Genomic DNA, 72,089 nt, shown 5'->3' with positions numbered 1-72,089 from the left:
GGACAGCTACATGTAAAAAAATGAAATTAGAACACTCCCTAACACCATACACAAAAATAAACTCAAAATGGATTAGAGACCTAAATGTAAGACCGGACACTATAAAACTCTTAGAGGAAAATATAGGAAGAACACTCTTTGACATAAATCACAGCAAGATCTTCTTTGATCCACCTCCTAGAGTAATGGAAATAAAAACAAAAATAAGCAAATGGGACGTAATGAAACTTCAAAACTTTTGCACAGCAAAGGAAACCATAAACAAGATGAAAAGACAATGCTCAGAACGGGAGAAAATATTTGCAAACGAATCAACGGACAAAGGATTAATCTCCAAAATATATAAACAGCTCATGCAGCTCAATATTAAAAAAACAAACAACCCAATCCAAAAATGGGCAGAAGACCTAAATAGACATTTCTCCAAAGAAGACATACAGATGGCCAAGAAGCACATGAAAAGCTGCTAAACATCACTATTTATTAGAGAAATGCAAATCAAAACTACAAAGAGGTATCACCTCACAGCAGTTAGAATGGGCATCATCAGAAAATCTACAAACAACAAATGCTGGAGAGGGTATGGAGAGAAGGGAACCCTCTTGCACTGTTGGTGGGAATGTAAATTGATACAGCCACTATGGAGAACAGTATGGAGGTTCCTTAAAAAACTAAAAATAGAATTACCATATGATCCAGCAATCGCACTCCTGGGCATATACTCAGAGAAAACCATAATTCAAAAAGACACATGCACCCCAGTGTTCATTGCAGCTCTGTTTAGAATAGCCAGTCATGGAAGCAACCTAAATGCCCATTGACAGATGAATGGATAAAGAAGATGTGGTACATATATACAATGGAATATTACTCAGCCATAAAAAGGAACGAAATTGGGTCATTTGTTGAGACATGGATGGATCTAGAGACTGTCATACAGAGTGAAGTAAGTCAGAAAGAGAAAAACAAATATCGTATGTTAATGCATATATGTGGAACCTAGAAAAATGGTACAGATGAACCGGTTTGCAGGGCAGAAATTGAGACACAGATGTAGAGAACAAACATATGGACACCAAGCAGGGAAAACGGTGGGGGGGGGGGCATGGTGGTGTGATGAATTGGGCAATTGGGATTGACGTGTATACACTGATGTGCATAAAATTGATGACTAATAAGGACCTGCTGTATAAAAAAAAAAAATTAAATTGAAAAAATATTTTTTAAAAAGAAAAAAAAAATCTGTTCAGAGCAAAGGCTTTTTGAGTTCTGTATGACAACAGAATGATATTAACATGACAGAACTTTCAAAAGCCATTTTGACATGTAATTTTACCTTTCCTGATAGTCCAAGTTATTGATTTTGTAATCAGCAACTGTCTAGACAAAATAAATAAGTACATAAACTTCATTGTTACTTTTTTGGTAGCTGAGGAAAAGAGAAATATATGTGGAAAAATCAAATGCTGTTTAATGACAGAAAAGGTCATTGTTTCCTGCTGTAACTACAACAGTAAGATTTATATATTTCTGTGTATGTACATATATATAAACAGAAATTTGATTTTAGATAGTACAGAATTCTTTTAATATAATTTTCACATACTGTACATATACTTTACATGGAATTTGAAACAACAAATATTAAGCATTAACAAAGAACAATGAATAACTCCTAATGACATAATTGATTTTTTATTTTTATTTTTTGTCTTGTGTTTTGGTCGTATTTACTGCTCTAGAGCTTTAACATGGACATAGTCAAAGGAGCCTGTTTTTAGTCTCATCAGAACCTAGACCAGGTCTGCACTGTGTAACACCGCCACCTAGTGGCCAAATACCTTATTACACAGCAAGCCCAAATTAAATTCATATTAAAGATACGATCTTTCAAAAAAATCATAAACAGCAATTGAAGCAACCAGATATATACAACCCATAAGCAAAGACACAGGGACTAGGATATTTACATGTTTTTCACACATCAAATACATTTTAATATTTTGTGATGTGTGAATGTTTACATTCCTGAACATTGCATTTCCGGAAGTTAAATTCTGACAGGTTTTTAAAAGAACATTAACTAAGACACACAGAAAAATGTCAGATACCTCTTAACCTCCCAACCAACTCTGCTTTCCCAGGACTCATGGAACGCTATGTGTGTGGTGTGTTTTAATCACTGTTTTTCTGTTTATAAAGCTATACATGCTCATTTCAGAAAATTTAGAAATTACAGAATTTTATTCTTCTGGTTCCAAATCCATTGGGAGCATTTCTGGTATTGGCATTGGTGGGAAGGGATGATTTCAGGATGCCCTGGACACTGGCTTTCCTCCTGCACGTGTGGGTCTCAGGCCCCGGCTGGGCAGAGGGGACTGGACATGCTCCCCCGCCTCGGGCTCACCGCAGCCTCCACACTATCCTCTGCCTTCCCTCCTGCACCTGAGTCTGGACTGGGCTCCTAATAAATGAGGAGTGAGGGTGACTTCCAAAGCACAGAGGAGAGGCTGATCCAAATTTAGCCATTGGCCCCAGACTCAGACACCTGGGTCTCTGCAGTACTCAGAGAGAAAAGGCACAGACCACTAGCTGGCAAGAAGCTGAAATGGGATTCATTCACTCATTCAACAAATGTTTGCTGAGTTCCAACCAAACTGTGTCTAAGATACAGATGGATAAGATAGTTTGGGGCCTAGAGCTGTAATCACTAACGTGGTTCGATGATAATTAACCACAAGCCATCAGAGATAAAGTGAACACTAACATATGACAAAGCAAAAAGAAGAAGAAATATAAACACTGATTTATCTGTAGAAGTAACGTTACTCAGTGATTTGTGACATTTCCATTTGAGTGTCTAATTGCCATGAAACATAGGAATTACTATGCACGCCTACACTTTTACCCATTCCAAATTTAATTTTGCTGAAAACACTGCACAATGAATATTTCGTTCATGCCTACTCAGGCTTTACTGTGTCGTATTCAAGGGGTGTCGTTGTCTTCCCCAAATTAAAAGAGAGCTAGAGTTGCCACCAGTGTTATTCCTATGAACACAGGAAATAAAAAGAAATGAGTAGCAGTCAAGAAAATAATATCTAATAGTAGATCTTAAGAGTTAAAATATTGTTTATGTCAAAGATGATGTTACTAGGCCTACAATGGTCATAGCCCCATGTGCCTTGGTAAACAGGCTGCCAACACTCTTTATACTGCTTAGGATTTCAAAAGCCATGTTTACAATCATTGCCTAGGCAACCTAAGATCTCCCTGAGACCAGCTCTTGAAGGTGATGCAGCGAGGTCCCCAGCAAGTTCACACTGGCAGTAGAAATGATTTCCAGGTTTGGGGATTTCTGGGTCCAGCCACAGGCAGACTATGCAAACACATTCCCATACTGAATAGCACCTAGATAACCACCTTTTATTTTTTATTTATTGTTTTTATTTTTTATTTTTTTTAGGAAAGGAAGACATAAACTGTACTTAGATGATAAGATCCTATACATGGAGAATCACAAAGAATTCACAAAAAAATGTTAAAGTTAATAAACCAATCAATAAAGTTTCAAGGTACAAGATCAACACACAAAAATCAGTTGTGTTTCTATACACCAACAATGAGCAATCTAAAAAAGAAATTAAGAAAACAATTCCATTTACAATAGCACACAAAAGAGCATAAGCTGTGGAGTCAGTGTTGCTACTTACTATGTGTCTTAGTTCACTGGGGCCACTATAACAAAATGCCATAGACTGAGTAGCTTATAAACAACAGAAATTTATTTCTCATGGTTCTAGAAGCTGGAAATTCCAAGATCAATGCACCAGCAGATATGGCATCTGGTGAGAACCCACTTCCTGGCTCATAGATGGTCATCTTTTTGCTGTATCCTCACATGGCAGAAGAGGTGAAGTTTTTCTGGGGCCTCTTTTATAAGGGCACTAATCCCATTCGTAAGGGCTCCACCTTCATGACCTATTCACTTCCCAAAGGCCCCACCTCCTCATACAAACACATAGGGTAGATAACCACCTTTTAAATACACAGCTGAGCTAGAAAAAGAGCAAAGGGAGCCACCCAGGCCAGGTGGCAAAGGGAGGTTAGAATGTGACCACTCACTCTAATGACCACACAACACTTTGCTGAGCACAAAATTCTTTCCAGTGGGGAGATAGAAAAGCAAACGAATAAGTAAAGCACATAGATGTTGATGGTGAGTTCTACGAAGAAAACAAGGCAAGGAGGGCTGGATATGAAGTGAGGATTGGGAGTCAAAATAGAATGCTTAGCAAAAGTGGCTGAAAACTGACATTTGAGCCAAAACACAAAGGGAGTAAGGAAAGGGCACAGTGGTGGCCTGCAGAGTGTGCCAGGAAGGTCTCAGCGGGGATAAACGCTCAGGGGGGCTCCCAGGAGCAGGAAGGAGCCTGGGACTCGGACAGCTGGCGAGGGCGAGAGGCAGGGCACTGAGCTGGGGAGGCCAGGGGGCCAGGCCATGCTCCTCCTCGAAGATGCCCACAAGGACACAGGCTGCTCCCCAGTGAGGGGAGAGGCCCTGGAGGGCTCTGAGCAGAGCGTGTGACTTGGTTTATCAGGCTCACTGTGGCTGCCGTGAGAAGGGATGCAATCACCTTCTGATCACCCCATTGATAAGGGAGGGATTCCTGCCCTGGACACATGACACCCAATACTGGACAGATGGGATGGTCAACAGGTTATTAGTCACATTGAAACCAATCAGGACCCTGCAGGGCCCTCCCGGGTACAAAAGCCTTTCCCTGTCCTCGTTTCTTATTTGTAGGAAGAAGGCTTCAGCCTCCTAGACCTTCTCTGAGTTCCAAAGGGCAGATCCAAACAGTTACTAATCAGGGAAGGGAGGGAATGCAGAAACAAAGGAGGAGCAGTCAAGAAACAATAGTGCAGTGATGGGACAAAGTCCTGGTTCCTCCTGAAGGAATATACATGACAATACCTTTGAGTTCTTCTGCAGGAACTAAGGCTCCCACCCAGGTGGAGGACGGTAACTTCAGGCTGAGCACAAAATTCTTGGAATATCGCCCTATTACCTCACCACCAAACAAAGTCACACATCCTGCATCACTCACCCCAAATTTTTCCTATAAAGACTCTTCCCCAAAACCATCAGGGAGTTAGGGACTTTTGAACATGTGCTGACTGTTCTCCTTGCTTGGCCCAGCAATAAACCTTTCTCTTCAAACTCCAATGTTTCCATTTTTTTGGTCTCACTTTGCACCAGGCACATGAACTTGCATTTGACAACAACATGTACTCACAGCCCAGGAGAGGAGGACCCATGGTCACACAGGGGATGTGTTGGGACCAGAGGGGACCAGCAGGGACCCTGAGAGGTGAACTTTCTAGTAACAAAGGAGAAGTGCCCACAGGAGAGTGGAAGGGCTGGTTGGAATAATGCTGTTGGTGGGCAGGGAATGAAAACTCACCTCTTGGGCATAAGCAAGTACCGTGCCTGTTCCCTGAGATGAAGATGGTTGTTTGACTACGGGACCTCATCTGTAGGAACACAATGGGGAGGGAAAGTGATGGTTAGGCTGTTTGAGTCCCCCACCCCAATTCCAGATGTCAAGGCAGCACCTAATATTGAACCTTGATAACGGATCATCAAAAACATGAACTTTAGAGATGGTCCCCTTTGTAGGCAATTGAATGACCTATGAAAACATGTGGCATTGATGTTGGGCGTGTGTGTGCCCAGGGGTTGTGAATGTAGACTAATTAATGCCTGAGGCAACAGTGACGCCCACCTGGGAGTCCATTCACCACCTTGTATAATAACTTAAACAGGAGTCTTTGAGGAGCCATTATACCTCGCAGTTAAACCAGCTGCTGGGGCCTCTGGGGGAGTGGAAGCTCTATAGAATACCTTTGTCAAGAGCCAGCAATGATGCATCTTGAGAAGCAAAAAGAGGACCTTGGTCCTATCAGAGTTCCCAAGGGGATGAGAACTGTCCTGGTGAGGCCATGAACTGTGGCCTTAGTCCATGTAGAGACATCTGTGACCTTGATTTATATCTGGGGCATCTGTGAGGCAACAGATTCCCTGAGTTCTTTACCCAACAGGGACCAGTATCGCATGATGTCCCAAGAGTTTGTAAAAATGTGCAGATGGGACCAGTGGTTGGCCAGGGCATCCAGAGCTAAGATGACGCCTGAGGTTTGGCAAACTGTGCTGACCCTTGGGCCCCATGCTTTACTGGGGACATCCTGGCTGAGGGATGGGAAGCAGTAGCCTTCCACCGGGGCACAGATCCTGCCCTGATTACTTTTCTCCCCTTCCCACCCGATCTACATGCATATCTTTCTTACAGCCTTGTTTGTACAGGATTCTTTCTGCAAGTTTCCAGTTAGTTTTCAGTGAGAAGTATTCGACAAGTAGATACAGTTTTAATGTGTTCATGTGAGGGAGGTGAGTTCCACATCCTCATACTCTGCTATCTTGATCGATCTCGACCTATTTGGATTTTGCTCTGCTTTTTGAAAGTGTAGGTTTGTGTCTTCAGGAAAATTTGGGACATTTTTGGCCATTGTTTCTTTAAATACTCTTCCAGTCTCACTCATTCTCTCACCTCCCCTTCTGAGACTCTGGTAATACGTATGTTAGGTTTTTTTTATAGTCTCAGAAGTCCCTGAGACTCTTCATTTTTTACCCCACTCTATTTTCTCTTTGTCGTCCAGATTGGATAAATTCTGTTGCTTTGTCCTAAAATTCACCAATTCTATCCTCTGTCTCCTTCACACTACTGCTGAGACCACCCAGAGACTTGTTGTTTTGTTTTTATTGCATTTTTATGTTCTGTAATTTCCATTTGATTCTTTATTGCAACTTCTGTCTCTTTACGGATATTTTATATTTATAAATTTGTTTCAAGCGAATCCGTAATTGCTTACTGAAGCGTTTTTGTGATGTCTGCTTTGAAATCTTTGTCAGATAATTCCAACATCTGATCCCTCTCCATGTGCATGTATATTGATTGACTTTTTTCATTCAAGTTGCGAATTTCATGGTTCTTAGTGTGACTAGTGACTTTCAGTTGTATCTTGGACACTTTGGGTGTTATATTATGACACTGGATCCTATGTAATATCCTATTTTAGCAGGCAGACCCTTTACTGAGGTGTAGCATGAGAGCCAGGCAGGTGTGTGATCAGCTTCCTGCAAGGACTTACTGACATCACCCTTGCAAAACTGGTGTGCTGACTCCCATTGTCTCGTTGCTGAAGGGTGGGCTAGAGTCCAGCTCCCTTCTGGCTCTACTGAAAACTTCCCAGTCAAGGAGGGGCACTGTCTCACACCACCTTGTTGCCTCCAATTTGGGGTATAAGCTCAGCTCCATACCAGGTCCTACTGAAACCAGGGTGGGTTATGCAGTCTGTTGACCAGTCTTCTTTTCACTACATGTCCCAACTTGTGGGTGCCTGGTGGGAGCAGATGCTCAGCTCCCCATTGAGCCCCACTGACACCAGATGGGGAAGGAGGACAGTGGAGTGCTGACTAGCCCTGCCATGGTCAGTCTCATTGCAGCCGCTGGGTCTGGGGCTTCAGTTCTCCACTGCACTTTGTCCACATCGGGGATGGGGGAAGGTGAAATTCTGACCAGCCTCAACTCACACCTTTCATTAAGTCCTCTGTCTTCTCAGGGTGGGTGGAAGCCCTCAGCTCTCTGGCTTTATGAAGGCTGGGGAATTAGAGCACTTCCTGCTTCTGCCAAGCCGGAGATGGAAGATCAGATTCCTATTTGGCCCCTGACACCATGGGTGGGGGAATCTAAGCACTGCCATCAGCTTCTGCAGAGCAGGAGTAAGGAGACTGAAAGGGCAGCTCATTGCCAAGCCCCACCAAAGCCACATGGCAGTGGGAGAGGGTGTTTTTCCTGTTGATTTTTAACGTGAATAGATCACGTATTGTCAAAAAGGTTTTCTGTTCTAGTAGGCACAATTTTCCTAGTCCTTTGGCTAGGAGAAACAGGCTTTTCTTGGAATTTTTTTTTTCCTATGCCTGTTAGTGGTTCTGGGTAAGAAGCTTCTGCAGCAGCCTCTCTGGGATACCGGGAAACAATAAGGGAACCAGGGTACACACTGCCATGTCATTCCTCAAGGACCGAGATCCCTTTCTTCTTCCCACCTTTCAGAACATTCCCATATGTGTTTGTTGTATTATGGTCATGATTTTTTCAGTTTAAGAGGGAGGATCTGGGGGGCTTCCCTGGTGGTGCAGTGGTTGGGAATCTGCCTGCTAATGCAGGGGACACGGGTTCGGGCCCTGGTCTGGGAGGATCCCACATGCCGCGGAGCAACTGGGCCCGTGAGCCACAACTGCTGAGCCTGTGCGTCTGGAGCCTGTGCTCTGCAGCAAGAGAGGCCGCGATGGTGAGAGGCCCGCGCACCGCGATGAAGAGTGGCCCCCGCTTGCCGCGGCTGGAGAAAGCCCTAGCACAGAAACGAAGACCCAACATAGCAATCAATCAATCAATAAAAATAAATAAATCTTTAAAAAAAAAAAAAAAAAAAAAAGAGGGAGGATCTGGGGGGAATGGGTAGTTCATTCATTATTTTTTTATTAATTTTTAAAATTTTGAGACATTTTTTAAAGTTACAATCAATAATGTAATAAGCATATGCCCATATTCTCAAATGAATCAATTATAAACATTTTTCATATTTGTCCCATATTTTTGCTCTCTACTTTTTCATTTCTTTTTACTCCTTTTAATAGAGATATGGCTTAAATAGCACTAAAGGGCATGTATTTGAATATACAGCTGGATGAAGTTTTCCATACGTAGACTCCTGAAATGGAGCAGGACCCTATGGTCCTTCCCCCACCTCGCCATGTCCTCAGCCTGCTTTTGTCTGTGGAAAAGCTTTAGCCAAGGAATAAGTTTAATCAGAGAAGTGGGAAAATGCAGAAACAAAGGAAAACTGTCAAAGGAGACAAAATAATAATAGTTTAGTCATGAAGCATAGTCAAGGACATTTAGTTCCTCCTTAAGGTCTCAGGTAATATTCTGAGCCACGTCCTGTGAGCTGTCTTATGGACACTGAAACCCCCACCAGGTAGAAGAAGTTAACTACATGATGACCAGGCTGTAGCCATGACATAAGCTGCCACAATTCTGAGAACTGGCCTCAAAGAAATGGAAACAAATCAACCCTGGAACTGAAGATTAACTGTACCTAAAACAATCAAGATGACGTTGGTCAGACCACCAATGACCAATTTCAAGATGACTGTCAGAGATGACTGTGCTGTTTCTACATGTAGCCCCGTCCCTCCATCTATAAAAGCTCTTGCCCACTGATTGTCAGTGATGTGGATTCAGCCTTTGGACAGGTGTCCACCCCCGGTTGCTGGCATCCAAAATAAAGCAAACTTTCCTTTCCACCAACCTTGCCTGTTTATTGGCTTTTGAGCAGTGAGAAGCTGGACCCCACTTTCGGTTACACTCCTATGTAATTTGCCAACCAGAGTGGGATGTGGAACACTTCCTTCCCCAGGAGTTTCTTTCATTCCCCTTTGACATTAATAACTACCCCTCCCCTCCGCAGAGGGAAGCACTCCTCTGACCTCCATCACCATATACTAGGTGTGCCTGCTTTTGACGTCATATTAATGGAATCGTGTCACATAGTTGTTCATTTTGTGTGGTTTTTGTGTTTCTGGCTCCTCTGTTTCAGCATAATGTTTTTGAGATTCGTCCACAGCGTTCTGTGGGTCCGTAGTTCCTTTGATTGCTTAGTAGTACCTAATATTTGAATATTTCATGCTCCAATTATTCATGCTCCTGTTAATGAAAATAATCTTCTGGAGGAGACAATTAGAAGGCTTCTATCTAAAAAGATCTCCAAAGATGTTTTGGAGTCTTTATTTCCTATTTGGTCAGTTACTAAGCTTAGCTGTATACCACATCACTTTTGTTTCAAGAATTCTTATTTATAACATGAGTGATATAAAATACTACTCATATATTCTTATTTATTAAGCCATAATTATGCATATATACTAAGATTGTCCTGTTTATTATTCCTTTCCCTCTTGTTTCCTCCTGAAATCTGTTTTGATTTATATGTTGTTTATTTTTGTGAGAACACAGATTGCTGCCCCCGTCCCATTTCTGATTTGTATTTCTAACATGTGCCCAGGTGAGGCTGACGCAGCTGGTCAGAGGACCATTCTTTGAGAACCACTGCCCTAGATACAGACTGTTACCCAGGTTATGCTAAGACCACATGTCGAAGGCCTACTTCACCAAGGAGAGAGCAGTGAAACCAGCTGGGAGAGGTATGCAGGGGACTCAGAGAGCAGGAGCTCCAGAGAAGATGGATTTCCTAGTGCCCTCCCTCTCTCATCACACCCCTCACCATCTCACTTCTTTCTTTTTTTATTTTAATTTTTATTGGAGTATAGTTGATTTACAATGTTGTGTTAGTTTTAGGTGTACAGCAAAGTAAATCAGTTATACATATACGTATATCCACTCTTTTTTCTTAGATTCTTTTCCCATTTAGGCTGTTACAGAGTATTCAGTAGAGTTCCCTGTGCTCTACAACAGGTTCTTATTAGTTATCTCTTTTATATATAGTAGAGTGTATATGTCAATCCCAATCTCCTCGTTTATCCCTCCCCCCCTTACCCCCTGGTAACCATAAGTTTGTTTTCTACAGCTGTGACTCTACTTCTGTTTTGTAGATAAGTTCACTTGTACCCTTTTTTTTAGATTGCACATATAAGCTATATCATATGATATTTGTCTTTCTCACTTCCTTCTTTGATGTGAAGAGTCAAATAAGCTTCTCCCCTTCCTTGCCTGTCCAGAGAAACCTCTGCAAATCCTCCAACCCAGAAATATAGGCATTGCAATGCAGTCAGAAAATCCTAACACCAGCATTATCAAATGCACATAGGAAGTCTCAAGAGTATACAGGTAGTGAGAAAAAAAGAAAAAAGAAAAACCACTTAAACTGGTGGAAGATATCATGTAAATACTTCTTAACTTAATGTCCTTGCCTCAAAGGAATGAGATTCAAATATAAGGAATTTTATTATTATTTCACTTATTATTATTTTTACTTTAAGACATGATTATGAATTTACTATTAAAATAAAACCCCAATTGGCTGTCCCTGTCACAGAAATCTCTCAAAATAAAATACTTTCCAACAGATAAGACATTAAACAGATTTGAATTATTAATGTTAATATTTTTAGTAAAGATGAAACCAGGAATTTTTCATAGAAAAAAATTCAGAAGCAACCAGACTAGTTATTGCATACATAAAAATACCTCGCCATAAAATACATGTCTGGAAACTAGTGCATTTTTCAGTCCTTGGGCATGAGAACAGGCCAGTCTCAGGTGGGGCTGTCTCCAGCACCACTTCTTCTCTAATGGTGGAAAAGGGAAAGAACAGAATATAGTCATTGGAGAAATGTCTATTTAGGTCTTCCACCTATTTTTGGATTGGTTTGTTTGGTTTTTTTGATATTGAGCTTCATGAGCTGCTTATATAATTTTGGAGATTAATCCTTTGTCAGTTGCTTCATTTGCAAATATTTTCTCCCATTCTGAGCATTGTCTTTTTGTCTTGTTTATGGCTTCCTTTGTTGTGCAAAAGCTTTTAAGTTTCATTAGGTCCCATTTGTTTGTTTTGATTTCCATTACTCTAGGAGGTGGGTCAAAAAGGATCTTGCTGTGATTTATGTCATAGAGTGTTCTGCCTATGTTTTCCTCTAAGAGTTTTATAGTGTCTGGCCTTTCATTTAGGTCTTTAATCCATTTTGAGTTTATTTTTGTGTATGGTGTTAGTGAGTGTTCTAATTTCATTCTTTTACATATAGCTGTCCAGTTTTCCCAGCACCACTTATTGAAGAGGCTGTCTCTTCTCCATTGTATATTCTTGCCTCCTTTGTCAAAGATAAGGTGACTATATGTATGCGAGTTTATCTCTGGTCTTCCCATCCTGTTCCATTGATCTATATTTCTGTTTTTGTGTCAGTACCACACTGTCTTGATTACTGTAGCTTTGTAGTATAGTCTGAAGTCAGGGAGCCTGATTCCTCCAGCTCTGTTTTTCTTTCTCAAAAAGACATACAGATTGTGAACAAACACATGAAAAGATGCTCAGCATCACTAATTATTAGAGAAATGCAAATCAAGACCACAATGAGGTATCACTTCACACCAGTCGGAATGGCCATCATCAAAAAAAATCTACAAACAATAAGTGCTGGAGAAGGTGTGGAGAAAAGGGAACCCTCTGCACTGTTGGTGGGAATGTAAATTGATACAGCCACTATGGAGAACAGTATGGAGGTTCCTTAAAAAACTAAAAATAGAACTACCATATGACCCAGCAATCCCACTTCTGGGCATATACCCTGAGAAAACCATAATTCAAAAAGAGTCATGTACCACAATGTTCACTGCAGCACTCTTTATAGTAGCCAGGACATGGAAACAACCTAAGTGTCCATCAACAGATGAATGGATAAAGAAGATGTGGCACATAGTTACAATGGAATATTACTCAGCCATAGAAAGGAACAAAATTGAGTTATTTGTAATGAGGTGGACAGACTTAGATCTGTCATACAGAGTAAAGTAAGTCAGAAAGAGAAAAACAAATACAGTATGCTAACACACATATATGGAATCTAAAAAAACAGTTTTGAAGAACCTAGGGGCAGGACAGGAATAAAGACGCAGATTTAGAGAACAGACTTGGGGTGGGGGGGAAGCTGGGACGAAGTGAGAGAGTAGCATTGACATATATACACTACCAAATATAAAATGGATGGCTAGTGGGAAGCTGTTGCATAGCACAGGGAGATCTGCTCGATGCTTTGTGGTGACCTAGAGGGGTGGGATAGGGAGGGTGGGAGGGAGACACAAGAGAGAGGGGATATGGGTATATATGTATACATATAGCTGATTCACTTTGTTGTGCAGCAGAAACTAACACAACATTGTAAAGCAATTAAACTCCAATAAAGATGAAAAAAAAAATTTTTTAAAAGGAAGCAGTCAATTTAGGTGAATGCTTCATGAATTCTCATGTTTGAAATCAGAAGATCTTCAGCCTCATTTTCAAAAGTAATACTTTATTAAATATTATTACTTTAGGTATTAATCAACAGAGATGCTACTGCAATCAACTTTAAAAGACAAAGACAAAATTGTACTGGTGACTTTTTCAAGGGCAAATGATAGGTATATCCAATTACAAATTTGGTGAATGGAGAGAATATTCAGTTATTCTGTGCTTCCCAGATACTTTTAAAAATTAAGTATCTTAAAGTTTTTGGTACAAATCACATGGCATTTAACAGCCACAGACATCAAAGAAGCTCTGTCCTATTATATATTTTTCATATAATTACGGCTCCTTTAAAGGAAACAGCACTGCTCTAGAAAAGTTTTTATTTGTAATCCAAAGAAGATCAGCTTATTTTTCCACTTATTCAGTTACAGAAATTACCACCAAGTAATAGGCAATAAGAGAATGAATGTTCTTTTAAAGTCAAAGGAAGGCATCTCCAGAGTCAGAGAGTAATCAATCCACATGCAGCTCAGTACTATTTATTCCTTCGCAAAATGCCTCAGTGACATACATTATGGTGTGTATACACGTGTGTTCTATATTTGCATTATGTGGAGGCTTATGTACCGAATTTCAGTTATTCCACATTCACAGAGAAATGTTTCCACGTATTATACTTCCATTCATACTCACTACATCAATGTTTTCTTTAAAGCTGCACAGAAAAATAAACATAACACTGCTGCAAACAGATGTCTCCACCTGAGTTTCACAGATTTATTTCTTTTTCTTCCGAATTACATCAAATATCACGTGGTCCTCAAGTGGTCCCTCTGGACCACACGTGAGAGGGTGGTCATCAGAGCCCCTTCAGTAGCATCCCTTTCCCTCTGGGAACCCGGAAGGAATAACGATGCCTGCTGCTGTGGTGTCGGACCATTTGCTTCTGTTGATTATCTGATGTTTCTGGAAATACCAGCTCATCTCCATCTATACGTATTTTAAAACAAAAAAAGCAATGTCATTCTTTAAACTGCCTCCCACCCAGTTTCTCATGTTAATTTCACAACTGTTCATTAACTGCACAAATATCACACTGCTCTGATTTTTTAAAGTTAAAAATGGATGAATATGGCAAATTTCTCAAGAATAGAAGCAGAGTATTAATGAACAGAATTTAATGTTCAGTGTAAGCAACACTTAAAAATGAATTTATTGTGACTCTTATCTATGAAATGACATCATTTCACTGGAAGGAGAGGTCAATCATGTTGGTGTCTTTCCACTTCGATTTACCCTCACATTTCTATGCTATGTTTTTCTCCTATCAGATTTTTGTGGCTAAAGGGTATCAAAACGGTCTGTTATGCTTCAGGGGCAAGCATAAAGGGCCAGTCATTCTGTAAATGAAAACAATTACAATAATTGTAACTGAGCAAAGCATTTCTGAGGTCCACTGCTGGAGGAAGAGGTGTTGAGGTGGGGTAAGGAGACCCCACTTCTTCTCTCCTGGAGGTAAAAGTCATTCTCTACTTGCTGCCTCTTCTGATCTTGGGGAAAGATGCACCCCTCTTTAGACTTAAGACTTACTCTGTTTAAGTTCTTAATATCTAGAAGTCAACAAAATGTCACCCAGAAACACTCAAAAGTGTCTTAGACTACAAAAAGAAAATAAGAGAGCTTCTTATAGGTTAAATTGTGTCCCCGCAAAAGATGTTGTCATACTAACCCCCCCAGAGCATGTGAATGTGACCTTATTTGGAATTAAGATCTTCGCAGATCATCAAGTTAAGATGAAGTCATTGGGTTGGGCCCTAATCTGATTGTGTCCTTATAAAAAGAGGAAATTTGGACACAGACATGCACAGGGGATATGCCACATGGAGATGAAAGCCGAGATCAGGGGTGATGTATCTAAAAGCCAAGGAACACACAGATTGCCAGCAAGTCACCAGAAGTTAGGAGAGAGGCCGGGAAAAGGATTTCTCTCACAGCCCTCAAAAGGAACCAACCCTGCTGACATCCTGATCTCGGACTTCTGGCCTCTAGGACTGTGAGACAATACATTTCTGTGGTTTAAGCTGTCCAACCCTGTGGCACTTTTTAGCAGCCCCAGCAAAATAATTCTCTGCTACATTAAGTATTCCAGCCTATAAATAAAATAGAAAGAAAGACAAATGAATCCCTGTGGCTTTTCTCACACTCTAAATCTGCTAGAGTCTAAAATGTAGGTGGGAGAAGTTGGAGCAGGGCGGTGGGGTGGGCCGCGTCTGCTTCCCCCGTGTGCACTGCAGCTTGGAGCACATCTGGACGCAGAGCCTGCTGGGAAGTGAATGAATTTTCACAGTGAGCATTCAAATGGTAGATTAGTGTTTCCAGGTGCTTATGTCCAACCATCAGTCCTGCTTAAAAATAGCTGGAGTGTGCCACAAGTAAATGCTTTTATCTCTACTGCTATGCGAGGATGAAGGAGAACCACTTTGCCGGGAGTGCATCCCAGGACTGTGTGTAAGGGGCACAGGTGTCCAAATCAGACCCTCTCCACTCACTAGCTCTGTGACCTTGGGCAGTCAGTTAGAGACATGGTCTCTTAGAATTACTTCTACTAAGAAGAAGTCATTTCTTACTTGTCTTCTTATTTTTGAAATATATTAATCTAATTGTCTCCAAAAGCAAAATATTTAGGGATCCTTCACTATTCAAGGGTTGAACCTAAAATAATAAAAAAGCAAGATTACCATTTCAATGAATACTTTTTTAAAATTAAGTTATGACTATTTGCTTACATATAAAGAATTAAGAATAAGTATATTCTACTTAAACTCCCCCCTCAGAATAATGTAGTCTCAAAAAAAAAAAAAGACCCCCAAAACATCAATTAAAGAAAATAAATGGTGTTACAAACTCATATTGATAAAATTTCAGAAACATGAATATCATAGATTAAAGAAATCTGAACATTACTAACTTAAATAGCAATCTATTTAATTTTTATATTAACTTTTAAAACATTATTAGTAACTAAAAAATTATCCTGAGAAGATTCATCTGCCTTGTGAATTCATTTTATCAAACAATAAATGTGACTGGTTCACGTTTAGAATGCTGGAAAAGTGTATTTTAATATTTTATATAGTGGGACCGTCCTTACAAAAGCTTTTCCCATTGCTTATATTGTTTAAAGTGAGGCAAAATCTCACATATAATTGTAAATACTTCCTTCATCCTTTCCTGTATAAACTCCTTTTTGGTGGCTCCTGGTACGTATACTCCACATATGCCAGAATTTAATCATTCTTAAATCTTCAGTGGTCTTTTAACAAAATAGAGGTTTTTACTTCTAAATTTTACGTAAATTTTAAATTATTTGTAGTAAAGATACAAAATTTTTATTTTATTATGAATCTGTGAGAATCTAATTGAGAATCCTAAAAACAGCTTTGGCTACATACTTTTCCTTTTTTTTTTTTTTTTTTTTGCCAGTAAAATTTTCCTTCACAGTATGCAAAATTATACTAAGTGAAAATTAGTAATAAACACAAGTAACTAAACTGAATGTGGGAAGTAACATCTATAATGTATGATATAAATATTCATATTATATTATCTATATAAATAAATAGTACATTTATTTATATCATGATAATCCTACCTTATATAGTGCAACTAAATATCACAAAATAGCTCTTGTACTAGTAAAAAAATTAACCCATGTGGGTTTTGGTGGTTATTTTCACTCTTAGCTAAGCCTTCAAATCACCAAGTACACATTAGTAAGTCCAGCAAAGGCACAATTGAGTTTCCATTTTCAGTCAGTAATTCATCAGTCACATGATCTCAATGTCAAATCACCTTCTTGAGGGGGATGGTTTGGATCCATTCCATGGAGTTCACATCAATGATATCCACTGCATTTTCACTGTACACTGAGAGATATGGGGCATTGTAACCTGGGAAAAGGAGAGGAGGTGACAGCAAGCATGGGGTTCATGATTCATTTTTTAATTGGAATTTTTATTAGGATAATTATAGATTCACATGCAGTTGTAAGAAAAACACAGAAAGATCTCTTGCATGCTCTGCTCAGTTTTCCCCAATGTAACATTTTGCAAAGCTAGCATACTGACATTGATAGAGCTGACCTATCCATCTCAGGCAGATTTCCCCACTTTTACTAGCACTCATGTGTGTGTCTGTTTGTATGTGTGAAGGTATATACAATTATATCACCTGTGTAGGTTCAGGTGTTCACAGCCACAGTCAAGATACAAAATAACTCCAAGGATCCCTCATCATGCCTTTTTATAATCTCACTCACCTCCTTTCCATCCTCCCCTCCTTCCTTAATCTCTGGGAATCAGTATAATCTGTACTCCATTTCAAAAATTTTGTCATTTCAAAAATGCTATATGAAAGGAATCAATTTCCTCTAAGATCAGGAACAAAACAAGGTTGTCCACTCTCACCACTATTATTCAACATAGTTTTGGAAGTTTTAGCCACAGCAATCAGAGAAGAAAAAGAAATAAAAGGAATCCAAATTTGAAAAGAAGACTTAAAGCTGTCCCTGTTTGCAGATGACATGATACTATACATAAAGAATCCTAAAGATGCCACCAGAAAACTACTAGAGCTAATCAATGAATTTGGTAAAGCAGCAGGATACAAAATTAATGCACAGAAATCTCTTGCATACCTATACACTAATGATGACAAATCTGAAAGAGAAATTAAGGAAACACTCCCATTTACCATTGCAACAAAAAGAATAAAATACCTTGGAATAAACCTACCTAAGGAGACAAAACACCTGTATGCAGAAAACTATAAGACACTGATGAAAGAAATTAAAGATGATACAAACAGATGGAGAGAATTACCATGTACTTGGATTGGAAGAATCAACAGTGTGAAAATAACGATACTACCCAAAGCAATCTACAGATTCAATGCAATCTCTACCAAACTACCAATGGCATTTTTCACAGAACTAGAACAAAAAATTTCACAATTTGTATGGAAACACAAAAGACCCCGAATAGCCAAAGCAATCTTGAGATAGAAAAACAGAGCTGGAGGAATCAGGCTCCCTGACTTCAGACTATACTACAAGGCTACAGTAATCAGGACAGTATGGTACTGGCACAAAAACAGAAATTTAGATCAATGGAACAGGATAGAAAGCCCAGAGATAAACCCACGCACGTATGGTCACCTTATTTTTGATAAAGGAGACAAGAATATACAATGGAGAAAAGATGGCCTCTTCAATAAGTGGTGCTGGGAAAACTGCACAGCTACATGTAAAAGAATGAAATTAGAATACTCCCTAACACCATACACAAAAGTAAACTCAAAATGGATTAAAGACCTAAATGTAAGGCCAGACACTATAAAACTCTTAGAGGAAAACATAGGCGGAACACTCTTTGACATAAATCACAGCAAGATCCTTTTTGACCCATCTACTAGAGAAATGGAAATAAAGACAAAAAAAAACAAATGGGACCTAATGAAACTTAAAAGCTTTTGCACAGCAAAGGAAAACATAAACAAGACGAAAAGACAACACTCAGAATGAGAGAAAATATTTGCAAATGAAGCAACTTACAAAAGATTAATCTCCACAATTTACAAGCAGCTCATGCAGCTCAATATCAAAAAAAACCAAACAACCAAATCCAAAAATGGGCAGAAGACCTAAATAGGCATTTCTCCAAAGAAGATATACAAATTGCGAACAAACACATGAAAGGATACTCAACATCACTAATCATCATTAGAGAAATGCAAATCAAAACTTTAGTGAGGTATCACCTCACACCGGTCAGAATGGCCATCATCAAAAAAATCTACAAACAATAAATGCTAGAGAGGGTGTGGAGAAAAGGGTGCCCTGTTGCACTGTTCGTGGAAATGTAAATTGATACAGCCACTATGGAGAACAGTATGGAGGTTCCTTAAAAAACTAAAAACAGAACTACCATATGACCCAGCAATCCCACTACTGGGCATATACCCTGAGAAAACCATAATTCAACAAGAGTCATGTACCACAATGTTCATTGCAGCTCTATTTACAATAGCCAGGACATGGAAGCAACCTAAGTGTCCATCAACAGATGAATGGATAAAGAAGATGTGGCACATATATACAATGGAATATTACTCAGCCATAAAAAGAAACGGCATTGAGTTTTTTGTATTGAGGTGGATAGACCTAGATCTGTCATACAGAGTGAAGTAAGTCAGAAAGAGAAAAAGAAATACCGTATGCTAACACATATATATGGAATCTAAAAAAAAAAAAAAAAAATGGTTCTGAAGAACCTAGGGGCAGGACAGGAATAAAGACACAGAGGTAGAGACTGGACTTGAGGACACGGGGAGGGGGAAGCATAAGCTGAGACGAAGTGAGAGAGTGGCATAGAAATATACACACTACCAAATGTAAAATAGATAGCTAGTGGGAAGCATCCACATAGCACAGGGAGATCAGCTCAGTGCTTTTTGACCTCCTAAAGGGGTGGGATAGGGAGGGTGGAAGGGAGAAGCAAGAGAGAGGAGATATGGGGATATATGTATATGTATAGCTGATTCACTTTGTTATAAAGCAGAACTAACACACCATTGTAAAGCAATTATACTCCAATAAAGATGTTAAATAAATAAATAAATAAATGGAATCATATGGTATTCATGATTAATTATATCTGCTACGCCCAAATACATTATAAAAACACCTTCAGAGTGGAATCCAAAGAGAATCCCATAATAATATTATAATTATCAAAATCTTTTTTTTGATACACAGGGTTAACATAAATTAAAATGGCACATAAATGATGCACATGGGTCCAATTATATAGTACAACACGTATGTAAAATCTGACAAAAATCTTTCTAACACCTACATCTAACAGCAGCTTTTTTAAGAAATTCCATAACATTTCAAAATCTGTGGCTCCTAAACCAGGTCAACTTCCAAAAAGAATATGGTGTAAGATTAGAAAAGTATATCTGGGGAGTGAAATTAATGAACAAAGCAGAAAGAACTTCCAGCCAGTAACATTTTTGGAACTTTCCACTTTATTAATAATAACCTCTTATGGCTCCTAAATACTCACCTCAACATGAATATGTCTCCCCATTAAAGCAACAGCAATATAATTAACAACACTTCCTACACTCATGTTGTGCCACTCTTTCTTTTTTCCTGTGGCCAACTCTTGAAAGTGTCATTTACGTTTCACATCCTCCACTTCCCAGCCCTACTGACACCCAGTCCATGGCAATCTGACTTGTGTCTTAACCCATCCATTAAAACTGCTCTCACTACAAGTCATTAACTGTCAATTATTCCTAAAACCAACAGACATGTTTCAGTCTCTGTCTTACTTGAAAGCTCAGCGATACTTGCCTCCTACAATTCTCCCTCTCAGTTTCCTTTGTGGGCTTCTTGCCCTCCGACCACCTCTCTAATATTTATGTTTCTTGGTCCTCTGGCCTATGTCCTATTCTCTCTCACTTTGTTTACTCTCGCACTGGAAGTACAAACTCAGCATGTCCAAGGAACCAGGCTGATAATGCCAGAAACTAGTCATTGATTTTAGCTTTACCACAAATGGGATGGCCAGACATTGTGTGCTCTGATGTGTTCAGTGTGACATACAAAACTAGTAAGAAATTACTCTTATTAGAAGCCGTTAATGATCATTTTCAGTTGTAGGAAATTCAGGACATAGAGGAAGAAGTTAGAAAGCACCACGAGGAAACAGACAGATCTAGATTGTAGAACATCCTACAGGAGAGCAAATCAGTGGTGTGGAAAACCACTCAGGATTAGAAGATATTTAAGAGTTAACCACAACATGCCATGTGTGGACCATTTTTGGATTCTGATTCCAAGAAATACACTGTCAAAAGAGATGTCTTTATGATAATCAGCAATATTTTAATATGGACTATTGGATAGTAAAAAAGAATCATTGGTAATTTCTTCAGAGGTGGTAATAGTTTTATGAGAAAATGACCATATTTTTAGAGATGTATGTTAAGGTGTGTAGAGGTGGAATGAAAATAATGTTTGGGATTTTATTTCAAATACTTCAACGACTCAACAAAAAAGAAAAAAATTAAGTTATCATATTCCTTCCTCCTCTGCCCATCTGAATCTGTCCCACCTTGTGTTTTATTATCTCAGTAATATCAGTGGCATCACTCATTTGCTCAACTAGGAAATCCTGATTCTCTGGTCCCTGAGCTTCCACTTCTAATCAAAGCTTTGTAAAGCAAAGTTTTGTCAATTATATCTCCTCAATATCCCTCAACTTGTCTCCTCTCTATCCCAACTGTCTCTACCGTACATAATTTTAATCCACAATTTCTACAATGACCTCCTAGTTGGTCTCTTGGGCTCCAGTCTGATCTCTCGTTTATCGTTTACCTCACCACTAGAGCCTAGGGATTTTTCTGAAGTGCATCTCTAACCATGTCAGTGCGTCTGTGATCTGGCTCATGAGAACTCCTCCAGTCCCATTTCTCAAACTCTTATCTTGAACTCCATGTCTGAAACAGTGACCTTATTATAATTCCTCACAAAATGCAGTATCAATGGCCTTTTCCAGTTATGACAGAGTTGTCTGCTATTGGAATTACCCTCCCACCATCAATAATTATAAAATGGACATAAAAATATAAAAATGGACAAGTCATATGAAATAACTGTTTTTAGGCATTAGTTAGTAGACAGCACAGGACTGCCATTCCTAAAAGAAGATAAATATATAAGGTGGGTCCCACATTCCGCTGTTTCTCTGCCTAACGGAAATCTCCAAAACTGCTATGTAGGAAAATGGAACCCAAGCAGAGAGTTGAAGTTTTGCCAGGCAGAAGAAACAGATTCTAATGTGTCTGGAATTTGCAAGGCAGAGTACACAGAGGAAAGAGCCACAAAGAAAGGTGTCCCAGAAATCTGCACAGCTGTTCCCTCGAAGTTCCTGGCCAAATCCAAAACTGCACATAGACAGAGCAAGATTCCACAAGACTCACGCAGAGCATTGAGAGTGAACAGAAATTTCATAGGTAGTACAGTGCTGGAAAGACATGAGATTTCTGAACCAGACAGAGTAGAGAGACGTTGGTGAAAACCCTAGGCATTCAGTTGAGACCCAGAAAGGCCATTCTTTGGGCATGAGGACTAGAAGAAAAGCCAAAATAGGCCCGCCCTAACAAAGTCTAATTCCAAGCCTCAGCAAAACTAAAGTGATCCATCAGTAGGTTAATTGTCTGTCAGAACAAAGCACACAACACTCTCTAGAGAAATACATAATATAACCCAGAGTCCCTGTATCATAGCATTCATAATGTCCAGCAAAGATAAAAAAATAATAAGACTTGTAAAAAAGCAGGAAAATAACAGCTTTAATCAAAAAAAAAAAAAAATTCAGTAGAAGCAGACCCATAGAGGCCATATGTTGGAATAATTATAAATAATTGTATAAATAGTTTAAGACTGTGAAAAAATATAAACAAATTGGCAGAGAGGAGAAATCCAGCAAAGAAATGGAAATTTCAAAAAAATACTTGAAATTATAGAACAGAGGAATATAATACCTGAAATGCTTAAAAATCCCTGGACAAACCAGGGGTAAAAGATCGGTGAAACTGAAGATACAATCAATATAAATTATCTAAACTGAAGTAGAGAAGGAAAAAAAGATTTTTAAAAAACAGAGCCTCAACGATTTGTGGAACAAAGTCAAGAGGTCTAATATACATGTAATTGGATCTCCAGAAAAGAGAAAATAGGTTAAAAAAAATTTTAGAAAATATAATGCCTAAAAATTTTCCAAAATTAATGAAAGATATCAATCTTCAGATCCAAAAAGTCCTGAAAATCCCCAGCAGAATATATACAAAGAAAATCACATGTAAGCACATCACAGTCAAATTGCTGAAAACCAAAGATAATGAGAAAATCTTAATGTCTGCCAAATAGAAAAGACAGAGGGAACAACAATAAAAATGGTTGATTTCTCACTGGAAACAATGGATACCAGAAGAAAATAGAATGACATTTTTTAAGTGCTGAAAGAAAAAAACGCTTCTCGCTTTTTTAGCTGGCCTTTCCAGACTCACCAGTTTAGATTGTGTCCCTCGTACGTGCTCCTGTAGAATACTGTACTCCCCTATCACAGCACTTGCTTAATTATTGATCTCATATCATGATTATAATCTCAATAAAGATACAGACTATTTCACCATGTTTAATATTGTGCCCTTAACTTTTAGCATAGTAAGTTCATATTAAGTGCTCAATTACTATTCTCTAAGTGAATAAAAAATGCTATATTAAATTTATAAAATGATGGCCTGCATCAATGAAATATCAAATAGGCTAAAATTATTTAGGAACATTCTATGTAGACTTTACATAAGCTAAATCTAAAAGGCAAAAAGTAATCTACTTAGTAACTATTTCTTATGGTTAATTAATGCTTATGTGGTTTTCAGTGACCATGAAGATATCTACTTAGGAGCTTACAAAAAGCAACAACCTGGATTAAGAATATATTCAAGGTAAATTATCCTATGAATATAGTATAAATTAAAGGCTAAGTTATTTCACATGTATGACTTAGATATAACTTCTTTAGAGCTATTCTACTTAAAAAGACATAGACAACTTAGGAAAATTCTTCAGTGATGTAGTTTTCAAAAATAAAACCGTCATTAACAATATTTAGTCATATGATATAGAATTGTAATAACAAGGTTGGAAATGTACAGAGAGACAAGGAAATAAATTGTAAGATAGCCTTACAGCAATAACTTGGAGTTGCTGGCCACAACAGTTCAGCTGGCCTAGATCTGAGGCCCCTGCTGTCAGTGTAAATTCCAATGCTCTTAAAACATAACAGATACTCAATACTAGAGATCTCAATTGCACAGAGAGCATCCACTGGTTGATGTGCAATAAATGACAGTGTAGGGTCATGGGAGTGCAGCATCCTGTATGGAATTCCTTCTCTCCTCAAGGGGTATCTCAGGAATCCTGATTGGAACCCTACACAGAGCTGTTCGCTGAAGATGCCCATCCACTGGACATTGGTTGGGATTTGGAGCTCTTTAAATTTTCTGTGAGAAATTTTCTTGCTCTGAAACAGCTTGTAACAGAAGATTTGGCTTTTCCTAGCCACACAGAGGCATGTATGGGCCCCTTGGCACACTGTTCCAGAAGTCACGGTCTGGCACCCTTTGGTTTCTGCCAGCTTGTGAATATCAGTCTTTCGTCCATCCAAAGCTGACATGGGAAACAGCTGCACATGGTGACTTCGTCCTGAGATCACTGCAACCATCTGGCCATGGGGGATAAGCTCAATCTGGTGAATCTTCTTCATGTAGCCAATGCGAATAATTTCTACACAAATAAGCATATTTGTAAGTCATTTTAAAATTCATAATAACTTCTGTTTACTTATTTCAACTGTTCTCCAAATTTTACTCATAAGCAATTAAGAAATTTTTCCCAATAAAAATGATCTGATAAATCTTCTTAGTGTCATTAACTTGAGTAATTTCTCTACAAATAAAACAGCAAGTCACCTTCAAATAGCAATGTTTTCTTATTTTTTTATTTTCTTTACTGAGGTATATTTGACATATAACATTATACTAGCTTCAGGTGTACAACATAATGATTCAATATTTGTGTGTATTGAGAAATTGTCACCACAATAAATCTAGTTAACATCCAACACTGTAGATAATTACAATTTTTTCTTGTAATAAAAATTTTTAAGATGTATTCTCTTAGCAACTTTCAAATACACAATATAGTATTATTAACTATGATCATGTTTCTGTACATGACATACCAAGGACTTATTTATTTTATGGTTGGAAGTTTATACCTTTAAAACCCCTTCACCCATTTTGCCCATTACCCCCACCTCTGGCAACCACAGATTGTTTTCTGTATCTATGAACGTGTTTGTTTAGATTCCACATATAAGTGAGATCATATGGTATTTGTCTTTCTCTGTCTGACTTCTTTCACTTAGAGTAACAACCTCAAAGTCCATTCATGTTGTTGTAAATGGGAAGATTTCTTTCTTTTTTATGGCTGAATTATATATATATATATATATATATATATATATATATATATATATATATATATATATATCTCACATCCTTACCCATTCATCCATTGGTAGACACTTAGGTTGTTTCAATATCTTGACTATTACAAATAATGCTGCAAGGAACATGGAGGTGCGATATCTTTTCAAGATAGTGTTTTTGTTTTATTCGAATAAATATCCATAAGTGGAATTGCTGGATCATATGGTAGCTCTATTTTTAATTTCTGAGGAACTTCAATACTGTTTTCCATGTGGCCGCAACAATATACATTCCCATCAACAGTGAACAAGCATTCTCTTTTCTCCACATCCTCACCAACACATTATTTCTTGGCTTTTTAATAATAGCTATTCTAACAGGTATGAGGTGATATCTTATTGTGGCTTTGATTTGCATTCCCCTAGTGATCTTGAGCACCTTTCATGTATCTGTTGGCTATCTGTATGTCTTCTTTGGGAAAATATCTATTCAGATCCTCTGTCCATCTTTTAATCAGATTGCTTAGGTTTTTTGCTATTGAGTTTTATGAGTTTTTATATATTTTGGATATTAACCCCTTATCAGCTATGATTTGCAAATATTTTTTCCCATTCGATAGGTTGCCTTTTCCTTTTGTTGATGGTTTCCTTTGCTGTGCAGAAGAATGTTTTCCTATTTTAAAATTCTTTCCGATTTTTACTCCAATGGATTTAAATCAGGTTCTAATAAAATCACAGACATTAACTCAAAGGGTAGGTTTGAGAAGGACCAAAAAGGGATAGGAAGAGGATAAGAGATCAAAAATTATATAGGTTAAAAAAAAAAAAAGATAATTATTCCATAGATAACATAATTACCTTAAACATAAAATTAGCATAATAAAGCACTAAACTCAGTCCTGAGATTCCAGACAGCAAGGCGAACACCCTCAATGTCTGACAAGTGGAAATATACTGCTTTTTCTTTTTTTTTTTTGGCCTTGCCATGCAGCTTGCAGGATCTAGATCTGAACAGGGATCAAATCCAGGGCCCTGGCAATGAAAGTGCCGAGTCCTAACCACTGGACCACCAGGGAATTCCCAATATACTGCTTCTTTAGGGAAAAAAAACTGTCCTTTTTTTTCTGGCACTAAATTGATTCCTTTATTACACAAATATTTGTTGATTGACTACTATGTGCCAGGCACTGTTTAAGTGCATAGGATACAGTGCTGAACAAAAACAGACAAGTCCCTGCTCTTATGCTGGCACCTGGTGGACCTTTCATGGGTCTCCTCACCAGGACTGAGTCACCCACACAGCATGGGAAGCCTTCAATGGAGAATAGCTAATGCCCTTCAAATGCAGGTTCTCCTTTAACTAACTTATCATTAGAGTGCAAGACATTCAAGAGAACATCTATATTACAATGACTCCTCTTCATTTCATCTACTCCCCCATTTCTCCCTCAAACAACCATGAGAGCCAAACAAAAACAAACAAAACAGAAACAGAGAACTCTGCGGTCTTATCTGGGAAGTATTCACTTTATGTTGTTACTCTTTGTGGTGTCAATGTACTAGTGGGGGAGGGGGATTCAAGCAGAAGTGTTTCCTTTCATGCACCAACTTGAAGATGGTAAACTAAGTTCTTACAGTGCACTTATTAGATAAAATCACTTGTGAAGATAGTTGGACACACTACTATATATAAAATAGATAACCAAGAAGGACCTACTGTATAGCACAGGGAGCTCTACTCAATCTTCTGTAATAACCTATATGGGTAAAGAATCTGAAAAAGAATGAGTACATGTATATGTATAACTGAATCACTTTGCTGTACACCTGAAACTAACACAACATTGTAAATCAACTATACTCCAATAAAATTTTTTTTAAAAAGATATTTGGACTCTGGAAGATTATGGATCTCTGAAAGTAGAAAAGTCATCAGTTGACTTGAAAACACATCGAACCAGATGTGGAAAATTTCTTTTACAGAAAAGAAGAGAAGAACCTGATATTATTACTATTAGAGTTTAAAGTTATTCCAGAACAGTAAATACTCTCCTTACCATCTATGGTAATGTGGACAACAAATAACCCTTCTTCATTTCCCAGAGCGATTCTTTTGTGATCTATATTTGACACATAAATTAAAATATCAAGTATTTTGGGGGGTAAACATTAAGTGAAGCTAATAAGATAAACTGGACAAGTTTATCAATGTTGAAAAAGTTTAGAAGTCAAATTAAGTATATATTTAGCAATACTACAGTGAAAAGAAACATAAAAATAAATAATTGGCACTAGGATTTTTCTTTCACATTACAGAAATAAGCATAATAAAACATTACTTTTCTCAGCAGAAAGATCATTTTACAAAGTAATCTTTATGAATACTTAGAGAAAGTATAATATTCAAGTAATGATAAACTGTCAAATTTGCTATAAATAAGTGATGTTTCATGAATGAAAAAATTTTATAAAATAATTTGGTGACCTTGGCCTGAGCTAAAACAGCATAGGGAGGTATGTCACAACAGAGTAAGAACTAAAAAAGTGCAAAGATAGCACATTACGTGAAGGCTTTGAATACAAAGCACAGATATTACATATATAAGCTCATTTAATCCTCTCCATAACTGAAAAACTGGAATTATCTGCATTTAACACATGAAGTTTAGTAACTAGCTCCGTGACCCCCAGGAGGAAATAGCTAAGTGGCTCTATTGTCACCAGTATCTAATGCAGAAGAAATGCTGTTTAAGAAATGCAAGTATTCTTGTCTATTGATAAAACTTTCAGTATTGATCTTAGCATTTCATTCATTGATTCACTTGATTTTCACTTATTTATTGAGTATTGGGCATTGGGATTTGAAAGACAGTCTCTGCCCTTAAGGTAGGTAGTTCACAGTTACACACAAGGTCACACCCCTTATGTGTTTGGGGCCAGATGTGTTTGGGAGCTCATAATTTTTCAGACTTGAAAAGGTAGATTGAAAAGATTTGAAAGGTAGATTAAAGAAACACCTTTTTGGCAGGGCCTGGGGAGCCATCATATAATCAAGTATACTTTTGCAGAGAATCTGATGAGTAGCTGTGTGATAGAAGTGGAAAGACAACCCTCCACCTCCGGGTAAGCCTCATTCACTCAGGTTTTGCTGACAAATGAATTGTGGATAAAGTTAAGGTTTTCAGATTTCAACATTGGGACTGTGGTGAAAGGTAGGAACCTAGCGGGATAAATGTTGTAAATCCATACCTATGATTGCAGCTGTCTGGGTGGTTTTGATCAGGGGTAGATTGTTGTCATAAGCCTCTTTCAGAACATAGACTGAGCGGTCTCTGGAATGACTTTTTCTCAATATTTTGTGCAATTCACTCAGCACGCTCACCCACTCACTCTTCTCATTCTCGCTATCTGCTAAGATTGGGATTGAATATCTATTACTAGGTGCTGAGAGCTGGGAAGCTGTGACCTAGAATGATTTAAGGAATATCTAGGTTATAAGAACGCAAACATTCTTTATGCCAGCCTGTCTAGCATTTTTCATAAAACTCACCATTGTTGAACGAAATGTTAAATAACATTACCCTCTTCCTCGTAGTAAAATAGATGACGTGAGTATCAGAAGCAGGCCAAAAGCAAAGTGTCAGAATCACTTCTATTTTGATCCTCATAAAACCACCGGTGTTCTCTGACTACCTAAAATCTTGTACTTCATCAAATGAAAATAGCTACCATTTATTGAATGCTGACTCTGTACCAGGAACTGCTCTAAGAAATTGACATGTGTTAATTGATTAAATCCTCACAGAAACCTCAGTGCGTAGTTACTGCTATTCTCTCCATTTTATCAGTGAGAGGACAGGAGCACAGCAGGGTAGAATGCAGGCAGTCTGATGCCAGAACCTCCACTCTGAGTCTCTCTATTGCTTTAATTCTAACACACAGCTTTGCATCTTTAGATTATCTCTGAAACGGCAATGTGTTTTACAGTGGCAATCATCATAATCAATTGTGATATTACAGAATGTTCAGGAGTTTTTTGTTGTTAAGTTAGAAATATTCAAAAACACATGTTTTCCTGGTTGCTACATGCCTATAACTTACATTATACTAGTAAATGGCAAATCAGATTTAAACTTTAAGGTATATAATTAAGCTAGCAGAACTCTAATATATAAAACTTTCTTTTGTGAGCATGAAGTTAGCAACAATGACATCATAAATTCCCACTGTAAGTCAGTTCCAAATGGCCAGGTCTTTGTAGTCTCTTGGTGGTTGGGTACAGTCTAAATAGATGTCTATCTTTGCACTAAGGAACTAAGAATACTCCTGTCTGGCCTTTGTTAAACCAAGATTCCTAGGTTGACTGTAACCATATGGGTCTCGAGGGGATAACAGTCCTTTGCTTTCTCTGTCACTTTATTTAATCCATTCCAGAATCACTTTTATTTTTTACATGAATTTTAAAGAGCAGAGTGTCTATTTTTTAGAGTTTGCAAAACAACATCTTTCCCCAATTTTTCCATTTTGTACTCTTGGTTTGAATCTGAATTATGACTTCAAAATGTTGCCTCAGAGGAGACTTATTGTACAAAGTACCTCTAGTTTTAGAAGTTGCACATTCATGCTACTGTAGGTCCATGAATCGACGACCTTCCTCTATGTCTGATCCGGAAGTATATGGTCTCTCTTCCTCTGTTACTGTTTTTTCCTTCTTCTTTCACACCCCCCACCCCAGTACCATTCTGCTTTGTAAGCTTCCCCTGTTTTCAGCTATGAATTAGATCTGTCCTGTTACCTTAGTGTGGAATGAATGGACACCCTCAGGAACATTTGTATCTTAAGTCTCAGATTTAACTGTAGAATGAAAGATGTGACACCTGCAAAAAAGCTATTTATAGTATTTTTTGAATAAGAATAAAGGGCTAAATTTCTTGTGGCAAGTGGGAGAGGGAGGGAAACTATCCCACAGCACTTCTAAAATCTCAACCTCCAGGTACCTTCAGTAACCCAAGGAGCCCTGACCCCTAGGAACAGGCAGAAAAGGGATGAAACAAAACATACAAGGGATCCAATGACAGTATGCAAGCTTACCTTAAACATATGAGGCATTTCCTTTCTCCTTGCAGGAATAAAATCAGAGGGCCAGACTGAACTAACAGAAAACGCTCCATCCCTGAAGGAAAAACAAGACACTGGGAGTGAGTAGAATCACCGGAAAGTGAGTAAAACAACACATAAACATAATCCTCAATTTTAATTTCCCTGATTTTTAACATTCTTTTTTGTAGTAACTGACAGTGGTCAAAATATTGTATCAGCAGTACCCGGTCTGTCGCATATTATCAGAAAACGCAAGTTAACTCTGGGCTGTCCCTGACTCACCATTCACAGGGAACTAGGAAGGAGCACCTGTCTGACTCCAAAGCCATGGTCCCTAGAATATGGGCCATGTGCCCTCAGATCAGCTCATTTGTATATTTTGTAAATGTTACCAAGATAGACTTGACATATAATAAACTGCACGTTTTTAAAGTGAACAATTAGGTAAGTTTTGATCTATGTATACACCTGTGAAACCATCACCACACTGTAGGTAATGAACATGTCCATCACCCCCAAAAGTTTCCTGGTACAGCTTTGTAACCCCTACCCCCCATCCTTAGCACTCTTCCCTCCTCCCCCACTGATCTGCTTCCTGTCACTCTAGATTAATTTGCATTTTCTAACATTTTATAGAAATGAAATATACAATATGTGGTCTTTTTGTCTGGCTTTTTCTCAGCATAACAATTTTGTGATGCATTCATGTTGCCACATGGATGAACACTTCATTTCTATGTATTGTTGAGTAATATTTCATTGTATGGATATGTCACAACATATCTGTTCACCCATTAATGGGCATTCGGGTTGTTTCAAGTTTGGGACTATTTTAAATGAAGCTGCTATGAATGTTCATGTATGTCTTTATGGACATATGCTTTCTCTGGTAGAAATACCTAGGAGGAGAATGACTAGATCATGTATTAGGTGTGTGTTTAGCTTTTCATGAAACTGCCAAACTCTTTTTAACAGTGGTTATATGATTTACAAAGCAATATATGAGAGATCTAGGTCCTCCACATCCTCCCAATACTTGAAATAATCTTTTTTAATTTTAGTCTTTCTTATGATGTGAAGTGGTACCTCATGGTTATTTTATTTGAATTTACCTAATAATTAATGGTGTTGAGCATGTAAGTATCTGTTATGTGCTTATTTGACATATGTATCTTCTCTATTGAAGTATCTTTTCAAATCCCTTGCACATTTTTTTTAAATTGGGCTATTTTCTTATTATTGGGGTGGCCAAAAATTGCCTTTGGTTTTTAAATAAAAATAAAAGACACATTTTTCATTTTCACCAAGAACTTTATTGTACAATGTATTCACCCTTTTTTTCCACTACCTTCTGCCATTTTTCAGGCAACTCCATAATTCCATCTTCCCAAAACTTTTTATCTTTTTGAGCAAAGAACTGTTCCAGGTGCCTTTTACAGTCTTCCAGGGAATTGAACTTTTTTCCATTAAGAGAATTTTGTAAAGACCGAAATAAATGGAAATCCGAAGGTGCAATGTGTGATGAATACGGAGGATGAATCAGAACTTCCCAGCCAAGCTGTAACAGTTTTTGCCTGGTCATCAAAGAAGCAGGCAGCCTTGCGTTATCCTGATGGAAGATTATGCATTTTCTGTTGACTAATTCTGGACGCTTTTCGTTGAGTGCTGCTTTCAGTTGGTCAAATTGGGAGCAGCACTTGGAATTAATCCTTTGGTTTTCCGAAGGAGCTCATGATAGAGGACTCCCTTCCAATCCCACCATATACACTTTGGTGTGGTTTGGTGGTGGTTCATTTCTCTTGCCCCACGATCTCTTCCATTCCACATTGTTGTACAGTATCCACTTGTCATTGCCCATCACAATTTGTTGCAAAAATGGAACTTTTTCATGACGTTTAAGTAGAGAATCGCACACGGAAATATGGTCAAGAAGGTTTTTTTCACTTAACTTATGTGGAACCCAAACATCAAAGTCATTAACATAACCAAGCTGGTGCAAATGATTTTCAACACTTGATTTGGATATTTTGAGTATGTCGGCTATCTCCCACATAATCATAACGTTGATTGTTCTCAACTAATGTCTCGATTTAATCGCTATCAACTTCAACTGGTCTACCCGACCGTGGAGCATCAGCCAGCAAGAAATCTCCAGCACGAAACTTCGCAAACCACTTTTGACGTGTTTGATCAGTCACAGAACCATCTCCATACACTGCACGAATCTTTTTTTGCATTTCAGTTGTGTTTTTACCTTTCTTGAAATAATAAAGCATAATGGGCCGAAACTGTTGCTTTTTTCCTTCCATCTTCAATATTAAAAAGGCTACACAAAAATCCACCAATTTTGATAAGTTTTTTTTTAATGCATGCTGATATGACAGCTGTCACATACAATCTAACAAAACTGTTTCGAATGAAGTCAAAGACAACTTAGTGCTACTAGAGCCATCTTAGAGAAAAAAACAAATGAACCTTTTGGCCAACCCAATATTAAGTTTTAAGAATTTTTATATATTCTAGATATAAGTCCTTTGCCAGATATTTGATTTGCCCCCAGTCTGCAGCTCTTATTACTTCTCTTGACAATGTATTTCAAGGAGCAGAAGTTTTAAATTTTGATGAAGTCCAATTTATCAATTTTTAAATTTTACCTGTTGTGCTTTATGCTGTATCTAAGAACTATTTGCCTTATCCAAGATCAGAAATGTGTTCTCCCATGTTTACTTCTAGGTGCTTTATAGTTTTAGGTTTTACATTTAGTTCTATGGTCTATTTTGAGTTAAATTTTGTGTATTGTAAAAAGTATAAATCAAAGTTGATTTTTTTACACATAGATATCTAAAATTCCAATTTCATTTGTTGCTAGATTTTGCAACTTGTTGAAAATATTGTATATATTAAAGTAACAGAAAATGCAGAAATATAGTTACAAATGTTTTATATATGAAAGTATATTTTATGTGCATGTTAAAAATATATATGTAAATATATTTTATATGTATATTAGAAATATTATATATATTTGTATATATATTTCTAGGTTTGTTTCTTTTTTCAAAGCTGTTTTGGCTCTTCTAACTCTTTTGCATTTTCCTATGACTTTTAGAATCGGCTTGTCAATTTCTACAAAAAGAATTAAGAAGCCTACTGGGATTTTGATTAAGATTGTGTTAAAACTATAGACCAATTTTGAGAACAATCACATTTTTAAAATATTGAGTTCTGCAATGCATGAACACAGTCTCTCTCTCTATTTATTTCGACCTTTGTTAATTTCTTTCATCAATATTTTATAGTTTTCAGTGTACAAGTCTTGCACATCTTTTGTCAGATTTATTTCTAAGTATTTTTTTTAATATTTATTTATTTTATTTATTTTCCTTATTTATTTATTTTTTAATTATTTTTGGCTGCGCCAGGTCTTAGTTGCAGCACATGGGATCGTCCTTGAGGCATGTGGGGTCTTTTTGTTACAGCACATGGTCTCTTTGTTGTGGTGCTTGGGCTTCTCTAGTTGTGGTGTGTGGGCTTCTCCTAGTTGTGGTGCAAGGGCTCCAGAGCACATGGGCTCTGTAGTTTGCAGCACACAGGCTCTCTCATTGAGGTGCACAAGCTCAATAGTTGGGGCTCGCAGGCTTAGTTGCCCCAGGGCATGTGGGATCTTAGTTCCCCAACCAGAGATGGAACCCATGTCCCCTGCATTGGAAAGCGGATTCTTTACCACTGGACCACCAGGGAAGTCCCTATGTTTTGATGCTATGGCAAATGGCATTACTTATTTAATTTTGATTTCTGATTATTTGTTGCGAGTATAAAGAAATGCAATTTATTTTATATATTGATCAAGCAACCTGCAAACTTGCTGAATTCATTTATTAGTTCTAATAGCTTCTTTGTAGATTACATTGAATTTTCTCCATAGATATTCATTTTGTCTATGAATAATTTTGCTTCCTTCTTTCCAACACGGATGTATTTTATTTCTATTTCTTCCCTGGCCTGGATTTCCAATACAATGTTAAATAAGTGTGGTGAGATCAAACATCTTTGTCTTGTTCCTGATCTTAGGGAGAAAGCATTGAGTCTTTTGCCACTAATTATGATGTCAGCTGTGGGATTTTCATAGATGCCCTTTATCAGGATGAAGAAGCTCCCTTCTAAGTGTTCATCAAGAATATATGATTTTGTCAAATGTGTTTACTGTATCTATTGACATGATCTTTTTCATTTTTTGATATGGTAAAATACATTGATTTTTTAATATAAACCAGCTTTCCTGAGATACACTACACTTGCTCAAGATGCAATATAATTTTTACATAATATTGGATTCGATTTGCTAACATTTTGTAGTTTTCCTCACATGCATGTGCTGATCAGTAATCTGCTGAATCCTCAAGCTAGATCCTCTGTAGGTCCATGCAGAGCTAGTGCATGCTCTCAATCTCTCCCTCCCTCCCTCTCTCCCTCTCTCTCTCTCTCTCTCTCTCTCTCACTCTCTCCTCTCTAGCTCTGTACTTTGTCCTGTGAACTCTGGCTACTGGGTCTCTCTGGACTCTCAGCTTCATCTCTTCAGTTCAGGGAGTTCACCTGGGTCTGCCTGGGATTCCAATTTCTGTGTTAGATACTGGAAACTCTCACAAGGCAGTAACCTGGGGCAAGTATAGAGCTCACCTCATTTACTTCCCTTCATTGTCTGATATCCAGAACCTTAAATCAGTTCTTTTGTTATTTCATGGGGAAGGTTAAATATAAATATGGCCCCTGTTACTCCGTCTTGGTTGAAAGTAGAAGTCTGTTTGATTCAGCTCACTTGATAATTTTTGGCTTCTCCAACACTTAAAACAAACTCATTTCTTTCCCCCAATGCTACCATTCTCCATTATACCCCTACAGCTGTCAATGTGACCCTCAGTTTTTCAGTCTTGATGACTTAAAACCTCAGTACCATCTGGTATTGCAACTCTTTTCTTCATCTTCCTTTTTCTGCCACTCACCATGTCCCACGAGGTCACTTTAGTAATATTTCCTGCACCTGTCTCTTGTTTTGTAATTCCTGCAGCCACCGCTTTAATGCAGACACTCATTTGATCTGAAGGATGGACAATTGTAAGCTGGACTCCTTGGCTCCAGCACCACTTTAATTTTCCCTGTCCCCAAAATGAAACACACACACACACACACACACACACAAACACACACACTCCCAAACCAACTTATTAAAAATCTACATCAAGAGGAACTTTCTAAAGTCACCTTCAAGATTATCTAGTTTCCTGTATCAGTTATTCAAGGTAATACCAAATTTCTGACAAAGATGACATTAGCTGAGGTGAAGAATACAAAACAAAGTTTGTGAGTAAGGAATCAAAATAAGACAGGATGAATGTAGAGACCCACAGAATCTGTGATAAGGAGAAAGTTCAGGCTGAGCAAGCACACAGCCATCACAGTGCAGGTTACACCTGGAAAAGAAGTATAAGGGAATACTATGAATAAATGTCTCACTACCTGGAGCCACAGGAAGTGAAGGGACCACCCAGGGAGTGTGCAGAGAAGGAAGAAAAGAAGGCCAAGGACAGATGCTCAGAGACACTAAGAGAAAAGTGTAGAGGAGCCAAAAAGATGCAGAAGAATCAGGGGGAGCAGAGAGCATATTGCCTTTCCCCGAAGGATACACTTTCTATAAGTTCACCGATTCAATATTCTTTATTAAACACTTAAAGAGTGTCTGGAGTGACATTTGCAACAATGGCAGAGTAAGGATCTCTGAAGATTCTCTCCTTCATAAAAGAAATGCGAAAACTAGCAAAATTCATCAGAAACAACTTTTTTAGAACTCTATAAATTAACCAAGGTTTGTGGCAATCTGAGGAGGATTTATTTAAAATAAAAAAGTAAAAAAAAGCCGAATCTTGGTAAGAAGTATGAGCTTTGTGGTAGCTTAACTCGCCCTAGTCTCATGCTCCATTTCCAGCTCCTCAGTAGCCTTGAAAAATGGCAGCCTGCATTTACAGTGCATCCTAGAAGCCACTGGACACCTGAGGGACCTGGAAAGAGGAGGAGGAAGGAGAAAGGAGCTGGAGTATTAGGCTTGATTCAGAGGTCTCCCAGGGAAAAGTCTATTCCCCAAGGGGAACTTATAAAAAACTATTTCATGCAAGCATTTTAACTGCATAGCTGCCTATGCAGTGCTTAACAGCTGGACAAAATAATAGATTAACCAAAACTCTTAAAAGGAAAAGTTAGAAAATGAGATATCCATAGGGGTTTTGAAAAGGTCTGACATATTGCTAAGAATCTAGAGCATCATGCACATGCATAGAACTGTGAACATGCCTAGGGTCATGCATATGCTCAGGAAAGACCAGAGAAGGACATAAGTTCTCACCTCTGGCTGACATTGGATGCATAGATAAATGCTTTTCATCAAATTTTGGAGGTTTTCTGCCATTATCTCTTCCAATATTCTTGAGGCTTTGCACAAGTATAACGTGTTGTCAACTGCCTGGCTGAGTGTTGAAGAAGTGACCCCACTTGCACACAGAGCTCTTCAACAAAGTGTGGGAGATTCACTGGTTCCAGATGTTTAAAGAAATCTCTGCAAAATCATTAGCTAACTACTAAGCTAACAAAGTAGAGACGTCAAATAACTACACATGACTAAGAATAAAGACTTTATAGATTAGCTTGAAAAATTCACTGAACAAACAAACAACAACTACAACAAACAACAATAACAAATCCTGGAGAAGAAGTAGAATTTGATAACTAGAGCTGACAATAGTATTATTTGAAATGTCCAGTTTAAAAAAATATATACTGTATGACTTGCAAGGAAGCATAAAAGTATGACCAATACACAGGAAAAAAGCAATCAATAGAAACTATCTCCGAGGAAACCCAGATGTTGGATTTACCAGACAAAGATTTAAATCAGCTATTTTAAATATGTTTGAAGACCTAAAGGAAATCATGCCTAAAGAACTAAATGAAAGTATGAGAATGATGTCTCACCAAGTAGGAAATATAAATAAGGATATAGAAAATACAAAAAAGAACCAAACAGAAATTCAGAGGTTGATGAGTACAATAACTGAAACGAAGAATTCACCAGAAGGGGTCAACAACAGAACTGAGCAGGCAGAAAGCAGAATCACTGAACTTGAAGACAGGTCAATTAACATTATCCAGTCTGAAGAAAAGAAAGAAAAAAGAATGAAGAAAAATTAATAAAACCTCAGAGTTCCTTGGGACACCATGAAGAATACTAAAATATATATAATGGGAGTCCCAGAAGGAGAGGAGAAAGAAAAGGGGTCAGAAAGGATAACTGAATGAAAATCTCAAATCAATATATAACCTAACTTTCCATCTTGAGAAACTAGGAAAAGAAGAGCAAACTAAACTCAGAACAAGCAGAAGGAAGGAAATAATAAAGTTTAGAGTGGAAATTAATAAAACAGAGACTAGAAAAATAAGAGAAAATCAAGAAAACCAAAAGTTGGTTTTTTGAAAAGATCAACAAAAATTGATAAACTTTTAGCTAAACTGACCATGAAAAAATGAAAGAAACCTCAAATTACTAAAGTCAGAAGTAAAGTGGGAACATTACTTCTGACCTTTCAGAAAATAAAAGGGAATACTATGAACAAGTGTATGCTCCCAAAATTAGATAATCTGAAGAAAATGGAAACATTCCTAGAAAAACACAAGGTACTAAAGCTGACTCAAGAAGATGTAGAAAATCTCAATAGACTTATAACAAGTAAAGAGATTGAACTAGCAATCAAAAAATATCCCATAAAGGAACCCCCAGGACCAGATGACCACACTAGTGAATTCTACCAAACATATTTAATACCAATCCTTCACAAACTCTTTCAAAAATAAAAGAGAAGAGAGTACTTTCCAACTTAATCTGAGGTCAGTATTATCCTAATACCAAAACCAGGCAAAAATATCACAAGGCAACAAAACTATAGACCAATATCCTGTGTTAATATAGATGCAAATATCTTCAAAAATTCTATTGAACCCAATCCAACATATTATTAAAAAGATTAGATACCATGACCAAGTGGGATTTATCCCAGGAATGTATGATTGGTTCTATATACAAGTAAAAATTAATGTAATACATCATGAGAATTAAGGGGAAAACAATCATGTGATCTTCTCAATAGACACAAAAAAAGCATTTGTCAAAATCCAACACCCCTTACAGATAAAAACACTCAACAAACCAGGAGGAGAAGGCTGTTTTCTCAACCTGATAAAGGGCATCAGCCATGAAAAATAATGAAGTATTGATACATGCTACATGGGTGAGTCTTGAAACATTATGCTTAGTGAAAGAAGCCAGTTACAAAACTCCACATGTTGTATGATTCCATTTATATAAAATTCAGAATAGGCAAATCCATAGAGATAGAAACAGATTAATGGTTGCTGGGGCTGGGGGAAGGGGTGAATGTAGAGTGACTGCTAACTAATAAAGGTTTCTTTTTGGTGTGATGAAAATGTTCTAAAATTAGATTGTAGTGATGGTTTTACAACCTTGTGAATATACTAAAAACCACTGGGTTGCCCATTTTTAAATGGTGAATTTTATAACATATGAATTATATCTCAATATAAAGAGCATCTGGTTTTAAGGTTGTATTTCCTTTTCTGCTACACACACACATACACACACACACACATAAGAATATAAACTTCTGACTAAAAAAATAAATAAAAAAACTATTACAAATATTACACAATTATAATCCATACCCAAGAGGTAATGATGCAAACTTCAGGCAGAAATCTTCTATTTTAAAGTTCACATGGCAATGGAGAAAATTAGAAACAACATAAGTTAAATGACAACACTATTTTTAAAAATTTCAGAAACCATTTTTATTCCCAGATTTTTTTGATAAAAAATACTCTCCCTTTTGAAGCTTACCTCATGTCGATCACTTGACTAACTACAACATTGGGTTTTGAGTCTTCTTCATCCATATCATACAGGAAGAGTTTGAAGTCACACACTACAGCCAATGCCCTCTGCCATCCTTTTTTCATCCCTGCTTTCTTTGGAATCTTTAGTTTTTATTTTTCAAAAAACAAATAAAAGCAATCCAAGCTGAAACATCAAATACTACCCAATTATTACATATAAAATTAAAATAATAAAAATGAAAAAAATATGTGTTACAAATCTACCACTTGTTAAAGATTGGAACAGAACTATATAACATAATTCCTTTGAGGACTAAACAATTCTTAGGTTGTGAAAATAAGATCAATACCATTTCCATTAACACTAGTCACAGCGTTGCCTCTACCTAAGATTAAATTCAATTTTGGTAGCCTCAAATTCAACTCAGATTTTAAATATTTCTGAAGAAGATTCTTTCACTTTTAGTTTCATAATTTATTATTACTGACCGGAAGTCAAATTTACACCATTAGAAGGGATTTTAGCATTCGTTCATTGCAAAGTAAGGTCTAAACAGAAAACTTTGGGAAATTTGAAAATATCCTATCGGGGACACTTAAACTTTATTCTGAAATCATATTCTTCAGATGATTTTCAATTGCATATAATTAATATCATATAACATATCATAAATATTTCTGAAAAATATTGTGCACACATTGTGAAAAGTGATTAATAAACTCTTTAAGACTTCATCTGAAACAAAAATATTGACACTTACCCAGACATGGCCTTCATAGGCTGTTCCCATGCCTTTCTGTGAGTCTAGACAGAAGGCACCTTTCTTCTGATGAAAAGGCACGGGACAAGTTTTTGGAGCTTTTTCTACACAGGTTGTGTGACATGAGAACCCACATGCTTTTTGAGGGAAATAAAGAGATATGATTGTAGGGGATATGATGGTTTGACTCCCTCAACCCCCATTGCAATTCTGTCTACTACTGTAGAGGTGAAATGCTAAAAACTACATTTCCCAGACTCCCTTGGAACTAAGTTTTGGACCTGATGTAAGCTCCACTAATAAGATAACTCTCTGTAAGACTTTGAGTTGAGTCAAGATGGGAGAGATGCCTGATGTAGCACATCCATTTTACTGGCTTGGATCTTGACAGAGGGAGTGTGAGGTCACAGCTGCAGTGGTGGTTTCTGAATTTGATGGAAACTCTGTTAACTCTGCAGCAACAGGGTCTTTCTTGACTCTGGCAGAAGTTGCAGGTTCTGAGGGCTGCAGCAGTGGTGGCAGCTTCCAGAGTCACCATCTTCTTGCGACAAAGGTGGAGCTGTCCCAGGCTCAGCAGAGACTGAGTAATGCTGGCAGCAGGAGATGCTCCTGGGAGCTCAGCTCAGAGCCTGCCTCTGCTGCCCTAGGAGAATTGTATGGGCACATAATTCCCCATTTAAAATCCTATTTTCTTTAATATGCTAGGACACATTTATGGTTAAGGCATCTCTGACTGTCACAATGCTGAGGGCAGGAAAGTTGTCCTGCTCAGCGCTGTGTGTCCCTGAGTGGACACTCGACAGGACTGGCTGGGGAAACCAATGAGTACAGAGTCTGTTCCCTAGGATGACGTATGAGGTGCCTGTGTAGCACTGTGATCCACTGTTTGATATTTCCAAAAAATACATTTCTTTCTTTCAACGATATCTACTGTAATAAATTCATTGAGTAAAATAAAAGGATTACAACTCAAGGATAGTATTCCAATTCCATTTTCCTGTCACATAAGCTGGTGGATGTCATCCTCATACTCTACTAATGCTACAGAGAACAAAATTTCATTAAACACATTTTCCTAATAAGTGTGGCCCTGCCTGCATGGACAGGCTACACAGCATGCCTCCCTGGGGTGCTGTTCACACAGGCTATGAGGGCATGAGGCTCTTTGGAGCTGCACAATGCAGAGGTCCCCCCCAAATGCTCCCAAAGATCACCCGTTCATATGAAACAGATTCAGAGGAATTTTTAGTAAAGTAATCAGTTCACCATCATGCTTCTACAATTCAAAGAGAACGAAATTTCTTCTTACCAACTAAATGCAGTGGACTGAGTGTTTGTGTTCCTTCAAAATTGACATGTTGAAATCCTAATCCCCAGGTGAGGGTATTTGGAGGTGGAGACTTTGGGAAGTCATGGGGGTGGAGCCCTCATGAATGGGATTAATGCACTTAAAAAAGAGACCCCACAGAGTTCCCTGGCCCCTTCCACCACATGAGGACACAGCAAGAAGTCAGCAGTCTGCAACCTGGAAGAGTGTCCTCACCAGAACTGGACCATACTGGTGCCCTGATCTCAGACTTCCAGCCAGTGAGGAATATATGACTGTGTTTAGAAGCCACCCAGTCTCTGTGCTTTGTTATGGCAGCTGACTAAACCACCGAGTTGACTAAAACACTTAGGTACAAGTATTATGGCTCTGACTCCATGTGTCCCTTCCTCGGGTCTTACCTTCACAGGTGCAGCCTTGTCTTATCAAGCCCACCATCAGAGATGTGCACTGGTGACACTTGGTGGGAACGGTAAAGGACGTGAGGAAAAACCTGTGGGTCTTATGCTACAAAATGAAGAGACCAAACATACATCGATGGTTAAATAACTATGAAAAGGTGATTCTGGTGATTCCTTCAACCCACCCTGCCCAAAATATCATTATATATGCCAAGAAAAGCAGCTCCCCCTTTTCTTACCAGCATTTAAGATTCTTGCCCTTAATTACTTCATAGTTGGAAAATACTGATTAAAGGATCCAAAAATTACCAAGAAGAGACGGGAGGAGGAGGAGAAGAAGAAGGAGAATTATTTAAGTGGTGATCAAATGTTCATTACTACTATTTGGAACCAAATAAATAAAGCCTGGCCTTTATTTGAGCTAATATATCCTGAACATTTAAAAATTCTAGATTGATAAATTCTTCAAATGATTCCTTAACTAGGAATGGAGTCAGAATTGCCTATGTATACATATTTTTACTGGGGAGGGGTAGCAAAAATAATATGTTTTTTTTACCTTCTTTGAAAAAAAAGAATAATTTTAAATTTTTTCTCTATAGAAAATTATGTTTCATTTTCTATTATCAATAAAAAAATAATGTGCTCCGGGAATTGGAACACTCCGATTAAGCAAGCCATATTACACTTTCTAGGTGTAGAAACCCCAACAAATAAAACTGCAGATGTCTTCACAAAATTATCAACAATTTGACAATCCACTATGGATTTTCCATTTCTGTATCATGCCTCTTTGACTTGAAATTACTGTTATCGTAAATTAGCAATATCTAAATTACAATAAAATCCAGTTTCTCCAAATACTAGTTGGGAAATTTTCTCACCTTCATTGTCTCTGTTTCCTGATTTGTGACATGGACAGATTGCAGTCCCTGCCATGGGCCCTGAGTGTGTACAGGGGCTACCTGCTTTTTCTCAGATCTTCAATTTATTCCCCTCTTTTCAGCACCACATGTCACCTCTGCCTCCTAAAGGACTTGGTGTCCCTAATCCCTGAATCCTTCTAGGTTTCCAAAGTATTAATTATCTTGTGACTTTTTGGTAAGTCATTTCTAAGCACCTGACATTCATATTTCTCAGCTCTCCTAACCCCTCACTCAGGTTCTTCCATCTTTCAAAATTATGTTGACTTATTTGTCTACTCTCTCTCTTTAGTCTGTTTAACAAGTTTCATTAGAAAGCAAAAGTGTAGGCATTTTTGAATCTACTATGTTTAACCAGAAGTCTCCAAGAAAAAAGGAAGAAAAGAAAGAAGGGAGGAAAGGAGAAAGGGAGGGAGGGAAGGGGAGAGGGAGGGAGGGAGGGGTTAGAGACCAAAAAGAACTTATTCTCATTTTTCAAGGACCTGCTAAGTTTATAACTAAATCAAGTACCTGAGTTGGAAAGAGGATTCTATTATGATATTCCTTTCTCTTTATCGTTGGTGTGTGAACTGGAAGGTGAGCAGAATCTGTGATCTGAATCAAAGAGACAATAATAAATATAGGCAAGTTACCTATGTCACCAAAATTATAAGAATTAAATTATTTCTCAAGTAAGACAAAAGAATAATACTTGTTAGACAAAAACACAATAAAACTAAAATTCTCACAAAGCTGAAAATATATTTTAAGTAATTTAAATCTATGCTTTCAATTTCTACAAACAAAATATATGTATATTTCATATACTTTATATCAATTTGGCTATTTTTAAATGTGTGTCATAGCATGTGCATGTAGACTACATTAAAAGGAGAATATTAATCATAAACGTATTTAAAGATACTTTCATTAAGTAGATATACGATCAGAATCTTCAAAAGATTTCTTGAACTACTTGTCTTATAAATGTAGAAGGGATTTATGGCTGTAAATATGTAGAAATACATTAAAATCAATTATAGAGGGTTCAGCAAGATTTTGTGAATACTAATAATCTAAAAATGGGTGCAGGTAACTTAGATTACATTTCTTAAATTAGACTTCAAAAGCATATGAAATTTGGCTGTCTATATGATATAAAATTTTTCTTTCCGAGGAAATAGTAGAAAATACGTTTTGAAATGGAAAGAATTGGATGCTTACAGATGTTACTGGGGAATAAGGTTTGATTGTAAGTGAAGATGCTGCACAGCTGAGCAGAGCATATAAGTATATAGACTTGAATAATGACAAATACAATGGAGAAAAAATACAAGAAATTGATAGTAAATGCAGGAGATTCAGAACATATGCCAAATTTTCAAAGTAATGAAGAAAAAAATGTCTCTTTACTATGCATCCCAATAAATAGACTTTTTCATATGGATTCATAGAATGAATATAATAAAGAATCCCTCCTATGAGGCAATTTATTGATGCCTTAGCTCCAATTTAATTTTATTTTATTTAAAAAGAGACTATCTTCAGTCCAAAGGGGGGGGAAAATTATCATATCAGTTGATGCAGAAAAAGTATTTGACAAAATTCAACACCCATTCATGATAACTCTCAACACGCTAGAAGAGACTTCCTTAACCTGATGAAGGGCATTTACAAGAAATTAAGGCAAGCACTACCACTAATGATGAAAAACCAAATGCTTTCCCCTAAGAATGGAAACAAGGTAAAGATGTTCACTACCACTTTTCCTATTCAGGCAGAATAAGAAATAATAAGCAGTACCATACTGTCTTGATTACTGTAGCTTTTCAGTATAGTCTAAAGTCAAGGAGCCTGATTCCTCCAGCTCCGTTTTCCTTTCTCAAGATTGCTTTAGCTATTCAGGGTCTTCTGTGTTTCCATACAAATTGTGAAATTTTTTGTTCTAGTTCTGTGAAAAATGCCATTGGTAGCTTGATAGGGATTGCACTGAATCTGTAGATTGCTTTGGGTAGTATTGTCATTTTCACAGTATTGATTTTTCCAATCCAAGAGCATGGTATATCTCTCCATCTGTTTGTATCATCTTTAATTTCTTTCATCAGTGTCTTATAGTTTTCTGCATACAGGCCTTTTGTCTCCTTAGGTAGGTTTATTCCTAGGTATTTTATTCTTTTTGTTGCAATGGTAAATGGGAGTGTTTTGTTAATTTCTCTTTCATATTTTTCATCATTAGTGTATCGGAATGCAAGAGATTTCTGTGCATTAATTTTATATCCTGCTACTTTACCAAATTCATTGATTAGATCTAGTAGTTTTCTGGTAGCATCTTTAGGATTCTCTATGTATAGTATCATGTCATCTGCAAACAGGGACAGCTTTACGTCTTCTTTTCTGATTTGGATTCCTTTTATTTCTTTTTCTTCTCTGATTGCTGTGGCTAAAACTATGCAAAGCGATGTTGAATAATAGTGGTGAGACTGGACAACCTTGTCTTTTTCCTGATCTTAGTGCAAATGGTTTCAGGTTTTCACCATTGAGAATGATGTTGGCTGTGAGTATGTCATATATGGCCTTTATTATGTTGAGGTAAGTTCCCTCTATGCCTACTTTCTGGAGAGTTTTTATCATAAATGGGTATTGAATTTTGTCAAAAGCTTTTTCTGCATCTATTGAGATGATCATATGGTTTTTCTGCTTCAATTTGTTAATATGGTTTATCACATTGATTGATTTGTGTATATTGAAGAATCCTTGCATTCCTGGGATAAACCCCACTTGATCATGGTGTATGATCTTTTTAATGTGCTGTTGGATTCTGTTTGCTAGTATTTTGTTGAGGATTTTTGCATCTATGTTCATCAGTGATATTGACCTGTAGTTTTCTTTCTTTGTGACATCTTTGTCTGGTTTTGGTATCGAGTGATGGTGGCCTCATAGAATGAGTTTGGGAGTGTTCCTCCCTCTGCTATATTTTGGAAGAGTTTGAGAAGGATACATGTTATCTCTTCTCGAAATGTTTGATAGAATTTGCCTGTGAAGCCATCTGGTCCTGTGAAGCCATCTAGGGGTGGGATAGGGAGGGTGAGAGGGAGGGAGCTGCAAGAGGGAAGAGATATGGGGATATATGTATATGTATAGCTGATTCACTTTGTTATACAGCAGCAACTAACATAACAGTGTAAAGCAATTATACTCCAATAAAGATGTTAAAAAAAAAGAAAAAGAAATAATAGGCATACAGATCAGAAAGCAAGAAATCAAACTATCTTATTTGCAGATGACATGATTAATTATCTGAATAGAAAATGCCTAGTAATGTCAAAGAAAAAGAAAATCTTGAACTGTTAAATGAATTTGACAAAGTCATGACACAAAATTAACACAAAAGTTAATCATATTTCTACATAAGAGCAATAAATAACTGGAAATAGACTTTTTTACTGAGACTTAATTTTTTTAGAACACTTTAGGGTTCATAACAAAATTGAGGGGAGAGTACAGATATTTCCCATACAGCCCCTGCCCCACACAAGGATAAACTCTCCCTTTATCAAAATCCCCCAGCATAGTGGTACATTTGTTACACTTGATGAACCTACACATACACATCGTAATCACACGAAGTCCATAGTTTACATTAGGGTTTACTCTTGGCCTTGTACATTCTATGGGTTTGGACAGATGTATAATGACATGTGTTTATCATTATGGCACCATACAGAATAGTTTCATTCTCATAAAAATCTTCTCTACTCTGCCTGTTCATCACCTCAACCCCAACCCCTGGAAACTACATGATCTTTTTACAGCATGTAGTTTTGCCTTTTCTAAAATGTCATATAGTTGGAATCATACAGTATGTAGCCCTTTCAGATTGGCTACTATCACTTGGTAAGATGCACTTTAGATTCCTATGTCTTTTCATGGCTCCATAACTCATTTATTTTTATCACTAAATAATATTCTATTGTCTTGACGTATCACAGTTTATTTATCCAGTCACCTACTGAAGGACATCTTGGTTGCTTCCAAGTTTGGGCAATTATAAATAAAGTGGCTATATACATCCACGTACAAGATTTTGTGTAGAGGTAAGTTTTCATTTCATTCGGGTAAATACCAAGGTGCTAAACTGCAGGATTGTTTGTTTTCTTATTGTAGAGTTTTAAGAGTTCTTTGTATGTTTTGGATAATAGTTCTTTATCAGATTTGTCTTTTGCAAATATTTTCTCCCTGTCTGTGGCTAGTCTTCTTAGTCTCTTGACATTGTCTTTTGCAGAGCAGAGGTTTTTAATTTTAATAAAGTCCAGCTTATCAATAATTTAGTGGATCATGCTTTTGGTTTTATATTTAAGAACTCATTACCAATCTCAAGGTCAATGAGATTTTCTCCTATGTTGTAGTTTTGCATTTTATATTTATGTTTATGATCAACTTCAAATTAATTTTTATAAAGAATGTAAGGTCTGTGTCTAGGTTTATATTTTTGCATGTGGATGTCTAGTTGTTCCAGCACCATTTGTTGAAGAGACTCTCTTTGGTCCACTGTATGCTTCTGGGCTCTTTATTATATTCCATTGATCTACTTGTCCATTCTTTTGCTTTAAAAAGGATTGAAATTCTGACACATGCTATAACATAGATGAAATGTGAAGGTATTAAGTGAAATTAGCCAGACAAAAAGGGGCAAATATTGTATGATTCTACTTATATAAAATATACAGAATAGGCAAATTCATAGAGACACAAAGTACTTCAGAGTTTACCATGGACTGAAGGGAAGGGAAATGACAAGTTATTGTTTAATGAGGATAAAACTTACTTCTGTGCAGGGAGATGGAAAAGTTTGAGAAATAAATACTGTAATGGTGATGTTTGCAGAACATTGTGAACGTAATTTATGCCACTGAACTCTACACTTAAAATGAATAAATAGAAAATTTTATGTTATGTATATTTTACAACAAAACAAATAAGTAACTAACTAAAAATAGCTCGTATGTGACAGAAGTGACATTACAAATTATTAGGGAAATGATAGACTAGTCAGTGAATGGTACTTGGACAACTAACTTTCATGGTATCAGGGTGGCAAAAGTTAGATTCCTACTTCATAGCAAACAAAGATATAATTTCCTGGTGATTTAAGGACCTAAATGCAAAAAAGCAAAACTTTAAATCTTTTCAAACCTTTGGGGACAGAGGGATACTATAGAAATGGATTTCTTAGAAAACAATTAAAAAGCTCAAGCAATAAAAGGAAAGACTGATAAATTTTAGTAATTAGAATTAAAAATCTCTGCATGACAAAATGAAAGCAATAATAAGACACCACTTCATCAGAACTACAAAATTTCAAATGTCTAGTAGCAGCAACGGTTGACATGGGTATAACAAAATGAGAACTCTTACATGCTGCTAAGTGAGAGTGGAAACTGGTTTTTAAAGACTCTATTGCCCAGCAAGGTGAGAAGAGCATGCACATGGAGGGTAATTTAAGGTGGGGACGCAGAGCCCATGTAGTGTGAGAAGTGATGGGTTAGCTGCAGAGATGGCAGATTGGTCACAGAGAATAGAGTCACTCAAATAATAAGCATATTGAGAATAATAAAAGGCAAGTTTTTCACTATCATCACAGAAAGGAGCTACAAATATGGAAAGAGAGAAAACCAGAATGAACCCTATAACGTTGGATTGAAATTAGAGGTATGAACATGTGTATGAACTCATAGTTTTTATAGGTAAGTAAGTAGACAGCTAGGTAGGTAGAGATGATAGATGGACAAATAGATGATAAATAGATACATATAGAGAGACTGATATATAATATATTTTTCTCCATCTCTATCCAATAAAAAGTTCTGGAATACTGATACCCCAATAGCAATAAACACACCTAACACCCAGATATTGACTTCTAAATACCATTTTCCACTAAAAGCAATCAGAGTGCCTTGGAGAAATGGCTAAATCTAGGGCTGGGAAAATACAGATGAGCTGTACAGCTATTTGAACGCCAGAATAAATTAAGACTATAATGGATTATAAGCCATGGATAAAATTAAAAATACTATGTGTCCATACAGATATAAATAAATTGCAAGTTTGGTGAGAAATGGGGTAAGTACCTCTCTACAAAGTACTTATTAATTACAAAGGAGAAAAAGTAATTTCAACATGGAGAGGCCTGGAAAAATCTCACCTTAGTGCAGAGGTCAAAGTAAACATCATCAATAATGGAATAATGGAATAATGGAATAAATCAAAATCATATACCACCTGATAGGATACAATGAGAAGACCCCAGTATCACTTCTGTGATATTCTTAACAAAGATGCATAATCTGAATCAAGTCGTGAGGAAACACTTGTATAAAAAGAGAGACATTCTCTTCTACACCAGCCTGTGACTTTCAAGAGTATCAAGGTACTGAAGTAAAAGAAAGACTAAGAAACTCTTCTATATGGAAAGAGACTAATGAGAGATGACAACCAAAAGCAAAGTACAATTTTGAACTGTATTCTTTTGCTATAATGGACACATGGGGACAGTTGGTGACACCTGAAGTGGTCTGAGGATTAGATGATAGTAATGCATCAATGTTAGTGAGATGGTTGTATTATATATGTATAGGAAGTAGGAGAATATTCTTATTGATCAGAGTACAAGATAAAGAACTCAAGGTGATGGAAAATCAAATGACAACTTTCAAATAGTCTAGGAAAAATAAATTTATACTCTACTTGAAATATTTCTGTAAAATTTGTGATTGTTTCAAAAAAATTAAGCCATCAGTTGGCAAAATTTTACATTGAAAATATGCATTTCACCACCCAACAACTAACAAATTCTCCCATATGTATATAGGCAAGTGGGTCCCAACAGGCTCATTATAATAGAGAAATTGTAATAAGGAAAAAAAGTCATCAACCGATCAAAAGGAGCATGGTTATGTGAATCCAAGTATATTTATACACTGGAATACTACACAGAAGTTAAAATTAATGAGATGTTTTGACATGAATAAATAGTGTGAAAATAATAAGTTGTAAAACAATAGGGATAATATTTGTGTGTTTTAAGCAGACCAAGAAATCCTGTGAACTTGAAGGATACATGCTTATGATATAAAATATAAGAATGTGAAGGGAAGAATGCACACCATTTCAGAATATTCAATCACCTCCCAGGAAAAAGAAGAATGAAGTTAGATGGGCTCAACTGTTCACTATCAAATTAATTTTCTTTTTATCTGAATCAAAAATGGCAAACTGTTTTGCTAAATTTGTGGGTAGTAGGTATATGGGCTTGTGATAGATTATTCCTTGTACCTTCTTCCATGATGGAAATATTTTATTATTAAAAATTTAAAACAATAAAATAAAAGTGTTATCAAAATTTTAGAGGCTCTGAGCAGAATTTGAAAACAAGGTCTGGCCTGGCTATAAACCACACTGAAATTTTCCAAAGCAGACCACATGTCTCCAGAAGAACTCTCCATCTAGCCTCCAGGATTCCAAAATGTGCAGCAAAGAACCCTGCCCAGATTATTCAGGGTGAATGAGATGCAGAGAAAGAAGGGAATAGCATTTTTGAAGAGGGAGAAAATGAGCTGGGAGACACCAAACCCTTTCACTTGAGGAAACATTTTCTTTTGCAGAGAGTCAAGCTCTCTGATTAACATGAAGGGCAAATAGTTGTTTTATGTCCCATTATATAGGAGATATGAAATTATCTTTAATTTTAAGTGCAGTCGCAAATGTATTTCTTTGTTTTGTTTTTGTTTGTTTGTGGTTTCTTGCATGATGGATGGCCTCTGAGGGCTATTTGTATTTTTTGTTTGTTTTTTTTTTTTGATTTTATATTATAGTTGATTTACAATGTTGTGTTAGTTCCAGGTGTACAGCAAAGTGATTCATTTATACATATAAACATATCCATTCTTTTTCAGATTCTTTTCCATATAGGTTATTACAGAATACTGAGTAGAGGTCCTTGTGCTATAAAGGAGGTCCTTGTTGATTATCTATTTTATATACACTAGTGTGTATTTGTTAATCCCAAACTTCTAGTTTATCCCTCCCCCCCATGTTTCCCCTTTGGCAGCCATAAGTTTGTTTTCGAAGTCTGTGAGTCTGTTTAGCAAATGTATTTTTATGCCTTACATAATACCAGACTTGATGTTATGATATGATTGTGTAAAATATTCCTGTTATAGCATGACTCTGTAATGTTAATTAAAACAATGCAAATAACAAGAAAATTTTCCCTGCCAGACCATGTCCCCTCATGCTTTGTACCACAAGTTTTACTGACCATTTCATCATTCACCTAACTGTGCTCTCTGCTCTTTTAAATCCTCGCTTCATAGTAGACCCCATCATTAAGTTCTCTGTTCAAGTGCAGCTAGAATTTTTTCTTTTTTCACTGATTTTCAGGAGCAGTTTTCTCATTTGAATTTCAAATCTTCCTGTGTTATCAGTTAAACTTAATATTCTCTATAGACTCTTCCTAAGCAATGCATCTGATTAGGAGAGAAACAGCAATGTTTCTGAATGGGATTCAGTCGCCCTTTGTTTGTTACAAGTGAAAAGTTCTGAAGCAAAGCTACCCCAGAGAGGCACCTTCACTGGGTCTGCTTCGTCTCCACTGTATGAGGATGGAGATGTGGATCTGGAACTGATGTAAAACTTGATATTTAGATTCTGTTCAAATATGTTCTCAATTGGATCAGCCTAGAAAAACAAGTTAGGGAAAACAAAAATTTAAGAGATCACTGTGAAGAATTCAGGACTCTTAATGGAAGTCATGAACATTACAATGCTTCCTAATAATGGGTAACAAAATTATTATTTTAGTATATTTGTTAGAAATATGTCAACCTACAAAACCATAGCCATAATGCTTCAATAGTGGACACAGCTGTTCCCACCTGCACCTTCTCTTTAGCTGGTGCTGTTTCACATCCATCATTCCATCCCATGTGGAGGTACCATGACATCAAAAAAAAAAATAAAAATAAAAATTGAGCAGGTAGATTTCATCCACAGTGGGTAATAGAGAAATGAACTAGAAACTAAAGATAAGAATTCTATCCCTGAGGGTACCTAGTAAAAAGATTCAGAATATATCACCCCAAAATATGCCACTTTGACATATTAATTATTTGAATTAAAATACTTGAGAAACAGCCATGCAAGGACACTGTGACCCTCCTTTGTCCTCCTGAAGGCAAGATGTAGACCTCCCCTGTGAAAGGCACCCTCCCTGTACCAGGAGGAGGGAAGACATTCTTATCACCAGACACAGCGAATTTAAGGCCATGAAGGCTGCATAAACAAACCTTGTTAAACAACCCATATCTTCCTTGTTACTTCACCATTCATTACCCATAACCCAAACCACTTTGTCTATCAATTCTTCACAAATTTACTGTTTCTTTGACTAAAAAAGTGTAAAAGCTTCTTACTCTGGTCACTTCAGGTCTTCTTTCTCTTGGGAAGGCTCCCATGTACATGTAAAAATTCAATAAAATGTGTATGCTTTTCTCCTGTTAATCTGTCTTATGTCAATTTAAGTCTTAGGCCCAGCCAAAGACCCAAAGAATGTAGACAAGAATTTTTCCTCCCCCATACCAGATTAGGCATTAAATGAAAGTAAAAGAAACTAATCATTGTGATTAATAATTGTGACTAATGGTGCAAATGCAAACCCCTGCTTATTTCACAGTGTAGGAATACTGGCACTCAGGGGTCGCCATCTTTTATGTTTAGAAATTTTTAAACTTTACTTTGGAAGATCATATTGTTACCAAGCCGGCTCGCCACATGACAGGCCAATAAATTGGGAGACAAGGTGCTGAGGCAAGGAATAAGGACTTTATTCGGAAAGCCATCGGACTGAGAAAATGGCAGACTAGTGTACCCAAAAAACCCATCTTATGGGGTCTGGTTGCCAGTTTCTTTTATAGAACAGAGAGGGGGAGGAGGGGAGGAAGTAAAGTGAAAAGGCCATTTATCTTGCAAAATATCTCCTGCTCACTTGGCCCTCATTGGGGAGGGGATGTGTTAATTTCTTCTTTTCTGTAGCAATTCACAGGTGGGCAGGGTCAGAATGTCTCCCTGTGAGGTGAACAAAGGCCTTTTAGTTTAACAGTCAGGAAGAGGGGCAGGGTTCCCTGTGGCAGGCCAGTGATTGTAACAATAACAAAAACAATGAAAAGCAAACGTTAAAGTAAAAGAAACAGAATCATGGAGTCAGAATTTGCTCTTCCCTGTTACACTATAGTGCATAATTTAGTGAGGAGGCTATAGGGCAGCCCTCCTGGAGTTGCATACACTCCATATGGTACTTCATATGGTTCTAGAGAATAAAAATAGTGTTTTGCTATTTTCTTTACACATAATATGTAATATACATGAGATGGCTGTGGTGGTGATAGCAGTTGTAACTGGGATTTAGGGGTGGGGGGAGCTGGTAGAGATTATAGAAAGGCTAACACAGCCCTGAGCACACCTTAGTCGTAGACTCTTAGAAAGTCCTATGGGTTTGTATGAGCACGTTTTTTGGCTAACAGAATAAACTCTCTTTAGACAATAAGGCCAAATAATAAGGAACAGAAATAATAGATGATGTGCAAAGCAAAAACCTTTGGTTAGTAAATTACTTCTTAAGCTTGCTTTCATTTCAAGGTGGCATCAGACATGTGGCTTAAATCCCCAAATGCCCAGTTTATTTTCTCAGTATCTTCCATTGTTAATTCATGTGACCACTGTTATGAAATACAGTGTACTACTATTCATATAATTAATTCATGATTAATTTTTTTTTTTTTTTTTTGGTGTGGCGAATTTAAAAGTCTGCTTTTGGATTGATTCCTGGTACAATTTTCTATGTGGCTAATACTTTAGAGATCAACAAGTCTCCCAACAAAATACTTGAGCCTAACACTGAAGGCTGGAACTTTAAAACCAGCGAGATTTGCCTGTTGCTAATAGACGTGTTTCCTGGTAGGGCCATGAGCCTCACTGGGACAGAGTCCTCATCCACCGTGCGTGTGCAACTCTCAGCACAATGCCTGGCACAACTGAAACTCAAGTCTTCCCACCTCCATTAGCTGCCTTCTCCATATGCCACCCTCCAACCCTCAGATCACAGCCACATCCTTCACAATCACTACCCTCTACTTCACCAGCTGGTCTGTTTATATCCTCTCTCTCTCTCCTTTTTTTTTTTGCAAACTAGGTTTTCAGTATGAGGTGTAGCAACTAAATGGAAAAAGGGCATAACTCAAATATATAATGCTAATTAAGTATTATGATGCAAACAACCAGGGACATACCGCCTACGGCAAAAGAAGCCCCTCTTGTGTCCCAGTCAACTGCCTTCCTTCCCCAAAGGAAACTACCTTTGATCATCTCTTTGCATTTGCTTAGAATTTTAGCACATTACATCTGCATCCCTAAACACTACTGTAGTGCAAGTGCCTGACATTAAACTTTGGATTGTAGTGTAAGTGCATGATATTAAACTTTGGATTGCTGAGGCATCCATTACAAAAGACATCCATCGTGAATAAACATCTTGCCTGCCTATGACTCAGCTACCAGCATAACAACCATATAAGGAGTTGTCACCCCCAGCCATGAAGTTTCCTTTCAGAAAGCCCTCAGCAACCCAGATAACTGACCACTTGAGCCACCCGTTTATCCCTTCCCATGCCCTGAATCCTGCTCTTAAGCTTTAAATTAGACAATAGTGAAACCCTGAAACCCAAGACACCCTACCCTCCATCCTAACAAAAGCAGAGCCCTGGGTCCACTTTCTCTCCCATTCTCTCTACCTGCCACCTCGTTGTGTGGCCACTGGGTAGGCCATGTACCCTCCAGGACCTGTGAGTGATCAATCCTGTTCCTCAAAGTTCCCTGATAGTGTTTACTGAAGCACATCCTGCTATCATAATAAGAACCACAAGGCTTGGTCCAGCCACAACAATGGCCCCTGTGGTGGTGGAGAGGAATGTCTGTGGGACTCACTACAAGTACTATGGCCCAGGTGAGTGCCCCGGGCATTCCTAGACAAGAGCATCACTACCAATAGGCTGAGACTAACACAAAAACCATAGTTTAATTTTGCTCATAGTGTGTTCATTTTTGTGCCTGGCTTTTTTCACTCAACATTATGCTGAGAGATTCATTCATGGTGTTGTATGCAGCTATAATTTATTCATTTTTATTACTATAGTGTATTCCATTATATTAACATAACATAATTTCTTTATTCATTCTACACTTTGATGAACACTTGTGTTTTAGCTGTTACAAACATTCTTCTACGTATCTCCTTGCATAAAATGTGCAAGCATTCCTGTAGGATGTATTTCTAGAAATGAAATTATAGTATATGCATGTTCATATTGCTTCAAATACTCACCAGCACTTGCTTTTATAGTCATTTTATTTTAATTATTTTAACTAGTGACATCTCATTAGGTTTAGAACTTTTAATACGTTTATTGTCTATTTGGATTTCCTCTTTTATGAGTAGCCTGTTAAATTTCTTGCCACTTTCCCACTGGGTTGACTGTCTTTTTTGTATTGATTTACAGGGCTCCTCACATATTCTGGATATGAGCCTTTGTTAGTTGTATGTGTTACAAGTATCTATCTCCACTCTAAGGCTTGTGTTTTAATGGTCTTTTTCCCACTGTTCTACACTACTAGCATTATAATAAATTAAGTATTCCTAATACATTTTTTCTGGGAACTGTTTTGTTCCACTGGTCTATGTGTCTATGCTTTTGCAAATACCATACAGTTTTAATCACTGTAGTTTTATAATGTCTTGATACTTTTTAGTGCCAATTTGTTCTTCAAAAGCATTTTTACTTTCTTGGCTTTTTGTGTTTCCATATAAATTGTGAATTCCATAAAAAAATAGGATTTTAATCAAGATTATATTGAATCTTGATATATTATATTGAATCTTCAATCTTGATGGAATCTTGATTGAACTGATATTATCAGTTAAGGGAGAATTAATATCTTTATAATATTCAGTCTTTCAATCTAGGGTTATAGTGTTACTCTCTATTTAATTTAGGCCTTTTCAAGTGTCCCTCTTTAAATTTTATAATATTTCTTCCTAGAGGCCTTTTAGCTATTTTTAGATTTGTTTCTAAATACTTGATTTCTTATGCTATTGTAAATGGTGTGTGTTTAAAAAGGTAATTATTTAATATTTCTTCTTCGTCTATAGAAAGACATTTGAGTATATTGATATGATATATATCTATTTCTGTATATTGACATTGTAGTCAATATATTCTGTACATACAATATACTCTGTATATTGATTTTTGTACATTGACATGATAGTTAACCACCTTGCAAAACTCTTTTATTAATTCTAAAAATTTATTGAAAGACCCTCCATTTCATAATGATTAGAAATAGTCATAGCAGGCATCTTTGTGGTGTCCCTAAATATAAAAATGGAAAAGTTTCAGTATTTTACCACTAATTACACTGTTTGCTATGAATTCTGTTGCTGATGCTGATACCTTCCATCAGATTAAGGAAGTTCTTTTCTATTTCTAGTTGGGAAGAGGGCTTTTGCTTTTGTTTTTGTATCATAAAAGTATGTTGAATTTTATCAGATGTTCTTATGCTTTTATTGATATATGGTTTTTATTTTTAATCTGTTACTATGTTATGCTCATTCATTTTCTAAAGTCAAACTTTGTGTATCAGGGATAATACCAAATTAGTCATGCTGTGTTATTCTTTTTATATATAACTGGATTCCATTTAGCAATGTTTTTTAAAGAACTCATTATGTTCAGCATTTCATGGGAATTCCCACTGTAGAGCTAAGAGTGTACAAAAGATCAGATTTGGTATGTGTTTTATGAAGATGTTCTACCATTGGGCAATAATGATGAAATATACTGAAAACAATGTATATAATCTTTGAAGTGTTCCAAGGAATGTCATTGCTATCAGCACAGATAAAGTCATACATGTTCTTCTTAAAATTCCAACTACAGTTCAAAGAATGCTTCTGTATTTTCAGCCAAAAGCCTGGATTGTGTACCTTTGTCTTTAACAGCCATAGGAACATTGTTATCCTAGCCTTACCCTCAATAATCTTTTAAATCAGTGGCTAAAAATTAAAGCTCTGTTTTCAGTTAAGACAAAACCTTTATTTTTCACAACAGGTATAAAACCAACAATATACTCATTAATGTCAAAAGAAGAATTCTGTATGTTCACAAGTAAGATTAGACTACAATCTTCCCTTCTAATATTGTCCTTATCGGGTTTTGGTATCAGGTTACAGGAGCCACATAAAATAATTTGGAGAGTGTCTTAGTCAACTACAGCTGCCAAAACAAAATACCATGGACTAGGTGACTAAACAACAGGGATTTATTTCTCTTCGTTCTAGAGGCTGGAAGTTTCAGATCAGGGTGCCACCGTGGTTGGTTTCTGGTGAGAATTTTCTTTCTAGTTTGCAGACAGCCGGCTCCTCACTATGCCCTCACATGGAAGAGGCCACCAATACTATCAGACTAGGGTCTCACCCTTATGATCTCATTTAACCTTAATTACCTCCTAAAAACACTATCTCCAAATACAGTCACACTGGGGATCAGGGTTTCAATATGAGAATTTAGCAGGGGACAAAATTCATTTCATAGTTTTCTGCCCCACAAAATTCATGTCCTTCTCATATGAAAAATACATTCATTCCAGCACAACAGTCACGAAGTCTTAACTCATTTCAGCATCATCCCTAGTGCCTGAAGTCCAAAGTCTCATCAAAATATCTAAATCAAGTATGTTTGAGATTTGAGGTACAGTTCACCCTGAGGCAAACTTCCTCTCCAAGCTGTGAATCTATAAAACCGAACATATTATGTGCTTCCAAAATACAATGTTGGGACAGGCATAGGATAGACTTTCCTACTCCATAAGGGAGAAATAGGAGAGAAGGAAGGGGTGGCAGTTCCCAAGCAAGTTCAAAAAATAGCAAGGCAGACTCCATTAGATCTTAAGGCTCCAGAATAATCCTCTTTGCCTCAATGTCCTACCTTCCTGGACCACCGAGGTGGCAGCATCACCCTCACCCCCCACTCCTCTGTGGGGTGACCCTGCCCCTTCAGCTAGATGGGACCTGCCCACATGGCTTTCTACAGAAGCTCTGCCTCTGAAACAGAGCAGCAAATAGTTTTGTCCCCTGGGGCTATGATGCGAGTGGCAGCCCTTATGATCTCTGAATTGCCTTTTGAGTCATTCTTGCCTTTCCTTTAAGAATAGTGCAAGTTCACAGCCACATAGCTCTAGGTCCTCTTCTGTAGAACCCAAGAAGTCTGACAGCTTTCCTTCATTCTCCCTGGCTTTCTCGGTCCCCTTTACTTCAAACTGGCAGTGTCTCTGCTGGTTTAATGCCATCTCTATTCCTGGCCTCTGCTGAGATGACTCATTAAATCCCTGCGTCATACCCATGATCTTGTTATCAAGTGGCTGTTCAGCCACACCCTCAGTGTTCTCTTCAGAACAAGCTTTCTTTTTTTGCAATATGACTGGGTTGAGAGTTTTCTAAATTTCTAATTTCTGGTTCCTTTTTGCTTAATAATTCCTTCTTCAATTCATATCTCTCCTCTTGCATTTTACTGTAATCAGTAAGGCGAACCTAAGCCACACCTTCAATACTTTGCTTAGAAATCTCATTTGCTAAATATCCAATCTCATTGCTTGCAAGTTCTACCTTCCACAAAACACTAGAACACCCTTCAGCCAAGTTCTTTGCCACTTTATAACAAGGATCACCTTTCCTCCAATTTCCAATAAGCTCTTCCTCATTTCCATTTGAATGGCCCTGAACATCTACACTCCACCAATATTCTGTTCATGAATATTTATATATTTTTCTAAGTAGATGGAGGCTTTCTCTCCACCTCTCCCTTTTTCTTTTTGAGCTGTCAGCAGAATCACCTTTAATGTCCATATTTCTACCAACAATCCCTTCATAGCAATCTGGGCTTTTCCTAACATGCACCTCAAAAGTCTCCCATCCTCTCTCCTTACCCACTTCCAAAGCCGTCCACATTTGTAGGTATATGTTACAGCAGCACTTCTCTTCTAAGCACCAAAATCTGTCTTAGTGTTCTCGAGAGGAACAGAAACACCAGGAATGTATATCAGTATCTGTATCTATATATGTATATCTCCTATTGGTTATGTTTCATAATCATGTGAGCCAATTCTTTTTAATATCTGTATCTTTTTATGTATCCTTATGTATGTGTGTATATATATATATATATATGTTTTTATCTTATATAAATATATATTTATATGTATATTTTATATATATTTATTTATTTTAAGGAATTGGTTCACATGATTATGCAGACTTAGAAATCTCAAGACCTGAAGTCAACAAGCTGGAGCCCCAAAAGAGTCAATGATGTAGTTCAAGTCAAATCTGAAGGCCTGGGAACCAGGAGAGCTGATGGTGTAAGTTCCAGTCCAAAAGCCAGCAGGCTTCCAGACCCAAGAAGAGCCAAAGTTCCAGTTCAAATCCAGAGGCAGGAAAAGACTGATGTTCCAGCTCAGTAGTCAATCAGAAGAAGTGATTCTCTGGAGGGTTAGTCTTTGTGACCTATTCATGTCTTCAACTGATTAGATGAGGCCCACTCACATTGGGGAGAGCAATCTTCTTTACTTAGTCCCTCAATTTATATGTTAATCTTATCCAAAAATACACTCACAAACACACTCGAATAATGTTTGGCCAAATGTCTGAGCACCCTGTGGCCTACTCAAGTTAACACATAAAATTAACCATCACAAGGATTTCCTTCTTTTCTTATTTTCTGGAAGATTTTGTGTAAATTAAAATTATTTCATCTTGAATGTTTGATAGAGCTATTTTGGCCTGGAGTTTTATGTGTGGGGAGATATTTAAAAACAGATTCAATTTCTTTAATGATTATAGGAATATAAGCTTTTCTCCATTTTTTTTCTTGAGTTGATTACGATAAGTGATACTTTCTAACAATTTGTCCTTTTTTTCATATATTGACATGATTTTCTGCATATTTTGAAATGGTCTAAAGTTATTATATACTTTATTATCTTTAATTATCTGCCCCAGATATAATGTCTGTTTTATCATTTTTCATATTGGTTTTATGTGTCTTTGTTTGTTTCTTAATGAACCATGTCGCACTTTTGTCAATTTTATTAGTTTTATCAAGGTTGAAACTATTGGCTTTACTGTTCCATTCTATTTTATGTTACTTTTTTACTTCATTATTTTTTTTACTTTTGCCTTCCACCTTCTTTGGGTATAAATTGCTTTTCTTTTTGTAACTTCTTAAAATGGATGCTTAGTCCATTAACTTTTCAGGCTTTCTTCTTGTCTAGCTTATGTACATAAGGCTATAAATTTTTTCTAAATACTGCTTTAGCTGCATTCCACAAGTGTTGATATGTAGTATTTTATTACTGACTTCAAACTATTTTCTAATATCCATTAGAATTTCTCCTTTGGTTCATAGTTTACTTAAAAAGGTATTTCTTGATTTACATTAGGAATTTAACATGTATTTTAAAATATTGATTTATAACTTAGCTTTCTCATGGTCAGAGAGCATACTTTCCATGAGTCCAATCCATTTACATCTGTTGTTGAGTCTTAGTTTGTGGTCCATCTGCTTATTTTTGTTAATGTTTTGTGATTTTAAAGAGAAAATGCATTCAGCATGTGTTATGTGAACTGTATATATTTGTCCACTTTCCATATTTGTCCACTTTTGTTAATCATTTTATTCAAATATTGTCTGTCAATTACTGAGAAATGTGTGTTCAGATCTTCCACTATAGTTGTCAGTTTGTCTATTTCTTCTTGTAGTTCTGTCAAATTCCATATTATTTATATTTAGACTACATTATATGGTCAATATATATTTAAGATTAGTGTGACTTCCAGGTAAAATAACCTTTATTATATAATTGACTTTCTTTACCTACAATAATTTTTTTTGCTTTAGATTTTATTTTATCTGATATTTATGTAACTTGTTTTAGCTAATGTTTAGATATTAATGCTTTCTGTATACTTATGTTTTAGATGTTTCCCTTATGGACAGTATATGTTAGATTTTATTTTTATCTAGTTTGACAATCTTTATTTTTTCACTGGTGTAATTTTCTTCACTTTTAATCATTTTAGTTACTGACTTACTGAGATTTATTTCTATAATCTTAGTTTGTGCTATTTGTCCCATCTATTCCTTGTTTCTTTTCCTCTCCTTTCTTGTCTTGTTAGATTAGCCAAATATGGTTATAATTATTTTTTCACCTTTGAACTTGTTAATACTGTTCCTATCCTATTTGTAGTTTCCCTAGAAATTAAAGCATGTACAATTAACTCCACAAATCTGAATTTGATCAAATCCTTACCCTCCTCCTGAGCAATACATGGATCTTGGAATACTTTCAATTCATTTACCCCTCTTTTGAATTAAATGTTATTATCTCCATTTGAAAGTCCATCTTGGTTTGTTTTTTAATTCTGTAGAGATTATCACTGTTTTATTCAGTCAATGCTAATTTACATTTGCTTATATATTTACCACTTTCTTTGTTCTTTTTTCCTTTCCTATCTTAGACCTACCATTTGGGATCAGTTTCCTACTGCCTAAACTACACTCTTTAGAATTTCCTTTAATGAGATTTTGTTGCTGACAGATCCTCTTCTCTTAATTTTCATTTATCTGTAAATAAAAAATTCATCCTCATTTTTGATAGATAGGTTTACAGTTATTTTCTTATAGTACATTGAAAATCACTATTATTTTACAATTATCATCAGCCAAAAAAGCAACCAAATCATTTTGTGCACAAAACCAAACCTACAAATTGGTATAAAAGGAACAAAAGCATTTGTAAGATTGGTAACTATGAACCAGGCACAAGAGCTTCTTAAAATTTTTCTCCCATAAATATAAGAGATGCAGAATAAGAGCTGAAACTACAGGCACCATTTGATTAAGCTTCAATAAACTACTGCATTCTCCAATATCTATGTGCTTTTGCACAGGGCAAGTAGGTGATTAAAAGAGATTGAAAAAGACAACCAGCCCTGCATTTTTCAAATCTTTGCACTACCCTCTTCAACTGCCCCCAGGACATTGGTATTGCTTTTGCTTTACTATTTACATTAGTTTTCTATTGCTGAGTAACCATTTACCACAAACGTAGCACCTTGAAACAATACCCATTTATTATCTCACAGTCATGCATGTCAAGAATCTGGGCTTGGCATGGCTGGGTAATCTGCTCAGAGTCTCACAAGGCTGAAATCAAAATATCAGAAAGGCTGGTATCCCATTTGAGGTTTGGGGTCCTCTTTCCAGTTCATGTGGCTGTTAGCAGAACTCATTTCCTTGCAGCTATAAAACTCACGGGGGCTGCATCTTCAAGGTCAGCATAATAGCATCTCTCTGACACTCAACCTTCTTGTAAAGAGTTCACCTTATTATGTCTGGTCCACCTAGCATAGTCTCCCTTTTCATTAACTCAAAGTCAACTGATGAGTAACCTAATGATAAGAATGATATTCTATCATTTTCACTGATCCTCCCCACACTCAAGGGGAGGGGATTTTACAGGGTATGTACAGCAGGTGGCAAAAACTAATTCTAAAGGTCAATTCAAATTCTGCCTACCAGACTACCCCAAAGAGAAGGCCTCAGGGCTTCCATCTGGCTCTTCTTACTGTAATAGGCCTCCCTCACTCCCCAGACTGCAGAGATCATGCATGAATCATACCAGATTTTAGTATATTTATTCAAATTATATATTCAGTAACCACAGGTTAGATTCACGGTCCCTTTGAGTCCACTGAGACACAGTCCCAGCCCAAAATGTCATTTACCTCCTATATGATGTAGCTCCAGGCTTACTTGTGGACATTGGTGGTGCTTTGTGTCCCAGAAATTAGCATTGACAAAGAGCCAGTGTTTACCATCTCTGAAAAGTCTGGTGTTTCCTTTTGCCTAGTGCACAACGATTCTGTAATTGCCTGCAGAGCCCTTCCTTCCAGCAGCAGTGGGTCCTGGTCTGCAGTCTCCTTCTACACTCTGTGAACCAGCCCCGTCTTCTAAGCTTCTAGGTTCTTAAACCCCAACCCCTTCCTTTTGTTTTTCAAGCTCCAGAGATGGTAGCTTCTCCTGCCTCTGTGTCACCTCACCGTTTGCTTTTTGCACTTTTAGTCCTCCAATGTCTGTTTAACCAATTCTCTGTTTTAAAATGAAGGAATGAACCCAGAGGACATTATGCTAAGTGAAATAAGCCAGTCACAGAAGGACAAATACTGCATGATTCCACTTATAAGAAGAATCTAAAATAGTCAGACTCATAGAAGCAGAGAGTGGAATGGTGAATGTCAGTGACTGCGGGGAGAGGAAAATGGGGAAATGTCTGTCAGTGAGTGCAAAGTTTCAGTTACGCAAGATGAATAAATTCTAGAGATCTGCTGTACAACGTTGTGCCGATAGTTAACCATACGGTTAAATGCACTTAAGAACTTGTTAAAAGGGTTTATGTTAAGTGTTCTTACAGGAATTCCCTGGCAGTCAAGTGGTTAGGACTCCGAGCTTCCACTGCTGGGGCCCAGGGTTCAATCCCTGGTTGGGGAACTAAGACCCCGCATGCCACACAACAAAGAAGCATAAAAAACAAACAAACAAAAACAGTGTTCTTACAACAACAAAGAAGAAGCACAAGGAAATTTTTGGAGGTAATTGATATATCTATTACTTTGTGGTGATGGTTTCATGGGTGTATGTGTATGTACAAAGTCATCAAACTATATACGTTAAATAGGTACATCAGTTGTATATCAACTGCACCTAAATAAAGCTTTTCAAAATAAATAGATAAAATAAAATGTCTCCATTAAAATAACTGTTATAGTTCCTATTTTTCTGACTGGAGCCAGACATATATCCAAGGGTTCCTCAATAATAGAATGGGTAAATAAACTACAATATATTCATATAATGGACCATCATATATATTGAAATACAGTTGAACATATTATTGCTGCACGTGGATGAAACTCACCCATGCTGTGACACAAAAGGACATATACAGTATGATTCCACTTACATACATTCTAAAATTAAATCCTCTTGTGTAGGGATGCATACATCGAGTGTAAAAACATAACAAAAACAAGGACGTCCTTACCATGAGCAGCAGAGTAGCAGTTGCCCACAGCAGAGACGGAGGGCTTGCTACCAACTAGAAGGGCACACTTCTGGGGCATCAGTCGTGTTTCCTGTCTTCACCTGAGTGCGGTCTATAGAGGTGTTTTTTACATTTTTCTGTATGTGTGTCATAGTTCACAGTGTAAAATATTTTATTTGTTATTTTAATTCTAATACAGATGACCTTGTAACTTACATAAACTTGCAGCCTTACTTTCCATGAAAACTGTTTCTTTCCTATGTGCTTATATCAAGACTTCAGGCCTCTCTCAGGGAATAATATTAAAAACAGTTTTATTGCAAGAAGAAAGTGCTACTCTGAGCACATCAGTGACTTCTGAAGTGGCTGTAGAACATACTCAAGAAGTTTAGTACTTACTTCACACTGAGCCACGGCATAGGTAGTTGTATTAAAACGTGCCAAGGAAGATGAACTTGGGTCTGGTAGCACTAAACCTGGAACACAACAGCAAACATTTATTAAACTCAGAAAATTGAAACTAACGTTCATGCCTTTTTGGACCTTTATCTCTTTAAAATTGTTCTCAAACCATATTTTCAGAGGTAATCTGATTTATCATCTATATATACTTAAGTCAAAGTATGTTTATATTTATTTGTGTATGTTAAGTACATTTAATATATCTAAGCATTCTGCATCTCAAACGAAACAATAATTTTTAGCAAATTTATGGTAAACTTATAATGGAAGTATATAAATAAATTATATAAGTTTTCATGAATTAACTCCTGCGTGTCAAATCACAGCTTTCTTTTCCCTAATAGTATTAGGTTTATATAGAACTTGAAACAATTTTAGAAGCCCCAAGGGGATTTCAGCAATATGGTCATGCCAATGATGGCTGCTTTTCCTATGCTAGTTTCTCCCCACTTCAGGAATCAATTGCAAATGATTCCTCTTAGGTACCTAGTACAATTACCCCTCAGTATCCAGAGGAGATTCATTACAGTACCCGCTGCAGATACCAAAATCCTCTGATGCTCAAGTTCTTTATATAAAATGATGTAGTATTTACATATAACCTACCCACATCCTCCTGTATACTTTAAATCATCTCTAGATTACTCATAGTACCTAATACAATGTAAATGTTATGTAAATAGTTGCTGGCAGGTGGCAAATTCAACGTAAATTCTATGTAAATAGTTGCTGGTGCATGGCAAATTCAAGTTTTCCTTTTTGGAACTTTCTGGAATTTTTTAATTTAATGTTTTTGATCTGAGTTGGTTGAATCCACAGATGCGAAACCCGCAGATATGGAGGGTCAAATGTATGCATTTCTTTGGCTAAGTTTCTATAAGAAGAACACAGGCAGACATAAAACAAATGTTAATTATACTTAAAACTTTTATCATATTGTCAAGGCTTTATTTATTTAGACAGAATAAAATATCCAACTACAAGGTTTTTTTCCTTAAAGGAACTTTAAAGAAATTCCATGCATTATCACTTAGCAATTTTACTAACTTTAAATATATTCAAAATGAATTCTTATTGTAAGATTATAATTTTACTTAAATATGAGAGAAGAAAAAGCACGAATTCAGACTTTCTCTAACAAGCACACCTTTAGCAACTGACATTGCCGGGAGTATGAATTTTCCAGCTATAAATTACTAAACACAATTGCTTAATAGTCAAATAAGGAAAGGTGTTCAGAAATGCCACATAATACCGCACAAAGATTGTATTGCTCTGCAGCATTTAGAGAAAAACTAATGGTAAAAATAAAATTCCAGGATAAAAATGTTAACTTGATAAAGTATTGTGATTATATATATATAGATAGATAGATATAGATAGATAGATATGTAGTCTTTCTCTTTTAGGTTCCTTCTAAAAATTGTCAAACCTATCATTACTCCCACCTATCAGTGTTTTGTTATCCAAAGTACCCCATCCGCTGGTGCTGTGTAGTGAGCGATACTCTGGCCTTGACTTCTCTGCTGGAGCCTCAGCCTCAGCCCCGGAAGCACCACCACCTGAGCACGCTACATCACTTATCCTACATTCAGTGCTTCCTACACCTCTCTTGAATTAGAACCTCTCTTGGTTCTCATCTTTGCAAGGGTACTCAAGTTCTCTTTAATTGTTTCTTCTATTCCCCATAAAAAAGTCCACTCACAAATATTTATAGGACAGTTTTATTTACTTCCAGAGTTTGCCTATCCTGAATTCCTTATGAGCCTACTCCCTCCCCTCCAGAATATTCATCAGCTGGCACAGGCCCAGAGTCATGGGACTCTAATCCAATCCAATGTGAGCCAAAAAACTGTGGCATGAAAGGAAAGGGGAACTCACACAGGTAGAAGCTCCACTAACTCATTTGCCTAAGAAGTGGCTTCTGTTAAGACAATAAAATACCCCTTCAGTTAAAAGTAACATCCACAGTTTTTTTTTTTAATTAAATTCTCATATTATTAATACCCTCATAATGAGAAAAATTTAAGAAATCCATGTACTGAAAAGGATGACACATTCTTAGCTTCCAGAGTCATGGGCAAATGTCAGGAAATCTTAGTGGAGAACAAAAAGGTTAAGAGATAGTTGAAAATGGCTTAAAGCGGGCTCGCGGAGGATGAAGAGCGGAGGAGGATCAGGGGCATCGAGATGCACGTCTGAGGGAGTCTCCCATGACGTCTCCGCAGCTGCGCTTTGCCGTATCCCGCTCTGCCTCTTACGGCTCTGAACACGCGGACCCGTGTTGCCTCGGCTCTGTCCAATTTGAACAACAGCCGACTTCCCCATCGCCAGAGTGGTTTGCCTCATGCTGCAACACATGGGAGCATTCCAAAACTGGGAAGTGATTGGTATGAATTGAAAAATTTTACCAATGACAAACATGTTTTATGAAATATTTCGTCATGCTGAAAAAAAGGTAGTTCCAGTTAAGCATAATATTTTGCTTTCTTTGTGATAGAAAAATCTCTAAATTGTATAAAATAAAACCCAACAAAATGGCTCTTCGAATATTTTACCAAATGAGAGTAGAAACACACACACACACACACACACACACTAACCTTGGGCTTTAAACTGGCTTACAAGAGCTAATCTCCCACCTTCATAGTAAACTGGCTCCCTTGTAGCCAGCTGGGCCCATGGAAGTGTAGCGCAATAGGTCCTGATTTAGGCAACAGTTAGCCCCATACCCTTTTAGATCTGAGTTCCTCACCCTTATTCAGGTGTTCAATTTCTAACCACAGGTCAGATTGGTACTTCTCTCTGGCTTTCATTTTACTAAAAGAGGCAGAAAGAAGGGAAGACATCATTAAGTGCTAAGTGCAAGAGACTGACCTATAATTGGATCCCACATAACTGGAATGTGGGGCTAATACAGTTAGTCTTCAGTCAAGCTGAACATCTTACAACATTCCAAATAACATTCCTTGTTTCATAAGGAACCCAAATAATGGAGCAAATAAATGTGTATATTTATTAACTTTCAATCTGATTCACATGCCTACTTTTGAGCAAATGTGTGAACCGAGATGCCCTATGCATAAGATGAAATAACATATTTATTCTGAAAGATTACACAGATGTTCTTTGATAGCTTTTTACACTGTATCATTCACACACTGAGAAATGTTTAAATAAAGTATACTAGTCCTATAACTGGAATCCTGATGGAATCTTGATTGAATTGATACATTATCAGTTAAGGGAGAATTAATATCTTTATAATATTGAGTCTTTCAATCTCGGATTATAGTATAACTCTCTATTTAACTTAGGCCTTTTCAAGTGTCCCTCTTTAAATTTTATAATATTTCTTCCTAGAGGCCTTTTAGCTATTGTTAGATTTGTTTCTAAATACTTGATTTCTTATGCTATTGTAAATGGTGTGTGTTTAAAAAGGTAATTATTTAATATTTCTTCTTCATATATAGAAATACATTTGATTTGAGTATATCAACGTGATATATATTTATTTCTATATATTGACATTGGTTTTTCTATTGTCCAGAAAGAAGTCCACTCACAACTATTTATTGGACAAACATTTACTTCCAGAGTTTGCCTATCCTGAATTCCTTATGAGCCTACTCCCTCCCCTCCAGAATATTCATCAGCTGGCACAGGCCCAGAGTCATGGGACTCTAATCCAATCCAATGTGAGCCAAAAAACTGTGGCATGAAAGGAAAGGGGAACTCACACAGGTAGAAGCTCCACTAACTCATTTGCCTAAGAAGTGGCTTCTGTTAAGACAATAAAATACCCCTTCAGTTAAAAGTAACATCCACAGTTTTTTTTTTTTAATTAAATTCTCATATTATTAATACCCTCATAATGAGAAAAATTTAAGAAATCCATGTACTGAAAAGGGTGACACATTCTTAGCTTCCAGAGTCATGGGCAAATGTCAGGAAATCTTAGTGGAGAACAAAAAGGTTAAGAGATAGTTGAAAATGGCTTAAAGCGGGCTCGCGGAGGATGAAGAGCGGAGGAGGATCAGGGGCATCGAGATGCACGTCTGAGGGAGTCTCCCATGACGTCTCCGCAGCTGCGCTTTGCCGTATCCCGCTCTGCCTCTTACGGCTCTGAACACGCGGACCCGTGTTGCCTCGGCTCTGTCCAATTTGAACAACAGCCGACTTCCCCATCGCCAGAGTGGTTTGCCTCATGCTGCAACACATGGGAGCATTCCAAAACTGGGAAGTGATTGGTATGAATTGAAAAATTTTACCAATGACAAACATGTTTTATGAAATATTTCGTCATGCTGAAAAAAAGGTAGTTCCAGTTAAGCATAATATTTTGCTTTCTTTGTGATAGAAAAATCTCTAAATTGTATAAAATAAAACCCAACAAAATGGCTCTTCGAATATTTTACCAAATGAGAGTAGAAACACACACACACACACACACACACACTAACCTTGGGCTTTAAACTGGCTTACAAGAGCTAATCTCCCACCTTCATAGTAAACTGGCTCCCTTGTAGCCAGCTGGGCCCATGGAAGTGTAGCGCAATAGGTCCTGATTTAGGCAACAGTTAGCCCCATACCCTTTTAGATCTGAGTTCCTCACCCTTATTCAGGTGTTCAATTTCTAACCACAGGTCAGATTGGTACTTCTCTCTGGCTTTCATTTTACTAAAAGAGGCAGAAAGAAGGGAAGACATCATTAAGTGCTAAGTGCAAGAGACTGACCTATAATTGGATCCCACATAACTGGAATGTGGGGCTAATACAGTTAGTCTTCAGTCAAGCTGAACGTCTTACAACATTCCAAATAACATTCCTTGTTTCATAAGGAACCCAAATAATGGAGCAAATAAATGTGTATATTTATTAACTTTCAATCTGATTTACATGCCTACTTTTGAGCAAATGTGTGAACCGAGATGCCCTATGCATAAGATGAAATAACATATTTATTCTGAAAGATTACACAGATGTTCTTTGATAGCTTTTTACACTGTATCATTCACACACTGAGAAATGTTTAAATAAAGTATACTAGTCCTATAACTGGAATCCTGATGGAATCTTGATTGAATTGATACATTATCAGTTAAGGGAGAATTAATATCTTTATAATATTGAGTCTTTCAATCTCGGATTATAGTATAACTCTCTATTTAACTTAGGCCTTTTCAAGTGTCCCTCTTTAAATTTTATAATATTTCTTCCTAGAGGCCTTTTAGCTATTGTTAGATTTGTTTCTAAATACTTGATTTCTTATGCTATTGTAAATGGTGTGTGTTTAAAAAGGTAATTATTTAATATTTCTTCTTCATATATAGAAATACATTTGATTTGAGTATATCAATGTGATATATATTTATTTCTATATATTGACATTGGTTTTTCTATTGTCCAGAAAAAAAGTCCACTCACAACTATTTATTGGACAAATATTTACTTCCAGAGTTTGCCTATCCTGAATTCCTTATGAGCCTACTCCCTCCCCTCCAGAATATTCATCAGCTGGCACAGGCCCAGAGTCATGGGACTCTAATCCAATCCAGTGTGAGTCAAAAAACTGTGGCATGAAAGGAAAGGGGAACTCACACAGGTAGAAGCTCCACTAACTCATTTGCCTAAGAAGTGGCTTCTGTTAAGACAATAAAATACCCCTTCAGTTAAAAGTAACATCCACAGTTGTTTTTTTAAATTAAATTCTCATATTATTAATACCCTCATAATGAGAAAAATTTAAGAAATCCATGTATTGAAAAGGGTGACACACTCTTAGCTTCCAGAGTCATGGGCAAATGTCAGGAAATCTTAGTGGAGAACAAAAAGGTTAAGAGATAGTTGAAAATGGCTTAAAGCGGGCTCGCGGAGGATGAAGAGCGGAGGAGGATGAGGGGCATCGTGATGCAAGTCTGAGGGAGTGTCCCATGACGTCTCCGCAGCTGTGCTTTGCCGCATCCCACTCTGCCTCTTACAGCTCTGAACACGCGGACCCGTGTTGCCTCGACTCTGTCCAATTTGAACAACAGCCGACTTCCCCATCGCCAGAGTGGTTTGCCTCATGCTGCAACACATGGGAGCATTCCAAAACTGGGAAGTGACTGGTATGAACTGAAAAATTTTACCCATGACAAACATGTTTTTAGGAAATATAACATGATGCTGAAAAAAAGTAGTTCCACTGAAAGATTTGACAACTGCATCAAGGTTTGTTTCATAAGGAACCCAAATAATGGAGCAAATAAATGTGTATATTTATTAACTTTCAATCTGATTTACATGCCTACTTTTGAGCAGATATGAGAACTGAGATGCCCTAAGCATAAGATGAAATAACATGTTTATTGTGGACGATTACACAGATGTTATTTGATAGCTCTTTACACTGTATCATTCACACAATGAGAAATGTCTTTTCCTTTTCATGTTTAATAAAGTATACTGGTCTTATAACTGGATCATTTGCAGCATATAAAGCTTTTGGCTTTAAATAATTCAACTTCTTGCACTGAAGTTGATCCACATGTTAACGATTACAGTTAAGTGAATAAGGCTTTAGGCATGAAAGTGGCCCTCAGAGGCTTATGTTTCTTCTCATCTCACTAAAATGACTCTTTTGGAGCATGTTTATGTAAGAAATGGATGTCATATATAGTTTTTCACACTGGTTTGAATTTTCTTTCTTTTCTTCCTTTTACTCTCCAATATTACACCACCTCACCTACACTGATGTATTCATTAGCTATGTTTATTGTCTATTTGTATGATTATCATCTACAGTGTTGGAGTTTAATTTGCTCTATTTTTGTGGTAAGAATGAAACAAACTGCTTCACTAACCAGCAAACAGAATGGAGAGAGGAGCCCTTTAAAAAATATACATGTTGCAATATACAAGTTACAAGCTATAATTAAAAATATGAGAAAACCCACCTCAGTAGACCCTTTAGAAGTTAAAGGTCTATGGGAAATAGGCCACATTTTGAGTTTACCTCATTCTATTTTCATTCAAAAATTTTTTTCCTACATATACGAGGTGTTTCTTACTAGAGGATTTTGGGTGCCTGTGAATCAAGGAAATTTTGCAAATAAGGAGAAAACAACAGAAACTTCATTCACAGATGATTCAGTTTTCAGTATTATTGATACCATTTTGTAGAGATGCCAGAATCAATTAAAGCCTGTTGAAAGTACATATGTTAAAAGTAACTAATTGCTTTCAAATTTTCATTACTTTTCACTTCACAGAAAAAAACTATTCTTTAAAAAAAAACACTAAACTTTATGTCATAGGAAGAAACTAAACACATAACTATGCTTTAAGTACTTTGCAACCAGATTATAAATAAGTCGTTTTAAAAATGGTGTCAGTCGGTCTCACCAGTTTAGAGTGCTTGGAGCAGCCTCTGGGAGGATCTTTCTGGAAATTCGCTCTCTGTCGAAAGCCGGCTCCAACTTAAGCATAGCTGACATATCCAGTTTATCAAATCGCTCCATTGCCCCTGGCATTTTCTACAAAATCAGATAAGAAGGTTTTGATTTCCATCTTATATTTACAAAATTTTAAATCACTTCTAGAAAAACTTAGGAGGTGCTGGGGACCATTAGTTTTCTTGAATAGTGAATAGAAAAACTGATTGTTAAATTGTATTATTTTCATTAAATTTGGGGATATTATTAAAGATTCATATGAACAGT

The 72,089-nt window shown here is 37.0% G+C and overlaps 1 protein-coding gene across 1 annotated transcript; it reads right to left on the bottom strand.

Moving 5' to 3' along the window:
• Positions 1-13,162: 13,162 nt before the first annotated feature.
• Positions 13,163-64,844, bottom strand: LOC309653879 (serine/threonine-protein kinase MRCK alpha-like). The gene is made up of 11 exons (XM_082478649.1): positions 64,324-64,844; positions 43,186-43,269; positions 41,753-41,858; positions 40,025-40,161; positions 39,268-39,404; positions 30,303-30,384; positions 28,461-28,677; positions 23,909-24,505; positions 16,936-17,033; positions 15,711-15,795; positions 13,163-14,073 (listed from the first exon to the last, which is right to left on the bottom strand). The coding sequence occupies exons 1-11, from the start codon at positions 64,453-64,455 to the stop codon at positions 13,943-13,945; spliced, it is 1,806 nt and encodes a 601-aa protein (XP_082334775.1). The 5' UTR covers positions 64,456-64,844; the 3' UTR covers positions 13,163-13,942.
• Positions 64,845-72,089: the final 7,245 nt, after the last annotated feature.

This window comes from Balaenoptera physalus (assembly GCF_965194825.1).
Source record: "Balaenoptera physalus genome assembly, contig: HAP1_SCAFFOLD_1367, whole genome shotgun sequence".
NCBI classification, from domain to species: domain Eukaryota; kingdom Metazoa; phylum Chordata; class Mammalia; order Artiodactyla; family Balaenopteridae; genus Balaenoptera; species Balaenoptera physalus.
Note: the sequence above shows the minus strand (reverse complement) of the source record. Positions and strands in the feature narration are given on the sequence as shown.

What these genes read in the sequence shown, in the direction of transcription:
- LOC309653879 (XM_082478649.1), bottom strand. Translation starts at nt 64,455, where the DNA reads ATGAACGTTAGTTTCAATTTTCTGAGTTTAATAAATGTTTGCTGTTGT. An exon ending in ATGCCGTGGCTCAGTGTGAA is followed by an intron (nt 43,270 to 64,323) that starts GTAAGTACTAAA and finishes TCTTTGATTCAG; the next exon opens with ATCACAGATTCTGCTCACCT. An exon ending in CCAGACAGCTGCAATCATAG is followed by an intron (nt 24,506 to 28,460) that starts GTATGGATTTAC and finishes TTATTTGTGTAG; the next exon opens with AAATTATTCGCATTGGCTAC.